General features: G+C 42.7%; 1 protein-coding gene across 1 annotated transcript; it reads right to left on the bottom strand.

The window, feature by feature from the left end:
• Positions 1-19650: 19650 nt before the first annotated feature.
• On the bottom strand, positions 19651-25450 carry LOC110550079 (BPI fold-containing family A member 2). Its single transcript, XM_021639696.2, has 7 exons — positions 25306-25450; positions 24693-24834; positions 24030-24137; positions 22861-23013; positions 20645-20726; positions 20098-20161; positions 19651-19685 (listed from the first exon to the last, which is right to left on the bottom strand). Exons 1-7 carry the CDS (start codon positions 25448-25450, stop codon positions 19651-19653), a joined length of 729 nt encoding a protein of 242 aa, XP_021495371.2.
• Between the last annotated feature and the right edge of the window lie 44690 nt (positions 25451-70140).

A 70140-nucleotide genomic window follows, 5' to 3' on the forward strand; every position in this document is an offset into this window, starting at 1 on the left:
TATCAGACTGCTCTTTGGGTGGATGACACCTAAATGAACATCTGTACAAAGTCCCAATTTATTTCTAATATCAGAGATCAGACCTCTACTCTTGCCTGATGCGTCTAAAACAAAAAGGGGGAACTGTAGAGAGCTGCGGAATGCTATGCCTTAAAGATGGAGCTGGTTTCCGCCTTCCACTTTCCCGATGGTGAGTGCTCTCTGTCACAAACAACTCCACATTTGGCTAAGGCCGAGGATCTGGCTTGCTTCCATGTATGTGGACCTATCTGCATTGCCCCCGTGGCACGCCTGGGTTGGCTACCCAGAGGCTATTTAAGCTGTGGGCTGGCTTTCCTCGGGGTCCGAGGATTGTTCAATGTTCCTGAATAAACTGCATTGAAAAAAAAAAAAGTTCTGACAAAAATATTTCTCTTCTGCCTTTAAGACTTTGTAATATATATGAATGGACATGGATTAGGGGTTTTGTTTGTTTCTTTGTTTTAAAGAAAAGCATTGAAGTATGTATAACTGTACATGATCTGTGTTTCCAATGAGGTGCTGAGACTGGCAAGATGGCTCAGCAGTTAAGAATGTTTGCTGCTCTTGCAGACTAGAGTTCGGGTCCCAGCTCCCTTTTTAGACAGCTCATAACCATCTGTAACACCAGAAGATCTGACACCCACTTCTTCTGTTTGGAGACATAGAGGAAGACATATACAGAGATACATTCAGATGTAAAAAGAAATTTTAAAAACCCTTTTAGTACAAAATGTAATCAGAATACGGCAAACAGGCTCTGAGATGGACAGGGTCCTCTTATTAAAATGATACAGACAAAGCTACCTTAGCTAGCATTGCTTAGAGAGCTACACCACAATATACAACTCCTTAAATAACCTTGAACCTGACATCCTTTTCTCTCTGCTTTGGTTCCCCAGCTGTGGAATGGTGTGTGTATGGGGCAGGTGGGGGTCCTTTCATCATCTTTGAAAGGTGCCTAAACACTGACCAGGTTTGAAAGCATCATGCACAGAGCTTTCCTATCCTATAAAAGCTGCATCTCAGTTATACCAGGTCTTCTATAACAGAGGACAGAGGTGCCATTAATCAGATGGTGTGTTTGGGGTGAGGGGTGATATGTAGATATTCAACCAGAGGAGCTGAAGTGCTTCATTCAGGAGTCAACACATATCAGTAAGAAAAAGAAAAGAAAGAAAGAAAGAAAGAAAGAAAGAAAGAAAGAAAGAAAGAAAGAAAGATAGAAACAAAGACAGAAAGAAAGAAAGAAAGAAAGAAAGATAGAAACAAAGAAACAAAGACAGAAAGAAAGAAAGAAAGACAGAAAGAAAGAAAGACAGAAAGAAAGAAAGAAAGAAAGAAAGAAAGAAAGAAAGAAGAAAGAAAGAAAGAAAGAAAGAAAGAAAGAAAGAAAGAAAGAAAGAAAGAAAGGAAAAGAAAAAATCCAGCAGACATATATGCTAATAATTTTGACATAGCACTTTAGTTAAATTCTATAAAACAGTAGTAATGACTTAAAGAATGTGCAGACAGTTAAAGTTAGAGAAATACAAGAAGTTACATCCACTGTCTCTGATAATGGCAAACCAGTTAAAGGTGTCCAGGTTAGTCCATGAGAGAGAGCATTGTGGGGAACAAGCTCCCACAGACTGCTAGAGAAAGGGGATAGGGAATACCTGTCAATGGCTGCTATAATTTGAAATGCAAACTTCCTAAAAGTTTGAAATCTCGCTTTGATGAGTTTATTCTGTGTGTATATTGGCATGACTCTATTAGGATGTAATGTCACTGTGCAGCTTATTTCTAGAATGACGAGTGATTGAGGCAGTACTGAAGGACTGCACATTTCGTCATAAGCCACCCCTAAAGAACATCACTGCCCCCTCCCACCAGCCTCTGCTATTGCAGGCAGAGTGTTCATTAGGGTTACTCTGGGGACCACCTAGCTGGTGGCACATTCCTTGACTCACTTCCAGACACAGAAATCAGAATGCTCAAGTTACTCAGGGTTTTGTTCATGTTACCCAGCTGTGATTCTGTGGTCCCAGTGAGCAGGCCGCAGGAGACAAGGCTCCCGAGTTGGAACACCTTTGGTCTTGAGACCTGGAGGGTCATAGGAGGATGAAGAAAAACAAGAACCCACAGTGAACGCCTGTCACTCTCACACTTACCTTCTACAAGACAGATGTGCTTCTCTTCACAGTAGGTAAGAAATGGAACCAGCAGAGATGCCCATCCTCAGGAGTGGATGGGCAGTGCACTAGGACAGTGAGGCCTAGCACACAATGAAGTTTTATTCAGTTAACAAAAAATGAAACCTTGACATCACAGAAAATGGATGGAAGTGGAAGTCATTGTGCTTAGCAAAATTAAGCAGATTCACAAAGGTGAAACACCCTATTTTCTATCAAGTGCAAATGAGCTTCAAACTGTGTATGCATATATGTGATTGTTATGTATAGGTATGCTCATGCATAGATGTATACAAAGGCTCCCACTACCTGGCTGTGGGAGTGGGTCATAAAATCAGAAGACTGTGAAAAGAGAAGAAGAAATCTTAAGGAAAGAGAAGAGGAGGAGGAGAGAGAGAGCAAAGAATGCATATGGCGTTAAAGTAAAAGAAAGGTAGAGATTACCAAGGGGTGCAACCAGATAAGGACTGCTGGAGATGGCAAAGGACAGGAAGTGGCTGGAAGTAAGTATAAGACAAAAGATGGCAAAAGACAGGAAGTAAGCATATAAAAAAATACCACAGGATAAAAAAATAACCCTAACTTTCACGGTAAGTTTAAACATCAGAGACATAATACATACAAATATAACTGAGAACTTAGTTACCCTGCCTAAGAGAAGAGCAGGCAGGGTGGGGAAGGCAGAGAAACTTTAAACACAGCCTAGGAGTGGAGGGGTCAAATTGCAAAGCCAAGCTGACTCCAGCCTGTTCTCTTAATGCTCAGGTCCTTTGTGTTTACTGACTTCTCTGCTTGAAACTTATTTCCTCTTTGCTTTGCCACCTAAATCTCTTCTCTTGCTTCTGTGAAGCTTCACACCTTCCAAGAATCAGCTCCAGATCCCTCCCCAGTTCTAGGTTCCCCACTGTGAGTCTCCACCAAGCTTGGGGCAACACAGTCCTTAGGGAGCAGCTATGACTTGAGTCACTGTTGAGCATAGACTCCAGTAAGAAGGCTTTCTCTTCACACTAAGACTAGTTATTGATGGATAAAATCCTGAACAGTCAACAGACCTCACATGAATCTAGGGTGTTATTAATCTGATACAGTGTCAGCTAGGTCTTCAAGATTGTTAAAGTCAAATTTTTTCTAGTCAAAAAGTGCCTTTGTTCTGCTTGTTGCACCAAAGCCTCCTGAAGACTCTCCTACAGGGGGTCATTTTGGAGGAGCTCCTACTCACTGGTTTGGAGAAGGATGCACATGAAATCCTAGTCTCTGCAGGATCTCCTGGGATGCTGGGATGCAGTGTCCCTTATATTGTGGTCAGAGGATGAGAAGCAAGTCCTGTTTTCTGGATGGTCTAAGGAGACTCCAAGGAAAATACCTAAGGCTAGCCAACATAGTCCAACCTAAGAGTCACCCAGGACACTTGAGTCACATTGATGGGTTGTTAGGAACTTCTGCCAAGACTAAGGTCCTGAGTTGTGGATGAAGAGGCTGCCAAGAATAGATCAGTTCAGTATTGGCTAGAAAGAAGACCCAGAAGGTATCAGTGGAAGAATGTATTGTTGGGAAGGTGCATCATGTTTACCCAGGCTACCCCATTTTATTATTTGGAAACTATGGGAAGAACACCAGCTTGTGTTCCTAAAATGAGTAGCATAGAATTCTGGCTCTCAGGTCACTCTGACCATACTTCCTATGCCCTTTCCCTGTATCTGAGAGCCCTAATCACCTCTCCTAGGTAGACCAGGCTCAGTGAGGAGTGCTGTGAGGGGGAATAGTGATGGCTCTCACCATCTCACTGACTCGAGCATCTATATTTTAAACAACCTTCCAGGATGACTTTGTTTAATGCCCCCCCCAGGCTGTTATTGTTCAGAGTAGAACATTCAAGCAACACTAAAAGTTAAAGGAGGAAAATAAGTGGGTCCATGGCCACGGTGCTGTCATGGGGAAGTGCTTCTTCTATATTGAGCCAGCATGGCTGGTTGAATGATTCATATCACTCCTGCATTGACATCAGCCATGTGTAGAGTGTAGGCATGTGACATACTGGGCAGGAGGCAGTTGTTATGTGAGAGCACATTTTAGAATGGCCGTGGGCTGAGGGGGAGAAATGCAGCTCTCCTGGTTAAAAAAATGATAATAACATAAAATAATACAATTAGCTAAGAGAATTGGGACATGAGTTTATAACTCAGAGACTCCATTGCTTCAGGGTATTTCTAGATACAGGCCTAGAAATGATAATTTTTTCACTTTCTTACTTTTTTTAAAGAAAAATCACTTTTATTGGTTTCATTGTCTGATGGACTTTGCCAGATCATTGTGACTGAAACATTTACAGATGAAGACAGACACGGAGGTTCTGTGAAGACCCAGTGGCTATGTGGGTAGAGGGGTAGTCTATTCCCATCAGGCAGAAGCTAAAGCGATGCTGTGGTATAAATTCACCTTGCAGCCAGAAAATGTATGTTTTCTTCATGGTATCCCATGTCTCTTCCTGTCAGTGACATGAGGCAGCACAAGAGGTCCTTACTACATGAGCCTGATACCCCTTTTTGCTCTCCAGAGTTCAGAGAGAGGTAGATGGAGATAAAACTCCTGAAAGTAACCCACTGACCTCAACAGCCACACAGCTACCCAGCCACACATGTGCCTGCACACACATGATGATGAAGAACATGATGCACATACAGACACAATATAGACAGTAAGAACGAAAAAGAAAGACTGATGTCTCTTAGGTGAAAAAGATTGTGGACTCTGACCAATGCTGGTGTCTGGCCTTCTCAGGATGTTAGAGACAGAAACATCTGGACTATAGGATGCATGGATGATCTCATTCTCATGTTTGGTTGGCTCATTGCACTGTGAATTTCAGAGCCTCCAAACCCTATGTATGGCTTGTGTGAAGCTCTTCATAGTGTGCTCTGCAGAAGTACAAACACCTTTAAGCAGACCATTGGCAATCAGCACTATCCTTTATTTGTCTCCAAGAACTACTCTGCTTTATCATGTAATGTCTTTCAGTGACTTTGAAGAAGGTTCAGACAGGAAGAGGGTTTCTTCAGAAGGGAAGGAAGTGCCTGTACTTTTAACTGAGCAAAGGAGCAGCTGTTCCAACAGGCAGCCTCCAGGGGCAGCAGTGAACAGTGGACCTCCCTTTCTGCACATATCTGCTCCTTCCTGCACATTTCCTCCTGAAGTGTCTGCACTGGAACTCTTGTTGTGTGGCTATGGCACTGTGAAATTGGGAGGAGCTGATCTAGAGCAAAAGTTGAGTAAAGTTGTGTCCAAACCAGAAAATCTAGTCTCCAGAGAGGGAGGAATGAAGACCACTCCTTCTCTTACCCTAACCCTGCATGTCCTGGTACACATATCCTTGGGGCCCCCATCTCGGCCACACTTGAGGTAGTCATGTAGCCTGGTAGCCAGGTTACATGACTTTCTTCTTATAAGGTCATGTCCAGAACACACCAGGAATTCTTCATCATACAAATGAGGCATTACCAGCACCTTAGCTTCTGCCAGTGATGTACACTCACCCTAAAGGCTCTACCCCACACAAAGATTTAAATAGTGTTTGTCCCACCCTACCCTCCAATTAAACAAGCTCCTCAATGAAGCCTGCCTTCTCTTTCTCACTGGACTCACTTGATTCCTGAGGTCTCCATCACCCCAGGACCTTTCTGCCTCCCACATCCTCCCCTCAAGATCCACCAATATGCAGGCCAATATGCCTGGAAGGTCAGGGGGAGGCAGAGTCCAAAGGACACCTTGATCCTTTTGATACGGGTCCTTCAGCTTGTCCTTCTGCTGAGTTATGTGTTGGAGTCGATGATTAGGGTTCTAAGTTCTTGTCCCCGAATTGGGGGCCTTCCTGGCCAGTCAACAAGGCCGTTAGTCAGCTCATCAATGAAGTCAGCTCAGTAGCCTCTCCAGCAACATGTCTGTACAAAGCAGCTGAGTGATGGGGAAATATGGTTATGTAGAGAAACAGCTAGGCAGAAACACAAACAGTGTATGAGCTTGCCTACAGTTGAGATCTGAAAACTAAAAACATTCCAGTACACACAGAATAATGTGGTTGTCACCAGGGTAAAGGAAAAAAATGATCTTCACGCAGAGAACATAATGCTGTTCACAACATTCAAGGACAAAATGGGAGGTCGCTGGGGTTCTGGTAACTTGTGTCATTTTCATTTGATTTAGGGAATTTTTATTTACTCAGTAATTTCTTCAATGACCTTTGTTCACTCAAAAAGGCAGTATTCAGTCTCTTGGGTTTTGTGTAGTTTCTCGGGCTGGTGATTTCTAGTTTCTCTCAATTATGATGTGATAGGATATAAGGAATTGCTTCAATTATCTGAAACTTTCAAAGACTAGCTTTGTAGCCTAGAATATCATCTGTTTTACTTTATCTTATTTTATTTTACTTTTTGTTTTTCAAGACAGGGTTTCTCTATGTAGCTGTGGCTGTCATGGACTCACGTTGTAGGTCAGGCTGGCCTGGAACTCAGACCTCTGCCTGCCTGAATGCTATAATTACAGGCATGCACCACCACAGTCAGAAACATCGATTGTTTTATAGGAGATTCTATGGACTTATGAAAAAAAAAACTGTATCCTCGGTTTCAGTTGCCTGGAATGCTCTATAATAGTCTGTTTGGTTTGTTTGATTTATGGTGCAGTTAAGCTTTGCAGTTTCTGTGTTGATTTTTAATTTGTGCCACTAGCCTAAAGAAAAAAGTAAGACATGGTTGTCACTACCTGTTTTCAGATCAAAATCATCTGACTTCTGTGGCCATTTCTATGAACTTGGGAGCCCCCTCCCACAATTTGGTACACTTATATTTACAATTGTTACATTACCTCATGAAATGTTTCCTCTGCTAATGTGTAGTAGCCTTCCTTAGACTCTTAGTCTGTATGTATCTTTACTGGTGAGATTTGTTTCTTAAAGGAAATATCTTTTTGGTATATTATTTCTAGAATTCAGTCAACCACTCTATGTCTCTTTATTGATGAATTTAGGCAATTTACATTTAGTTTTCATTGAATTATGTTGACTGATTCCTATAATGATTTTCCCTCTGTCCCCCCACTCCACTCCTGTGTGTGTATATGTGTATGTGTGTGTGTTTGATGTGTGTATAGATTCACACATTCCACAGCATGGCATTGCAGGTAAGAGAACACCATTTAGGAGTCAGTTATCTCCTTCTACCTTGTTGAGGCTGAGTTTGTACAGTAGTTTCTTCCACTCCGGGGTAGCTGGCTTGTGAGATTTGTGATTATTCTCCATTCTCTTGTCCAAACCTCTCTCATCTCACTATAGAGATGTCAGAAAAGCACCTTTGGCTTTTTGTGGGTTCCAGAGATGAAACTCAAGGAACCAATATGCCTCATACTCTTCCTGAGCAAACTGGAAGCCAAAAGAAAGTCTTGTCTGTTCTGCCTTTTTTCCACAATATGATGTTCACGTGCTGAACTCACCCAGTCCCAGTCTCTCACTGTCTGAATAACCAAAAACTGTCCTCTCCTTCATCTTGATCCCCTTCAAGACACAAATTGTCAAAGCATCACCACATTCTCTACTGACTAAAAGGCATTTCTTATTTTAATACTGGCCACTTACATGCATTGACAAACATTTTCCTGGGCTAAACCAAATTCCTCTCTTTATCATATGGAGTCATAGCTCATATGGTGTTGGAGATGTGCACTATAGATGCTGGTGTGTTCAGGGAATAGATGCTGACATGTGCAGGGAATAGGGATAAAATGGGATGCCCTAAGACTTCAAAGTTTTGCCAATGGTAGCAAATGAGTTCAGTTGGAGTCCTTTTGTCAATCTACATCAGGATGAGCAGTAGACTGTAGCTCTGCAGATGACTAAATGGAAATGTTCCCGAAGAGTGAAATGCACATGACATGCAAGCATGAGCAGGAAAATAGAAGGTCTTCAGTTTTATAGTAATAACTGCTGTGCTCAGATGGTGAAACCTCAAAAGACCACCAGGAATCGAGTCTGATGCAAAACACATGAGGGTTTATTGGATACAGGCTCCAGCTTGGATCACAGCAAGTTCTCTGTTACAACAGGAGGGTACAATGACCAGCTCTACGGGAACAGGGTTCTTAAAGGGAAAAAATCGCAAGTGGTGCTCCAACCTTTATGTAGGGGGTTTACTTTAGGCTCTAAGAACATAAAACACTTTTTTACCAGCCGTCTGGAGAGTATTTGATCATTAATAATTTCTGGAATGTGCTGATTAACTGCTGCTAGGGAAGACTAGCTCTGTGCTGCTCTGTGGTCACAAGCTAGGGACCATCTGGGGAAGTTGCCAGGAAATGATATCTCAAAAATTATGGTCAAGCCTGATTTCTCCCTGCAGCAGGCCAGAAATGTCTTAATTAACCCAATCCATTATCTAAACTTCTACTCAGGACTTCAATCATGCTGCCCTAAGACTCTAATTTTAAACTTTGGACCTCTCAATAACATGTTGAATTGAACAGACGTTGCAATATTATGAAAGAAAAATATATTTCTGATACTTAATTTAATCGTAACTACTTTTGGGTTTCAGTGTGAGGACCTGGATCTTCAGGCACAAATCCTTTAAGGCAAATAGTCTCCCATGGAGCTATGCCTCCAGTATAGTTGCTCCACCTCAAAACCACTAGAAAATTCAAAACTAAGTGCATGCCTTGTGTCATATTTCATATGGACATAGCATGGAGGTAGAAAATGACATAGTTGAACTGTGCAAAACAAAGGATAGGACCTAATTGTGCTGTTCACATTCACTTTTTTTTTGGTCTCTTGACATAGTATATATTTCCTTCTTAGTGATTTATCTGTCTCGATATGTACTCTGTCTTCAAAGAGCAGATTCACAGAGAAACACCAACTCAAGCTCACTCCTCATAGAAGGCTACCCCATCCCATGCAACAAGGCCATCTCCTACCTCCCATGGACTTGCAAATGTTCTACACTCTCATGACAATGAGACTTTCCCCAGAGAACTCCTATTATTCTGTTACATCCATCAGACCCTGCACTCTCAGTAAATCTGCCTACTGTCATGGCTGCTGGCTTGCTCATCTTCTTCCATAGAACCCAACACAGAACATTAACAGCAAAGAATATTTGCATTAATTGCTTCTTCTTCACCAGGCTTGGACTCTAAAAGTAGTCCTGGCATTTGAGATAAAACATCCCAGCTCACCAGTACAGACGAGCTACGTGCCCTACTCCAAAAAAGACTGGGAAGCCCTGTCTGGAGAGGGCACCACAGGGAAGGAAGAAACTGGGCTGCTTGGGTCATCTGAGCAGCTGCGCACCCAACTCACCAGTACAGACAAGCTGCACACACCAGGGCAACAGGGACTGGGAACCACTATCCGAAGAGGGCCCCAACCCAGGGAACGGCTGTACCCCAGATAGCCTGCTGTTACCAGGAGAGCAGTACTCACCCACCACAGATTACCTCTTGGGTTCTAGGGCACAGAGCCCCAACCTCAGACCTACAAAAGACTGGGAACCCTGAAATCAACGCACATATACTGCTCCAAGGGGCAACCAGTTATCTTGAACAAAACCAACCAAACCATGGGACACACAGGTTACAGCAGCTGATCACTAAATTTATAGCAAGAAACCCAGAAGGAGGGCAGCTATCTCCAGGACTTCTCGCGGTGAGAGGAGAGCCCTCTTGACTAATCAGGACCGCAGTTACCACCCAGGTCTCTATGCCTGAGGTGAGCTGTAGCAAGTCCTGAAAATTACTGGACATCCAGTGACTATACCCAAAAAGCTGAGAAGGCTTCTTTCAGGAAAAACCATCTTCCTGCCAAAGGGATTCTCTCCACTACAAGAGTCCAGGAACAACCAGGAACTAAATTCAAACAACTAAGATAGCCCAATGGGTAGAGGAAAGCGTAGAAGTTCAACCAACAAAAGCCAGAGCAATAGGGCATCTCCAGAACCCAGTTATCCAGGGGCAAATAGCCCTAGACACCCCAGTATAAATGAAATTCAAGGAGATGACCTAACATCTCCTAAACAGAGGAAAACAAATAAAATACGAAAAGAATTAGAGGAAGATAAAAACAAACAGATCATGGCTATCCGTAAAGAAATGGAGGAAATTAAAGACAAGGAGATTATGGCCATCTGTGAAGAAATACGGGAAGCTGCAGCCAAATAGTCTGTGGCCCTTAGAGAGGAAATGCTTAAATCACTGAATGAAATAAAAGAAACAGTGGATTGTTCAAACAAAAGACTGAAGGAACTGACGGAAAAACATGAAAATACAGTCAGACAGGGGAAGGAAACCAACAAAATAGCTCAAGACCTTAGGATAGAATTGGAAAAATTAAAAAAAAAAAACAAATGGATGAAATTGTGGAGAGAAAGAACTTAGGGAAGAAAGCAAGAACTACAGAGGTTAGCATAACCAATAGGCTACAAGAAATGGAAGAAAGAATCTCAGGGGTGGAAGATACAATGGAAGAAATAGATGTATCTGTCAAAGAAAATTTTAAATCTAAAAATTCCTGACACAGACCGTCCAAGAAATTCAAGACAACATAAAAAGACAAAACCTAAGAATAATAGGAATAGACAAAAAAGAAGATTCCCTGCACCAAGGCCCAGAAAATATTTTCAACAAAATCATTGAAGAAAATTTCTCCAACTTAAAAGAGAGGCCAATAAGAATACAAGAGGCCTATAGAACACCCAATAAATTAGACCAAAAAAGAAAATCCTCCCGCCACATAATAATCAAAACCGTAAGTATACAGAACAAAGAAAAAATACTAAAAGCTGCAAGAGAAAAAAGACCAAGTAACATATAATGGCAAACCCATTAGAATCACAGCTGATTTTTCAACAGAGACTATGAAAGCCAGAAGGGCCTGGACAAATATCATGCAGACCCTAAGAGAACACAGATGTCAGCCCAGGCTACTATACCCAGCAAAACTCTCAGTCCTCATAGATGGAGAAAACAAGATATTCAATGACAAAAACAAATTTCAACAATACCTACAAACAAATCCAGCCTTACAGAAGACACTGGAAGGGAAAATACAAACCAAGAAAACTAAATACATTCAAGAAAACACAGGAAATAAATAACCCCACTACAGTAAAACAAAAAGCAACCAAGCACACCACCATAAGACACAGCCAACATCAAATAAAAAGGATCTAACAGCCACTGGTCATTAATCTCTCTAATTATCAATGGAGTTAACTCTCCAATAAAAAGAAACAGACTAACAGAATGGAAAGGTAAACAGAACCCAGCAATCTGTTGTATACTAGAAACACACCTAAGTCATAAAGATAGACATTACCTGAGGGTAAAGGGATGGAAGACGGCTTTCCAAGCAAATGGATGCAAGAAGCAAGCAGGAGTAGCAATTCTAATATCTGATAAAATAAACTTTCAACCAAAATTAATCAAAAGAGATGGGGAAGGACACTTCATACTCATCAAGGGAAAATTCCACCAAGAAGACATCACAATCCTGAACATCTATGCCCCAAATACAAGGGCACCCACATTTGTGAAAGAAACATAGATAAAACTTTAACCACACATGAATCCACACACACTAATAGTGGGAGACTTCAACACCCCACTCTCAACAAAGGACAGGTCAACAAAACAGAAATTAAACAAAGAAACAATATCTCTAACAGAGGTCATGAATCAAATGGACCTAACAGACATTTACAGAACCTTTCACCCAAACACAAAAGAATTTACCTTCTTCTCAGCACCTCATGGAACATTCTCCAAAATAGACCACATAGTTGGTCACAAAGCAAACCTCAACAGATACAAGAAGATTGAAATAATCCCTTGTATCCTGTCTGATCACCATGGAATAAAGCTGGACCTCAGTAACAACAGAAATAGCAAAAATCCTACACGCACATGGAAACTGAACAACTTGCTACTAAAGGATAGCTGGGTCAGGGAAGAAATAAAGAAAGAAATTAAAATCTTCCTAGAACTCAATGAAAATGAAGACACAGCATACCCAAACTTGTGGGACACAATGAAAGAGGAAAGTTCATAGCACTAAGTGCCTTCAAGAAGAAATCTGAGACAGCGCATTCAAGCAACTTAATGGCTCACTTAAAAACCCTAGAAAAAGAAGAAGCAGACACACCAACAAGGAGCAGGCGGTTGGAAATAATCAAACCCAGGGCTGAAATCAATCAATTAGAAACAAATAAAACAATTCAAAGAATCAATGAAACCAAGAGCTGGTTCTTTGAGAAAATCAACAAGATAGACAAACCCTTAGCCAAGCTAACTAAAAGGCATAGAGACACCATCCAAATCAACAAAATCAGAAATGAAAAGGGGGACATAACTACAGACACTGAGGAAATCCAAGCAATCATTAGGACTTACTTCAAAAGTCTATACGCAACAAAATTTGAAAATTTAAATGAAATGGACAATTTTCTTGATCGATTCCACTTACCAAAGCTAAATCAGGACCAGGTAAATCAATTTAATAGTCCTATATCCCCCAAGGAAATAGAAGCAGTCATCGAAAGTCTCCCATCCAAAAAAAAGCCCAGGACCTTATGGTTTCAGCGCAGACTTATACCAGACATTCAAAAAAGAGCTAACTTCAGTTCTCTTCAAACTATTCCACAAAATCGAAACAGAAGGAACATTACCAAACTCATTCTATGAAGCCACAGTCACCTTGGTACCTAAACCTCACAAAGACCCAACAAAAAAAAGAACTTCAGGCCAATCTCCCTTATGAACATTGATGCAAAAATACTCAACAAAATACTCGCAAACCAAATACAAGAACACATCAAAGATAGCATCCACCATGACCAAGTAGGCTTCATCCCAGGTATGCAGGGGTGGTTCAATATACGGAAATCCATCAATGTGATCCACCATATTAAAAAATTGAAAGAAAAAAACCACATGATAATCTCCCTAGATGCTGAAAAAGCATTTGAAAAGTCCAACATCTATTCATGTTTAAAGTATTGGAAAGATCAGGGATACAAGGCACATATCTAAACATAGTAAAGGCGATATACAGCAAGCCTATAGCCAACATCAAACTGAACGGAGAGAAACTTAAAGCAATTCCACTGAAATCACGGACAAGACAAGGCTGCCCACTCTCTCCATATCTCTTCAACGTAGTTCTGGAAGTCCTTGCTAGAGCAATAAGACAGTTGAAGGAGATCAAGGGGATACAAATTGGAAAGGAAGAAGTCAAATTATCACAATTTGCAGATGATATGATAGTATACGTGAGTGACCCCAAAAACTCTACCAGAGAACTCCTACAGCTGATAAACACCTTCAGCAAAGTGGCCGGATACAAAATTAACTCAAAAAAATCAGTAGCCCTCCTGTATACAAAAGACAAAAGGGCTGAGAAAGAAATTAGGAAAACAACACCCTTCACAATAGCCACAAATGACATAAGGTACCTCGGAGTAACCCTAACCAAGGAAGTCAAAGACTTGTATGAAAAAAATTTCAAGTCTCTGAAGAAAGAACTAGAAGAAGATATGAAAAGATGGAAAGATCTCCCATGCTAATGGCTTGGCAGGATTAACATAGTAAAAATGGCCATCTTACCAAAAGCAATCTACAGATTCAATGCAATGCCCATCAAATTACCAACACAATTCTTTACAGACCTGGAAAGGAAAATTCTCAACTTCATATGGAATAACAAGAAACCCAGAATTGCTAAAACAATCCTCTACAATAAAAGATCTTCTGGAGGCATCTCCATCCCTGATCTTAATTTGTACTATAGAGCAACAGTTTTAAAAAACTGCATGGTACTGGCATAGAAACAGAATGGTGGATCAATGGAACCGAACAGAGGACCCAGAAATAAACCCACACACTTATGGACACCTGATCTTTGACAAAGATGCCAAAACCATACAATGGAAAAAAGATAGCATCTTCAACAAATGGTGCTGGTCCTACTTGATGTCCACATGTAGAAAAATGAAAATAGATCCACACTCATCACCCTGCACAAAACTGAATTCCAAGTGGATTAAAGACCTCAACATAAAACCAGACACGTTAAATCGGCTAGAAAAAAAAGTGGGGAATACCCTAGAACTCATTGGTACAGGAGGAAACTTCCTGAACAGAACGCCAACAGCACAGGCTTTAAGAGCAACAGTCAATAAATGGGACCTCATGAAACTGAAAAGCTTCTGTAAAGCAAAGGACACAGTCATCAAAACAAAGCGACCGCCTACAGATTGGGAAAGAATCATCACCAACCCTTTATCTGACAAAGGACTCATATCCAGTATATATAAAGAACTAAAGAAGCTGAAAAGCAGCAAACCAAGTAATCCAATTAAAAAATGGGGAACAGAGCTAAACAGAGAATTCTCAACAGAGGAATATCGAATGGCAGAGAAGCACTTAAAGAAATGCTCAACCTCATTAGCCATTAGAGAAATGCAAATCACAACAACCCTGAGATTTCACCTTACACCCATGAGAATGGCCAAGATCAAAAACTCAAGTGACAACACATGCTGGAGAGGTTGTGGAGAAAGGGGAACACTCCTCCACTGCTGGTGGGAATGTAAACTTCTACAACCACTCTGGAAATCAATCTGGCGCTTTCTCAGACAACTAGGAATAGCGCTTCCTCAAGATCCAGCCATACCACTCCTGGGCATATATCCAAAAGAGGCTCAAGTACACAAAAAGGACATTTGCTCAACCATGTTTGTAGCAGCTTTATTTGTAATAGCCAGAAGCTGGAAACAACCCAGAAGCCCCTCAACTGAAGAATGGATGCAGAAATTGTTGTACATCTATACAATGGAATATTACTCAGCAATGAAAAATAAGGAAATCTTGACATTTGCAGGTAAATGGTGGGACCTGGAAAGGATCATCCTGAGTGAGTTGTCCCAGAAGCAAAAAGACACACACGGTATATACTCACTCATATAGACATACAACATAGGACAAACCCACTAAAATCTGTGCATCTAAAGAAACTAAGCAAGAGAGAGGACCCTAACTAAAAAGGTCAATCCCCATCCTGAAAGGCAAAGAGGATGGACATCAGAAGAAGAAAACAGAAAACAACCTAGGAACCTTCTACAGAGGGCTCCTGAAAGCCAGAAGAAGAACACAGGAAACAAACTAGGAACCTACCACAGAGGGCCTCTGAAAGCCTCTGCCCTACAGACTTTCAAAGCAGAAGCTGAGCCTGATGGGCAACTGTTGGGCAGAGTGAATGGAATTTTATGTAAGAACTGGGAAATAGTAAGAGCTGGAGAGGGCAGGGTCTCCACAAGGAGAGCAACAGAACAAGAAAATTTGAACACAGGGAACTTCCCAGAGACTCATACTCCAACCAAGGACTATTCATGGAGATAACCTAGAACCCCTGCACAGATGTAGCCCATGGCAGTTTAGTGTCCAAGTGGGTTACATAGTAATGTGAAGAGGGACTGCCTCTGACATAATCTGATTGGCCTGCTCTTTGATCACCTCCCCCTGAAGGGGGAGCAGCCTTACAAGGCCACAGTAGAGGACAATGCAGCCACCTTTGATGTGAACTGATAGACTAAGATCAGAAAGGAGAGGAGAACCTGCCCTATCAGTGGACTTGGCGAGTGGCATGCATGCACAAAGGGGAGGCAGGGTGGGATCAGGAGGGGAGGAAGGAGGGGCTTATGGGGGGATACAAAATGAATAAAGTGTAATTAATAAAAAATAGAAAATAATTTAAGGCATATGGAAAATGGGAACTATTTCAGATTTCTCCCCGCCTACCCCACCCCCCATGCTACGGTTGTGATTCTGTTATAAGGTTTCAGAAGTTCAGAGTTTTGACATTGATCAGGAGAATTTTGGTTAGTTGGTGGAGTACTGACTGCTTATTATCCAGTCATAAGCTTGAGATTTTGATTTCCTTTTGGTTGTCTTCTGAGATAGACTTGAAGATGCATCTCCTCATACTAAGAACATTTGTCTAATGTGTGTACCTGACCCAAATGCCATAGCTTTTACTAGGTCTTAATGGCATGAGTTTACTTCTGCTGTCTTGTAGACAACTCTTAACTGCCTTGTTTAAAGTATGGATCTCAATACAATGGTGATACTAATATACTTCCTTTTGTAAACTAAAATTCATATGAGTTTCAGGAAATCAAAGGGTCATGAGACCTGGATCTGGTACCACTCAAATGGACAGCAGATGACTTTTTCCCTTGGTCTTGGGATTCCTCACTTTTCCTAATTACCAAACAAATTTTAACTTCTGTCTCTAGTCCAGATTTTTCTCAGCAGATTTTCACCTGGTTGAATCTATTTGGGGATCAGCTATGGACTGCAAGCTGAAAACTAGACTTGCTGGAAGCTGGTATGATTGCTGCCTGCCTCTTCAGGTGGATCAACTAAGCAGACACTTCTGAGGACTGCCCCATCGCCCAGCCTTTTGCTGGCATTTCAGTTTTCCTAGTCCCAGAAGGTGCTATTATCAGCCATGAATCAGATACAGAAGAGCCCTCCATCCTAATCCCACCTGGCAGGCTGAAATGCCAAGTCACAGGAGCTCCCTGACATTACCTATTATTTTGGGGACCTGCTGGGTTGGAGCAACAACTGGACAAAAAGCCTGGAGAGACAGTAGAGAGAAAAAATGTCAGAGGATGGTTTAAATCCTGGTTTAATAATTCTCCTAGGCTCACTACCGCTATATGCATCATGATGGGACCCCAACTCATTTTGACTCTCACCTTTGCGCTGTGTATTTTAAATTGCTTGAATGCTTGGGAACACTATAGTAATGGTGCTCAGATCCCATTATGGGAAGGTAAAGCGAGATGACTCCATGGGTCAAATCCGGAAGACCCATGATTGGGTCTTCAAATGATCATGGGAAGGGAGGAATGAGAGACCAAAGAATTAAAAAAATAGTGGGTTTTTGCGTATTGGTTTGAAGTACAAGCCTGAATAAAAAAGCCAGCTAGTTGGATGCATGTCGAGTCACCTGTAGGGAGGAACTAGCGTTCCCACTTTCTTTTCCTACCCACTAAAGATACAGTTCCTAGGAAACCAGTCTGGATGGCCATACCAGAACCTTTTATGGTCTGGCCATCTACAGTAAACCAATTATGTCAAAAGTCAGTCTCCCTTATTCAATTATGTAACACCAAGGACTCTCGGTGTTGTTAGGCCCTGGCTTGTCACCTCACTGACACATGCACTGCTCCTTTGCTTTGAAGCATTTAGTTCAGAGGCTCAGCTTTTGCTCTGCTGCAGGATTCTAAAAGGACCTGTAATGTTGGAGGAGAACTGGAAGAAAATGAGGGGCTCAAACAGGTTTTCCCTGGAACAACTGAAGAAGAGCAGAACTGGGTGTTGAGCCCTAAAGATTGGGGCAGGAGCTACTGATTGGCTACTGGCTGTCTTGGGACACTTCATTGACGTCTTTTCTGAGAGGCTTCCTGAAAGAGGTGGATTGTCCTCCAATTCTGCCCCAAAGGAACTTCCTCGTAGCCTATGGGGAAGTGACATATCTCTTACAAGAAAGAAACAGAACCTGTGCTAATTAATCAACACAGAGTATAAGAGTTCCTTAACTTTGTCTGGTGCCTAAGAATGAGCTCATGCCTGGAGTATCCTGTTGCCGAATTGCATGACTAGTGTTTTCATGGTATAAGTCGCAATTACATGAAGTTAGAAGGGGGTCAGCATAATCCTGGTTCTGACCTTTGCTCACTGTGTGACCTGGATGAATCAGTTTATCTCTATAAGCCTCAGTCCCTGTCTTGGTCATCAGGGTGTGTTAAGTATTAGGAAGACCTCTTTAGTTGCAGCTTCTCTGACATGGGAGGATCAGGGTCAATTGGGTGTCACCAGGATCTCTGACCACCTCCCCTTAAGGTTAACATTCCTGTAATCTGGAGGTTATGTGCAGAAACTGAGTGCTTTGTGATGGCTAAGTGAGGGTGGAGAGCATGAAAGACTGAGATGCCCCTTAGGAAGAGACAGGCAGGGAAGTCCACAACCACCCGACCCTGTCTGTCTGTGTTCTTGGTTGTCATTGGTCAGGGTGGTGCCAAAACACACTTGTGCATGTGTGCCTGATGGCTGTGGTTCTGCCACACTCACATAGTGGCTGTGTGCCCACTCTCTCAATGTTTCTGCAACTCTGTGCATAAGAGAAAACTGTGAGTCCCTAAGTCCCTTCAAGTTCTAGCTTCAGCCACTCGGGTACAATCTCACCCTGCACATAGCCCACACCCTGCCAACAACTCCTGGTGCAAGAACTGAGGCAAGCCACACTCCAGGGTGCAGTTAGGATTTTAATGCTGGGGTGGTGACAACAGCTGTGGAGACTGCTGACATAAGAAGGAAGTGTGGGAGGGTTCTTCAGATGTTCTTAGGTGATCTCTCTGTAGATGACAGTAGCACTTTCCGGAGATAAATGCCACAGAGATTAAGAGGAAGCACTGGTGACTAACCTGAAGTGAAATCACAAGGCTTTAGGACACTGGCTGTCACAGCAGCCATGAGAGGAGGCTTTCATGGGGGTTGATTAAATCCATAATGGCCTGGACTGACTGGGCCCAATCAGTCCTACTGTGCCCAGCATGGCTTAGGCCATCTAGAGGGGAGAGACAGCTATAGATTTTAGGTCTTGTTCTCTCATTTTGTCCTGACCCCTTCTGATCCCTTCCTCTGAAGCCAAGGCACATGTAAAATGATGAGTAGAGGCCACACCCAGGAAGCCAGGGTCCATATGCAAGCCACGGACAGGTGTCTGTGCACAAAGTTAGGACTCAGTCAAAAACTCCTGGTCAATTCATTTAGTGAGAACGACCCTGGATCAGTCTGGGTTCTTGATGCAGGCTCAGGGTTCAGGGTGTACTCAAGTTCAGAGTTCAGCCTGGAGTCAGGATCAGGTCTAGTTTTGTGACAAAAGCAAAATTACCCTAGTCCTGCCTTCCCACAGGCTGCTGTGCATGGAGTGCAGAGCCTACCTGTGGGGTTTGATGAGAACCACCCACATGGGCTCACATACTGGATACTTGGTTCCCATTTACAGAAACTGTTAAGGAAGATGGAAAGTGTGGACTTGTATGGAGAAAGTGTGTCAGTAGTGATGGGTTTAAGATTTCAAAAAACAATTGGAGTTGGCTCACTGTGCCCAGCGATTGGGTCTCAAACAGAAATCTCTCAGCTACTGTTGCAGTGCCATGCTGGCCTGCCTGCTGCCATGCTCCTCACTGTGATGGCCATGGGTCCTAATCCCCTGGAACTGTGAGTCCCAAATTCAATGGTTTCTTCTATAATTTTCTTTCTGAAAGCTGTTTTCTAATAACAATAGAAAAGTAACTGCCCATACCTTCCGATGGCATCATGGCATTCTCTTTCTGCTCCTTCTAATTCAGATGGCTACTGGTAACTGTCCTGTCAGATTAGCTAAAGAAACCAAGTCAAGATCACCATATGTCTTTGTCATGGTAAACAAAACAGAGGCCCACCCAACTTGTTATCTCTGTCTATCTCTATACCGCCAGGTCACCTGGGAGACCTCAAGTACACCTGTATTCACTTGTGCTGTACAGACTCTTGGGAGGACCCCAGGAGGTACTGCATGCAAGACACAGGAGGGCTGTATAGAGGGACACAGCCATAGAAGGGCCACCTCGAGGTCTTGACACCATTGGTGCACAGTTTTGTTTCCCCAGCTACTCTGTCAAGCATGGGAAGACAAGGTTCAAATGAAGAAAGAGGCCAGCCTGGGTCAGGAGGCAAGGTCCCTGCCTGGGGCTATCCCACAGCTGTTTTCATGGCCCATGGAAGGCTCTCTAGTCGCCAGGCTGTGACTTACAGATGAGGCCCTGAAGAATATTTGCATTCAGGTGGCTGAGGATGTGCTGGAGCAGTGGACATATCTGAGAGACAGGGAGAAAGTTGGAGAAGGAGAAAGGGCAAAGAAGGAAAACAGATGAGACTTCACTGGCAACACACTGCCAACCCTCCCCTGAAAGATGGACTGGTTTCTGGGACCCAAGAACTGTCCAGACTCCTGAAAACCAGGAACCTTGGATTGCTTAGCTTCTCAGAAGGCTGACACCTTTGGGGAAACCCACTTCCTAGCTTCCTGCAGAATCTCATTCACAGCTATGTAAGCACAGACATTTAAATAAAGATGAATCCATTGCAGGAAAGCTTTAGCTTAAGGAAGTCAAGGAGCACGGATGTGGTAAACATCTCAAGGCAACATCTGTGATTGCTGCCTCCTCTCTCTGAAGCCCAGCTACTGAGGAGAAGGAGGAGGAGCTAGCACCTTCTAGAAAACAGTTTCCTGACTTTTCAGCCATACCTCTCCTACCCACATCAGGCCTGGCTCTGGGTGCCAGGACCTGGGGACTTACTTGATTCTGAAGCAGGGATGACATCATGTCTGTAAGGAGGTTAGTTGCACCATCCAGAATGGTGTTGATAAAGGGAATTCGTCTGGAAAAAAAGAAGAAGAACTTACAAAGTTTGGTCAAAAGTTCAGTATGGACGAGAAAGTGTCCTTGAGGTCAGGTGACCTGCAACCCTGACCTATGGTCTCATTACAGCATGTTATCCACTGCACCTTATCAAGATGGCCATCCCTGAGCATCTAAGCATCTCATGCCTACAGAGCTGCTTCCTCAGTACCTGGGTGCTCATCACAGCCCTAACACTGCATCATTCACTCAGCCCCTACTTACAGAGCACCTGGCTGAGCCTTGGGGCACTGGGCAAAAACAATCAGTCTTGAACCTCCTTCCCAAGCAAGTCTCACTGAGGTTGCCTCTTCCCAACTTCAACTCTCATCCAGCTGTCATCTCCTGGGACAGCCCATCCTGAGTGTGCACCGAAGGGAGTGTTTGCTCTCCTTGTGCCCTGAGAAGTATGATGATCCTTGCAGGGCTCTTCTTCTTCTTTTTTTTTTTAATTCACTGATAAATGAAATATTCTTCTATCTGTCTAATCCTCGTGATATATTCCATAAGACAGAGAGCCTAGTTTTTTCACCAAATAGTTCTCTGGATCATAGAGCAATGCCTACCTGTTACAAAGCAGTTTTTTCACTAGAAAAAAAATGATGAAGGGAGCCAAGTAAAGAACTCAGTCCTCCTAATATTGCCTTGTAAGCATAAAGACTTGAATTCCTTCTCTGGTGACCATTTTTTTTTAATGGAAGAAAAAGCCACATGGATAGCAAATGCTCTGCATATGGGAGACAAAACTGTGTTGATTCCTGGAACTAGTTAGTCACCCCGCTTAGCCTACTTGGTGAGCTTCAAGCAGGTGACACATATGCATGTGTGTCCATGCACAAACACACCCCTTCCTGCTTCCCATACAAAACAAGTAAAGGAAAGCTCCAATTAAATATATAGTGACACCCGAAATGGTATCACACACCTTTGCTCCCAGCCTTCCGGAGACAGAAGCAGATAAGATCTCTGAGATTGAAGCTAACCAGAACTGTACATTGAGACCCTGTGTCAAAATATGTATGCACACAAATTACAACAAAGACAAGTACTCAAAGGTTAGGTGTATATTCTCTTACAAAAAAGAGAAGTAGTTTATCACAGACAATGAAGATGAAAAGGTCCATTGAGTTGAAGTAAAGAGAAACATTTTTATCAACAGAACACCCATGCTAAGGTCTTGTGGTGGGAAACCCTTGCAGGAGGCAGAGAACAAAAGCCAATGTGTCTAGAGGCAGAGCCACATCATGAGAATATTTTTGGACATGGGTATTCAGACCCAGTGAAACAACATGAGTTCCCTAGGGATGCTGGGAAAACTGTGGTCCTGTCAATGATGTGAAATCATATCTTTGGTAGAGGGAGGATGGGTGGCCTCAGGCCATGATTACCAAGGCTTGGAACAGAGGCCATGCCTCTATTCCTGCCTAAGGCTCCCCAGCCTTAGCCTGTGACTTGAAGACCAAGTTTCCTCTCTCAGACACTGGGTAGCATCATCTCACCCACACCTGCCTGAGCCAAACCTGCCTTTTAAAGCATTCTGCATTTAAAGAATTTGAGGATTAGCAGAGGTCAGTGAAGGAAAAAGACAAGATTAGGATGTCAAGATCTCACTGCAGGAATTTTCTAGACTGTAGAAATGACTTCACAACTGTCAGAGCCCATGCTGGCATCTACTTTTCCAAGTGTTCCCCACTGGTGGTGGATATGTGTTAACATGTTCAGAGGCATGAGGCACATTGACCCAGCTGAAAGGTACCACACATAAATGTAAGATTATGGCTGGAGAGGTTAATCCTCCTGCTTCAGCAATGGAAAGGACCATCCCTAGAAGAGACTCACAGATTATGGTTCTTGAGCCCTTATCATGTTCCAGGCTCCCAGCTAAACATGTGTATTTTCTCATGTCTTCATCCAGGAAGCTGATGATATGCATCTCTACTGTTTAAAAGCCAATCTGCAGCCTCTAGAGATGAAGCTACAGAGTGACAGAGCTCATAGTTTGACAGAGTTGATACTCTGATTTTGTACTCTACCATGCTGCTTCCCAGGGACAGGAACATAGTTATGGTCCAGGGTCCTGAGGCCCTATCTGTGCTGGGATGGATGAGCCTTACCTGCCCAACAAGGAAATGGAGATTTTGTCTGTACCCCTAGAGCATTTCCCTGTGGTCACCATGGGAAGGCCGGTCTGAGGATTGATTTGAACAGTGAGTGAAGAAATGAGGTCCAAGGAAGCAGCAATATCAACCACGGGGCCAATTAAAGGCCTGCAGAAAAAAGAAAAAAAAAAGAGTCACATCAGAAAAAGGTCAAGAAGACTTTGCAGGTTGTAACGGTTTTCATCTATCTGTGTGGATACAGTGTAAGGTGTCCCTGGATAATGTCAAGAATGTCTAGCTAATGTCAACATGTTACATATTCTCTGCAAAATTTATGCATTTATATTAGACTTCTCTGGGCCATGCATGTTTAATACATATAAGATTTTTGCTTGGTATGAGGTTAATACTCAAAATAATTGCTAAAATTTTGTATCGCAAGTTTCCAGTTGTCATTTCATTTAAAGTACTGTACCTGGTTTAATCCATTGAATAGTATGACAACAGAAATGTGAGAGAATCACACTCTTTTTTTGTGTGTGTGAGTAACCCTGGACATACAGTGTTTAAGGAACAACCACAGGATCTCACAGCTCATGGCTTCAGAGGACTTCAAATACCAGAGCCTCTCAGTGCTGGTGACTGATAGCAGGGTCACACACATACTAGGCAATTGCTCTTTCTGAAGGACACCCACAATCTCTAGAAATTCTTGTTCACAAGTTCGTGGTCATTTTTCTGGGTCTCTCATTTCAAATTCAAACACCTTAAAACTCTATTTTTCTTATTCTGCATTCTTAGCCCAAATCAATGATTTCCAGGTTCTGTGAGAGAGCCTATCAGAAAGCTAATGTGGCACAGTCACCACATTGAGGCAGAACCCTGGTGTTGACCTATGAACACCACAAAGACTTGTGAGTGCTCATGTGAAGCTGTATATACACAAGTGCACACACGCAACAAATACACGAAATTATATTGCATCGAACATTCTTTTGAAAGAGACTTCACATGGCCACTCTTTGCTAGGATACTTTAAAGACTGGTATTTTGTGCCTCAGAAGGTCTCCTCTTTTACAGATTAGGAAACTGGGGCAGAGTTCACACAGTATCTGGGAATTCAGTGCCTACTCAAAACGGCCATGTTGCACTGCACCCCCTAAATACAGGCAACAGATACTCACAGATGAACGGCAGCTTTCAAGGACACAGGCAGCTTCAGGTTGATGCCTTGGCCATCAGGAGATGGGCTAGCTTGCAAGTCCAGGATTTTGAGTTCATCGATTCGCAACCTGTCCAAAACCCACAGATGTCCTCTTGTCATATATCTTTGCAATATTGGCACCTCTCTTCATCGCCCTCTTGTCCTCCCCACACCCTGTGAAGAAATGTGTGCCTCTACACTCTCAGGAGCAGTGGACAGAGGGAGGGACACAATATGCAGCAGAGCCAGAACTTGAACCCAGGACTCTGTGACTCATAACTCCATGACACCTCTGTTTGGGACTGGAGGTCAAGAATTCTATACTTGTGTCCCTTGAAAGAACTCGGACTTTTATTCCCAGCCATGTTTGAAGAAGAAATATGTTATTCTTTGAGAAAGGCTTAAAGCACCAAGATGCAGGTGGAGATGAGGACATATTGGAACACTCAACTTGAGCCTAAACTTGGACTGTGGGAACCCAGATGTGTGACCTGTGCACACTGGCCCTGTAGCCCTGCCTCAGACTTGCTCAAGCTGTAATGAGCCTCAGGACTCCTCAGCTCTGTGGGGGAACGAGAGCTTCTCCATCTGTCCTTGATATTGGGTGGTCAGGTAGTCAGGAAGAAAAGAAGCACCAACTCACCATAAGTTATTCCGAGATGAAATGAGATTTAATTTGCTAAAGTCCAGCCCATTCAAAGCTCCCAGAATGTTGTCCTTGGCAGATGGCCAGCTGGTGGTTTTCTGAAGTGACTCCACATCCAGGTTCAGGTTCTCAGGGACAGCTGTCAAAAACAGTCATCAGTCAGTCCCCAGCAACACGAGGGCTTGAGCCCCCAACCTCCAGGTTTTAGAAAAGTCAGTTTCCCTGCACTGTGTCATCCAGCCCCTGCATCAACGTAGTCAGGGTGGCATTGCCACCATCTCTGTTGTACAGAGGAGGAATCTGAAACCCCTATGTTGGGGAAATGTGTCTATATAATTGGTGTGTACAATGGGATAGGGGAACACTTCTCAACAGTTACCATAATTTAAAATGCAAACTTCTTAACAATTTGAAATCTCACTTTTAAGAATTTATCCTGTGCCTATACTTGAAAGCTTCTATTGGTGTATAATGTGGCACTGTTTCTCTCTAAACTGTGAGCGAGGCAGGAGTTGAATGGCTGCACGTATGAAAAACAACACTGCCTCCTCCCAGCAGCCTCTGAAACTCAACCTGAGACCAGCTTTCTGAGGGGCTTATATTGACTCACCTCCAGAGGCAGAATTCAGAATCGTCTCTGGCGCAGAACCCAGAATGTTCAAATTATTCACAGCACTGCCAAGATTGCCCAAAAGTGATTCTGTGGTGCCAAAGATCAGGCCACACAAGACAACAAGGCTCCCAAGTTGGAACATCGTTGGTCCTGGCACCTGGAGGGTCATAGAGGAAGAAGAGAAAACAAGAACCCAGGGTGAATGCCTGTCACTCTCACATTTCCCTTCCTACAAGACAGATCTGCTTCTGTTTACAGTAGGTAAGAAATGGAGTCATCAGAGATGCCCACCCTCAGGAGTGGATAGAGAAAATGAGGCCAAGTGCACGCTGGCATTTTATTCATTCATAAGGAAAAATGAAACGATGACATTTCAGAAAAAGGATGGAACTGAAAGTCATTGTGCTTAGTAAAATTAGCCAGTTCAGGAAGACAAATTGCACTATTTTCTGTCTTCTGCAAATGAGATTCAAATTTAGATAGATAGACAGATAGATAGACATGATTGATGGATAGTAGACTGATAGCCAGATAGATTTTATGTAAATATATATATATATGAATTGTTGAATATGAGCTGGCATGAAATTATAAAAAAAAAAACATAAAGTAGGAGAAATCTTAAGAGAAGAGGGGAAAGTAAATAAACTGTAACTAATATAAAAAAGAAAATTTTAATTAAAAAAGAGAAGAGGGGAAAAGAGAGTAAGAAACACATGACATGAAAGCAAAAGGAAAGTTGTAGAGATTAGCAAGGGCTTGGATTGGGAAGGACATTAGGGGAGGGAGAGAAGCAGGAACTAACCATGAAGGAAAATGCTGCAGTGAAATATACTACTCTGTATGCTGAATTTATAATTCATAAATAGAACTAAATAGAGTTGCAGCTTAGGAAAATGAGCAGGCAAGGTTGGGAAGGCAGAGACCTATAGACACACAGCCTGGGAGTGGAGGGATTGGGATGCACAGGCAACCTGACTCCAGCCTGTGCTCATTATGCTCAGGGCCTTTGTGTTCCCTGCCTTCCCTGCTTGAAACATGTTTGCTCTCTGCTTTGCCACCCAAATCTGTTCTCTTGCTTCCGTGAAACTTCAAACCTTCCATGACACCAACTCTAAAACCCTCGCCCTGGACCAGTTCTAGGTTCCCCACTGTTGGAAGGGACTTGGGGCAATGGGATCCTTAGAGAAAAGCTATGACTTGAGTCACTGTTGAATCTAGACTCCAGTAAGAAGCCTTTCTTATACCCTAAGACAAGTCATTGATGGATAAAATCTGAACAGTCAACAGGCCACACGAATCTAGGTTTTCATTAGCCTGAGAGTGTCATCTAGGTCTTCAAGATTGTTAGAGACAAAACTTCCCCAACACAACCAGCGCCTTCCCTCTGCTTCTTGACCCAAAGCCAACCAACAGCCCTCATATGGGTGTCACACTGGGTTGCCCCTACTCACTGATTTAGAGAAGGATGCACACGAAATCCTTGTTTCTCTGCACAGGCTTCTGGGATGCGGGAGTTACAGTGGCCCTTATATTGTGGTGGCAGGAGGAAAAGCAAGCCCCGTTCCCAAAACATTCTAAGGAGACTCCAAAGAAAATACAGAAGATTAGCCAAGATATTCCACCCAAAAGGTCACCCAGGATGCCTGAGTGACAGCGAGGGACCCTGTGCCAAGACTAAGGCCAGAATTTGTCAAACCTGAGGTTGCCAATGAAGGGTCATTTTGCTATGGGCTGGGAAGAAGATCCAGAATGAATCGATGGAAGAATGTTGTGTTGGGATGGCTCATAGTGTTTGCCTAGGCTAGCCCAGTCATCATTTGAGAATGCATAGAGAAGCCACCAGCTTCTGGTTGTCCAGTGAGTACAGTAGAATTGTGGCTCTCAGATCCCTCTGGCCACCCTTGCTATGCTCCTGAGCAAGCCACCCGATGTGATCATTTGGGAACTGTGGGAAAGACACCAGCTTTGGTCATACAATAAATAGGGAAGAATATGGCTCTTAGGTCGCTCTGACCACACTTCCTCAGTTCCTGTATCTTGGAGCCATAATCACCTCTCCTGGTCAATGCCAACCTCACTGAAATGTGCTGTGAGGGGGCAAAAATGATGCCTCCCCATCTTGCTGACTCAAACATCTGTACTTAAAACTGGCTTCTTACATGACTTTATTTAATATTCTCCAACCACCGTTGAAATTGCTCATTATAGAGAATCCCATCAACAGTAAAGGAGGAAACATGGGCCTATAGCCTCTGTACTGTGGTGAAGGTCCTCCTCACTATGGTGGGTGTGGCTGCGGACTGGCTGCTAGATCTTAAGGAATAGCCCACAGTTCTCCTCAGGTGGCTGTGACCCAATGAGACCCACAGGCAGTGGCCTGGTGTGGGGGTGTCTAGCCTGTATGATCCAGTAGACAAGTAGGTCTCCTCAGGAACACCAAAATCCTCCTCTCTCAGGGGAAACTCCAAGGGTCAGCTGCTAGGCCACTCACTTGGTTGGTCCTCTCTTGGGTTGCCGAGCTTAAGCTGCCTAGACATCATGCAGGCTGGCCGCCACCATTTTGCATTGAGATCCTGTATGCTCCTGAGGTCTGGCTGGTCTCCTCAAGGGAGACAGGTAAAGCTGTGTTCAGAGGCTGGGACTGTTTCCCTGGATCCAGGGAGTGGAGTAGCCAGAGGCTGGAATCACACATCCCTGGAACTGGGGACCTTTCCCCAGGAAGATGGGAAAAGCCAGGTGGAGAGGCTGGAACCAAGTGTCCCAGAATCCCAGAGCTTTCCCCAAAACACAGTGTGCACACCACATGTGTTGCCATCTTGGATCCTCCAAGCATCTATATTTTAAACCACCTGCCTAGATGCTTTTATTTAATGTCTCACCCCCAAGTGCTATTGTTTCTTAAAGGAGAAAATTCCAGCAACAGTAAAATAAAAGGAGGAAAATAAGTGGGTTCGTGTCCACTGTGCTGTCATGGGAAGTGCTTCTTCTTTATGGAGCCCCAAGGCTGGTTCACTGATTCACATCCTTCCTACCTTGACATCAACTATGTTTATAGTGTGGCCATGTGGCCCACATGTTACCATTGGATTGAAAGTAAACGGTATGTGAATTCACAAGCCAGGACCACTGTGGTCTGAAGGGAGGGATCCAGCTTCCCTGGTTTAAGAATAAACCACAGAAGCTGAGAAAATTATAATTTTAGATGAAAACTCACAGACTCCATCTGGCTTTGTGTATTGGCTAGATCCAGGTCCTCAAATGAATCCATGTTCTTTTTTTTTTTTGTTGTTTTGTTTTGTTTTTGTTTTTTGTTTCTTGGTTTCTCAAGACAGGGTTGCTCTGTGATTCCTTGGCTGACCTGGACTCGCTTTGTAGAACAGGCTGGTTTTGAACTCACAGAGATCTGCCTGCATTTGCCTCCCCAGGCACTGGGATGACAGGTTTGCACCACCACACTTGGCAATCCATGGTCTTAAAATAGGCTTCATTCTCTGGTGAACTTGACCAGATAAATGTAACTGAAAACCATCTGATGAAAACAGAGAGGGGTGTGTGGAGATCCAGCTCCAAGGTAGGTAGAAATGGGGCTTATTATCATCAGAGAGGATCCAAAGCAATACTGTGATGGAGATGCCATCTTGTAGACAGAAAATGTATGTCAGCAAGATGAATCACCCCAAGAGGCACTTGCTTTACAAAGGCCTAATGTCCCATGTTTGTTCTCCAGAGTCCGTGGGACATTGAAAGGAGGGAACAACTTCTGAGAGTTATCTTCTGACCTCAACAGGCACACCTCCACTCACACATGAAAATACCACACACAGACATACATAAAAATAAAAAATTGATGATTCTTAAGTCAAAGAGATTGTAGACTCTGACTTAAGCTCATTTCTGGCCTCGCCAATGTGTCAGAGACAGAAGCAGCTGGACTATAAGCCTCATCAGTGACCTCATGATGACTTTGGTAAAGTCACCCCACTGTGACCTCTAGAGCACAAGTTCTCCCTCCAAGCCCTGTGGCTCATGTGCATAGCTCTTCACTGCATGGACGGCAGAGGATAAAGCCCTGTAAGCAGCAATGACCACTGTCTTTTATTTGCCATCAAGAACAGTCTTGCTCTACCTTGTACTATTTCCTAGTGACCTGGAAGGAGCTTCAGACAGAAAAAGGCTTTGTTGCAATTAGGAGGCCTGGTCTGTGTCCCTATTGAGCATAAGAGCTGCTGTTTCAGCATATGGCCTCGTAGGCAATGCAGTGAGAAGTTCTTGTTTTCCTGCTGTCTGGTTTCCAGGTCAGATATACTTCTTTTTTTTTTTTTTTTTTTTTTTTTATCAGTTACATTTTATTAACTCTGTATCCCAACCGTGTCCTGATCCCTCATTCCCTCCCAGTCCCTCCCTCCCTCCCTCCCTCCCTCCCTCCCTCCCTCATCTCCACCGTGCCCCTTTCCAAGTCCACTGATAGGGGGGACCTCCTCCCCATTCATCTGATCCTGTTTTATCAGGTATCTTCAGGACTGGCTGCAAAGCCCTCCTCTGTGGCCTAACAGGACTGCTCCTCCCTTTGGGGGTGGGGAGACCAAAGAGCCAGTCATTGAGTTCCTGTTAGAAATAGTCCCTGTTCCCCTCACTTTGGGAAACCAATTGGTTACTGAGCTACCACAGGCTACATCTGAGTGGAGGTTCTAGGTTATATCCATACATGGTCCTTGGTTGAATGTCAGTCTCAGAAAAGACCCTGTGCCCAGATATATTTGGTCCTTGTGGAGCTCCTATCCTTTCCCCATCAGACTAACTCCCCTTCTTTCTTATGATTCCCTGTACTCTGCCAAACAGATATACTTCTTTAATGGGCCTGTTAACTGTCAGGAGGTTAATTTGAGAGCCTCAAATTTCAGTGAAAGAAACAGGTTTCTGAGAGGCCCACAACTGTCAAGATTGTATAGGGGTAAATGTCCATTCCTCGGGTTCTTCCACCTACATCAGGCTGTAGACAGCCAGATGGGCAGACTGCTCCAAGAGTTGTACATTCTGTTTCCCACAAGCTCCATTGTTTGAACTGGTCACCAAACCCTGGTCCATGTTGAGCCAGAGCAGCACAGAAACAGGTAGGAGTGGAGCTTGGGCTGAGCGACAACACTGAACTGGGTCACAGCTCTTTAGCAAGCCCTGGGGGACTGTCCTGAACGTGAGATGGTCAAAGAAAATTGTTATGGCCTTGGGATTGAGTGAGCTGGCCTTGCTGTGGCTTCTCTGAGCAGAGCCTCTTTCTGCCTGACTATCACCATGTCACACAAACCCATCAAAATCCTGATTCCAGCTGTGGGGCACAGAGTAAAAGGCCATAATGAAATCTTGTTAAGAACGGTATTCATGGAATCTTATGTAAGATGTGGGAAATAGTAAGAGCTGGAGAGGACAGGAACCCCACAAGGAGAGCAACAGAACCAGAAAATGTGAACACAAGAAACTTCCCAGAGACTCATACTCCAACCAAGGACTATTCATGGAGATAACCTAGAACCCCTGCTCAGAAGTAGCACATGGCAGTTCAGTGCCCACGTGGGTTAAATAGAAATGGGAGGAAGGCCTGCCTCTGACATAATCTGAATGGCCTGCTCTTTGATCACCTCCCTCTGAGGGGGGAACAGCCTTACCTGTCCACAGAAGATGACAATGCAGCCACTTCTGATGAGATCTGATAGACTAAGATCAGAAGGAAGGAGAAGAGGACCTCCACTATCAGTGGACTGGGGGAGGGACATGCGTGAAGATGGGGGAGAAAAGTTGGGATCGGGAGGGTAGGAGAAAGGGGTTTATGGAGGATACAAAGGGAAAAAAAGTGAAAAAAAAAAAACAAGAAAATCATGAAATTTGCAGGGAAATGGATGGAAGTAGAAAAGATCATCCTGAGTGATGTAACACAGACCCAGAAAGACACACATGGTATAAACTCACTTATAAGCAGAATTTAGTTATATAGTACAGGATAAACATACCCAAGAAGATAAGCCAGATGGGCATCTTAGGCTTCTTGTGGGCCCACTAGTTAGGGGAGTGGAGGATATCTCTGACATGGACTATGTTGCCTGCTTTTTAATCACTTCCCCCTACCAGGCCACAGGGAAGAAAAAGGAACTAAGTTCTCATGTGAATAGATGGCCTGGAGATTCTGGGTTGATGGGTCTCTTCTATTCTGAGGACTGGAGGAGAGGAGATGCAGGAGGGAGAGTGGGACTGAGAATTAAGGAGGGAGTGACTGAGACGTTAATTATTTGAAAAATATGCAATCAAAAAGAAAATATGTAATAAATGTAATTTAATAAGTTAAAAAAAAAGAAGGGTATTCATACTCCAGGAACATAGACTTGGCCTGGGGGACATCAGACCTGCTGCTGGTGCCTAGCCAGAGTTACCTCAGCTGCATCACGGGTGAACATCTTGTGCCTTTGTCTACTTGGTATAAAAGCCTGACAAGTATCTGAGACATCATGAGGGTGGGGAGGGCCTTGGAGAGGTATGCTCAGAAGCTGTCAATGGGACTTGGAAGATCTGAGTTCAAATCTTCACTCTTCTCACTGTGGGCTGCATGACCTGGGATGGGGCTTCTTCCTTCTGCACGCAGTGGGACTGGGAACTGCAGCTTACCTCCCTGCTGTCCCTGTGGAGACAACACAGGTGGGAAACACATGTGACTGTCTTCACGCTGGGCACACTGTGAACACGGGACTGTGATGTCTGCCATTACATTATATTGCACACATGTAAGGCTGTTGTTGGGTGGAGGATGGGCTGTCAGGGGCCATCCCAGGTCTGTGCTGACTGCTCTGAGTCACCCTGGAAAGGCATCCTTCTCTCTGTACAGGAAGTCTCCTCTAAGGAAAAGTACTTGGCTGTTGCAGACAGAGGCAGAGCCATAAGGGGCGTGGGGTAGATTTCTCATTGAAAATCTCCAGTGAGGCATTAAGGATTAGCTGTCCCCGGCTAGGACTTCCTACTACCAAAATGACTGCTAATCCCAGTCATGGCAGCTTCCTGTTCTCACTAACCCCAGCACTTAGCAATGAGCTGGTATTTGTTCCCAATCGCTACTCAGCTCTCTGTTTGAAAACAGCTACTGAGACAAGAGAAGCCAAGCAGTGAGGCTGGGGTCACACAAAAACCAGGACAGGCTGAAGCTAAGGGTTCTGCTAACTGGAAGTCCCCCACCCATAAGAACAGAAAAGTCACCCCCCTACCCCACTCACAGGACTGCACAAACTGCGCTGAACTACCAATGTGATGTCCTGTGACACGTTTTTAAGTTCTTTATTGCTGTGCTACATCCTAGCTGCAATGTTTAGAAAATGACAGAAGGAGGGAGACAAGGAAAGAGGGACAGAGACAGGGAGAGAGGGACAGAACACAGACAGAGACAGAGAGAGGAAAAAGAGAATTCATCCACTTTACCCTAGTTCTCACAGTCAAACCCCCAGAGGAATGTTTTTTTATGTAAGAAAAACTAAGAAAAAATAATCAACCACCTGCCATTTTATCACAGCTAAATATAGCAATTAATGAAACTGTATAACCTTAGTGTCTGATGATTTTTTCACTTTCAGCAATATTGATACTTTTGAATGACGTATTACTTTACTTAAACACTGCCCCATGGGTCTGGAAAGAAGTCTCAAAGAGACTGGTCTTGAATCTGGATTACATAGAGCCCCTCAGACCTTGTCCTGGAAGGTGGGAACTAAAGATCTTGCCCACTCTTGACTGGGATTTGCTTTTTGTTCAGTGGAATTTGCTGTAAGGTATCAAACATGCCTCAAACTGGGCCTAGAAAGAGTTCTTGGTGGCTTTGGCTCCTCTGAGCTGCTGGATGTCCGAGGGCCCTACTTTATCCATCTTTGTCACTAGAGATGGCACCTGAAGTACAGCAAGTCATAAATGTTTGTGAGAGGAGGGGAGGTTGAAAAAGGAAAAAGAAAAAGTGAAGGAATGACACAGAGAGAGTATGGGTGATGTAGAGGGAAAGGAAGAATTGTTGAGGATGTGTGGGAGGAAAGGAGAAGGTGAAGGAAGAAAAAAGAGAGAAGAGGCAATGAAAATAAAGAAGAGGAAGAAGAAATGGAGCAAGAGACAATGGTGGAAAGAGTGCAGATACTAAGGGCTGGACCCCAGTGTCCCTAGGCTCTTCATGTCTTCCACAGGGTCCTGCCAGTTTACTGCCCTTGGCTGCCTGCTTAGCTGCACCAAAAGGGAAGATGAGGTGAGTGACCCTTAGCATAGCCACTTGGTTGAGCTCCTCAGTTCTCCTGGCTGACTTCCAACATTTGGCCTGTAGTCTGTCATTCTTATCAGCTCCCAGGTCCTTCCCAGACCTGACTTTATGCAGCCATCTGTTCCTTCTTCCATATGATCATCCCAATATGTCTTGTGCTCGAACTTCCGATCATTTTGATAACTGTCAGCTTCTGCTTGACACTAAGGGTTGTGTTGGAGTCAACAATGAAGACTCGAAGTTGTAATCCCAGCAGTGGAGGCCTTCCTGAGGCAATGGTCAGCTCACTACTGAAGAGAAGCTCCCTAGCCTCTCTAGCACCATGTCTTCATGGAGGAGGCACCGAGTGATGGGGAAGGGTCATTGTGTAGAGGTAAACAGCCAGACAGAAAGGCAAATGCTGTATGACCTCGCATACAGGTGGGATCTGAAAATGACAGCACTCAGACACACAGAGAACAGTAAGGTAGTCACCAGGGCAGAAAACAAAATGGGGCCATCAGGCAGAGGTGGGGAGGGGGAACAGAAATGGAGATTAGGAGACAAAGTCCCAGGTCTATGAGAAGAGCAGATCTAGACATGTAATGCACCATGACCACACGAGGTACCAGGCTTTCACTCCAGGAGGGAGTTGTATAGGGCTCAAGATCTTCATGCTCATAGTGCTAGAGAAGCCAGACATGTTAAACACATGGGATTTTCTCTTCAGTAGATGAGATCTAGCCCTGTGTCTGCTCGGAATGCTGAGGATGGATGTAGTTTTTAACCTAGTGATTTTTGCTATCTGTAGGACTAGGCCTCACCCAAATCCCCAGACTATTATTTTTTATCCTAGCCTCTTCCTGGACTCTTGAACACTGTTTCCCAGTCAACAGGACTCATTGTTATGAAAGAGGGACGATGGGCTTTACATGGGATAAGTGTTATGCTATCCCAGATCATTCCTCTCTAGATCTTTATCCTGATCACTTTTTCTTAGTCAATAGAACCATTCATGTAGAAGAGGTCACATGTGCTTTGCAAAGGCATTTTAATGTGGTTATGTCTTAAGCTTTATTGTGGTAACTTTCATCAGAAAATTTTTTTCCAAAGTAGTACTGTGCTTAACTATGTCAAAAACAAACTGCTTTTGGTCAAACTTTAGAAGTTTGAACCAATACCAGCTAGCTATTTCCTTCTTGCCTCAGATAGAACACAAGGAAGGCAGGCACAGGCCAACACACCCATATCTGCCATGCCCGCAAGTTACTCTGCCAGCCATGGCATTTGCAGGAATCACAACAGGGTGTCATGCTACCTGAGTAATTTTTATAAATAAATAAATAAATGAATGAATAAATAAATAAATAATAAATAAAATGTATGTATAATTACATGCATATATACACACATACATATATACACATACATACACATACATGATAATTATAATATTTTTAAGAAATAGTTGGTTGAAGGAATATGTGCTGGGCTTCCTCTTATGCCAGCCTGTGACATCCTCAGGTTGAGGACCCTCATTCTTCCCTGTTGACGAACATAGCTGTCAGTTTGGGGCTAGCCTACAGTGGATGCCAATAAACAGCATCCACAAAAGTGCCACAAGACACATTAAGCTGCCGATTAAACTGATGAGCTGACTGGATGGCAAACCAAGGAACAGGATTCAATGGTGCTCTCCCCATTTAGTTTCCATGGTTCATGTGACAGTGTATACTTTCTTCTCAGTGACACAATCCATCATGATATTTACTCTGTCTTCACAAAGAAGGTTGATTGAGAACTACCAACTCAAGGCTACTCCCCACAGGAAGCTGCCCCTTCACACAATAGCTGTGATCACCACTCAGAGATCTTCTCCAACATAAACAAGTCCCTGTCCTACCTCTGTGGACTTGCGTATGTTCTGTCCTATGATGACAATGGGACTTCCCCCAGTGAACTCTACTCTCCTGTTATAGGCCTCAGACCCTGAAACCTCAATTAACCTGCCTAAAGTCCCTGGCATGGCTGCTGATCTTGCTCATCTGCTTCCATAGGACCCAACACAGAACACTTACAGTTCAGCCTCCATCCACAGAGGCCTGCAGCCACCTGGGATCGTCAGGTGAAAACACAACAGCTCAGCCACCCACCTGCAGTTGTCCCTGGGCAAGCCCAGCAGCAGTGAGCTATGCCCTGTACCCCACAGGCATGTACCCTCTCACCAACCATAGCCCTACCTGGATTCTCAGCCCCCTTTGGCCATCAGGGACCACCAGATGTATAAAGCACACCAGCTCCCCAGCACTCCATTTGCTGGCCCGCAACTGGCCTGCACTGCCTAAGGCCTCCCAGCACCAGAGACAACCAGATATCTAAAGGCCAGAGAAAGAACACAAATGGCTGGAGCCAGGGTAATATGGCACCAACAGAACATACCGATTATACCACAGCAGGCCAAGGATATCTGAAAACAGGTGAAGTACAAGAAAATGACCTTAAATACACCTTAACAAAGATGATAGAGGCCAAGAAAGAAGAAACTAATAAACCCCTTGAATAAATTAAAAAAAAAATACAATCAGACAGGTGGAGGTCTTTAAAGAGGAAATAAAAAATAAAATGGATGAAGGAAATTACAAAACTGTTCAAGACCTGAAAATGGAAGTAGAATCAATGAGAAAACATTTAGAAATCAATGAGAAAAGGGGGAATCCTGGAGATTTAACACTGGGGAAGAAAACAGGAACTACAGATGCAAGAATCACCAACAGAGTTTGAGAGATGGAAGAGAGAAACTCAGGTATAGAAAATATGATAGAAGAAACTGACACATTAGTCAAATAAAATGTTAAAGCAATAATAATAATAATAATAATAATAATAATAAATCCTGACACAAATATCCAGGAAATATGGGATACTATAAAAAGCCCTAACCTCAGAATAATACGAAATAATAGGAATAAAAGAAGGTGAAGAAAGAGTCTCACCTTCAAGGCCCAGAAAATATTTTCTACAAATCATAGAAAAATTTCTCTAACCTAAAGATAGAAATGCCTATAATCATTCAGGAAGCATACAGAACATCAATTAGAAAAGACTAGAATAGAAAATCTTCTCACCACATAAAAATCAAAACACTAAATCTACCAGACAAAGGAGAATCTTAAAAGCTGCAAGGGACAGGGGACAAGTAACTTATAAAGGCAGGCCTATAAGAAGAACACCCAGCTTCTGAACAGGGACTTTAAATGCTGGACACACCTGGAGAGGTATCTTGCCACCCCTAAGAGACCATAAATGCCAACCTAGATTACTATACAAAGCAAAACTCTCAATAGGTGGAGAAAACAAGATATTCCAAGACAAAACAAAGTTTAAACAGTATCTATCCACAAATCCAGTCCTACAGAAGATACTAGAAGGAAAAATCCAATCCAAGAAATGTAACTACATCTAAGGCAGCACAGGTAATAAATAATGCCACACCAGCAAAAACAAAAGGAAAGCATTCACAAACACACACACACATTAACGTCACCAACAAAGAATAACAAGAATCCACAATCGTTGCTCATTCATATATATTAGCATCAATAGACCCCAATAAAAAGACAAATGCTATCAGAACTGATATGAGAAGAGGACCCAGCAACCATTCCCTGAACTAGGGTTCTGGACTGAATACAAATGAGAAAGGAAGCTGTGGTAGTCAGAATAACAATGACCCCATGGACTCATAGATTTGAACTCTGAGTCACCAGGGAGTGGCACCATTAGAAAAGATTAGGAGGCATGGCCTTGTTGAAGGAAGTGTGCTGCTGAGTCTGGGTTTTGAGGCTTCATAAGCTATGCTTAGGAAGGAAGGAAGAAAGGAAAACAGGAACGAAGGAAGGAAGGAAGGAAGGTAGGAAGGAAGGACAAAGGAAGGAAGGAAGGAAAGAAGGAAGAAGGAAGGAAGGAAGGAAGGAAGGAAGGAAGGAAGGAAGGAAGGAAGGAAGGAAGGGAGGGAGAGAGAAAGAAAGAAAGAAAAAGAAAGAAAGAAAGAAAGAAAGAAAGAAAGAAAGAAAGAAAGAAAGAAAGAAAGAAAGGTCAAATTAACTCAAGAAGAAAACTGGAGTGGACAGTCTAGTATCTAACAAAATAGACTTTCCATCAAAATGGATCAAAGTCATCCCATCAAAGGAAAAATTCATCAAGATAACATCTCCATTCTGATCGTATATGCTTCAAATGCAAGGACACCCACATTCATAAAAGAAACATTACTAAAGCTTAACTCACACCAAAAACCACACAAATAAATATTAGTAGTCTTCAATACCCTTTTCACACCAATGGACAGGTCATTCAAACAATGACAGAGGTGCTAAGAGGAAAGTTCATAACACTAAGTGCCTTCATACAGAATTGGAGAGATCTCATGCTAGCAATTTTGAAGCAATTTACAACATAAAAAAGAAAATACACACAAAAGGAGTAGACAGCAGGAGATAATCAAACCAGAGCTGAAATCAATAAAAGAGAATAACACAAAGAATCAACAAAACCAAGATCTGGTTCTTTGAGAAAATCAACAAGATAAACAAACTCTTAGCCAAACTAACTGAAAGGCAGAGAGACAGTGCCCAAATTAACTAAATCAGAAGTGAAAGGGGCCAGATTACAACAGACACTGAGGAAATTCAAAGAATCTTTAGGTGTTCTTTCAAAATCCTGTACTCTACAAAATTGGAAAATCTAACCAAAACAGACAATTTTCTTCATAGTTAGCACTGACCAAAGATAAATCAAGAACAGGCAATCAATGTAAATATAACTAGGATCCCTAAAGAAATAGCAGTCATTAAACTTCTCTCCCTCCCCCGCAAAGAAGCCCAGGGCCACATGGTTTTAGTACTAAATTCTACCAGACTTTCATAGAAGAGCTAATACCAATAAACCTCAAATTATTCCACAAAAGAGAAAAAGAAAGAGGATTGCCAAACTCATGCTATAAGGCCACTGTCACCCTGATACCTAAAACACACAAAGAATCAAAAGAAAGAGAATTTCAGACCACTCTCCCTTATGGATATTGCTGAAAACATACTCAACAAAATCCTCGGAAACCGAAACTAAGAACACATCAAAAACCTCATCTTCCACCATCATTATCCCAAGGACTCAGGAATGGTTCAAAATACAAAAATGAATCAACGTAATCACCGTAGAAACAAACTGAAGGGAGAAAAAAAAAACTTGATGAGCACATTACATGCTAAAAACAAACAAACAAACAAAGAAACCTTTGATAAAATTTAACACCCCTTCATGTTAAAAGTCTTGAAGATTCTTTTTTTTTTTAAATTGTAATGTTGTGTTTTTTTTGTTTGTTTGTTTGTTTTTATTTATTTATTTATATTTTTTTTTCAATGCAGTTTATTCAGGAACATTGAACAATCCTCGGACCCCGGGGAAAGCCAGCCCACAGCTTAAATAGCCTCTGGGTAGCCAACCCAGGCGTGCCACGGGGGCAATGCAGATAGGTCCACATACATGGAAGCAAGCCAGATCCTCGGCCTTAGCCAAATGTGGAGTTGTTCGTGACAGAGAGCACTCACCATCGGGAAGGTGGAAGGCGGAAACCAGCTCCATCTTTAAGGCGCGGCATTACGCAGCTCTCTACAGTTCCCCCTTTTTGTTTTAGACGCATCAGGCAAGAGTAGAGGTCTGATCTCTGATATTAGAAATAAATTGGGACTTTGTACAGATGTTCATTTAGGTGTCATCCACCCAAAGAGCATCAGACCCGTCCAGATACCTTTTTCTCAGAGGCGGGACCTGGGGCATCAACCCGCATGCAATCAGACATGCTCTTCTCTGGGTCCAAAGCAGCTGACCCTGAGTGCAGTGCTTAGCCTCGCATCCTGAGCGTATCATTTTAGCAAGCAGAGGGAGGAGGGAGGGTGGGATTGGGAGGAGAGGAGGGAGGGGCTTATGAGGGGATGCAGAATGAATAAAGTGTAATTGATGAAAAATTTAAGAAAAAAGGGAAAAAATAATTTAAGAACCTTAAATGACTTTCAAAATTGGAGGAAAACATGGAGTTAGTCAATTGGCATGGAGCACGTCTCGCCCCTGGGGGCAATGGTCTCCTGAACCTACTCAGACCTCGGACACCACCACTGCTAGTTCTAGAACTGACGCAGGATGTTCCAACCAGGGGTTAAGGCTTCTCATAATATTTCCTATAAGCCCACACCTGTTTGTCTATATCCCCCATTTTTATTCATTATTAGCCAGATAGAGCCAAGTAATTGTGGTAATGATACTTGCTTTTTTGCCCAATGCTGGAATGCTAGTAAATTTGGTATGCCCTGGTTACTCGCATGCCTCACCGGGTACCTGTGCCCATTGATGCCCCTCACGCTATGACTCTCTTCAGACAGAAAAGGGATCTTGGAACTACAGCCACCATTGTTACTACCATCTCATTGACGGCTGTTGGAGCTACCACCAGGGCATTAGCCATGAGTCATACTGGGCAGACTGCTCAGACCCTGAATAATCATTTAGCCAATGTAGCTCATGCCTTAGTTGTACATAAAGGAATTAATTCTCAACTAAAAGGAAGCTTGATGGTGTTCAATCAGAGGATTGACCTCTTGCAGGAGCAAATTGATACCCTATGGCAAATCGCTCAACCTGGTTGTCAATGAAAGTATGCGGGACTTTGTGTCACTAGCATACAACATGAGAATTTTTCCTGTGCTGCAAATCTGTCTAAACAATTGTCGAGCTATATTTTAGGTAATTGGACTGGAGAATTCGATACTACGATGGAGCAGCTGAGAGTGGCCATTGTCACAGTAAATTCTACCGGAGCGGACGCAGGACTAGCCACAGATTATCAACATGGATTGCTGCAGCCATGAATCATCTGAAGGAATGGGCGGGCATGGGAGTGTTAGCAGGCCTTCTGGTGTTGGTCTCCTTGGTTTGCCTGTGGTATATATGCAAGATTAGAGTCTCACAACAGTGTGATGCAGCCATGATCATTCAGGCCTTTACAGCCATTGAAGCAGGACATTCTCCCCAAGCATGGTTGAAGATTCTTAAATTATTTTTTCCCTTTTTTTTTAATTTTTCATCAATTACACTTTATTCATTCTGCATCCCCCCATAAGCCCCACCCTCCTCCCCTCCCAATCTCACCCTCCCTCCTCCCTCTGCATGCATGCCACTCCCCAATTCCACTGATAGGGGAGGTTCTCCTCTCCTTTCTGATCTTAGTCCATCAGTTCACATCAAAAGTGGCTGCATTGTCCTCTACTATGGCCTGGTAAGGCTGCTCCCCCTCAGGAGGAGGTGACTAAAGAGCAGGCCAGTCAGTTCATGTCAGAGGCTTATGGGGGGATGCAGAATGAATAAAGTGTAATTGATGAAAAATTTAAAAAAAAAGGGAAAAAATAATTTAAGAACCTTAAATGACTTTCAAAAGTGGAGGAAAACATGGAGGTAGTCAATTTACATGGAGCACGTCTCGCCCCTGGGGGCAATGGTCTCCTGAACCTACTCAGACCTTGGACACCACCACTGCTAGTTCTAGAACTGATGCAGGATGTTCCAATGAGGAGGTTAAGGCTTCTCATAATATTTCCTATAAGCCCACACCTGTTTGTTTATATCCCCCATTTCTATTCATTATTAGCCAGATAGAGCCAAGTAATTGTGGTAATGATACTTGCTTTTTTGCCCAATGCTGGAATGCTAGTAAATTTACTAGCTGGTTACTCGCATGCCTCGCTGGGTGCCTGTGCCCGTTGATGCCCCTCACGCTATAACTGTCTTCATACAGAAAAGGGATCTTGGAATTACAGCCGCCATTGTTATTGTCATCTCATTGGCGGCTGTTAGAGCTACCACTGCAGCATTAGCCAGGAGTCATACTGTGCAGACTGCTCAGACCCTGAATAACCTTTTAGCCAATGTAGCTCATGCCTTAGATGTACAAAAAGGAATTAATGCTCAACTAAAAGGAGGCTTGATGGTGTTCAATCAGAGGATTGACCTCATGCAGGAGCAAATTGATACCCTATGGCAAATTGCTCAACTTGGCTGTCAATGAAAGTATGCTGGACTTTGAGTCACTAGCATACAACATGAGAATTTTCCCTGTGCTGCAAATCTGTCTAAACAATTGTCTAGCTATATTTTAGGTAATTGAACTGGAGAATTGGATACTACGATGGAGCAGCTGAGAGTGGCCATTGTCACGGTAAATTCTACCAGAGTGGACGCAGGACTAGCCACAGGATTATCATCATGGATTGCTGCAGCCATGAATCATCTGAAGGAATGGGCGGGCATGGGAGCGTTAGCAGGCCTTCTGGTGTTGGTCTCCTTGGTTTGCCTGTGATATATATGCAAGATTAGAGTTTCACAACAGCGTAATGCAGCCATGACCATTCAGGCCTTTACAGCCATTGAGGCAGGACAGTCTCCCCAAGCATGGTTGGCTACCATAAAAAGCTAAAATGTTATGCTCAGGATGCGAGGCTAAGCACTGCACTCAAGGTCAGCCGCTTTGGACCCAGAGAAGAGCATGTCTGATTGCATGCGGGTTGATGCCCCAGGTCCCGCCTCTGAGAAAAAGGTATCGGACGGGTCTGATGCTCTTTGGGTGGATGACACCTAAATGAACATCAGTACAAAGTCCCAATTTATTTCTAATATCAGAGATCAGACCTCTACTCTTGCCTGATGCGTCTAAAACAAAAAGGGGGAACTGTAGAGAGCTGCGTAATGCCTGCCTTAAAGATGGAGCTGGTTTCCACCTTCCACCTTCCACCTTCCCGATGGTGAGTGCTCTCTGTAACAAACAACTCCACATTTGGCTAAAGCTGAGGATCTGGCTTGCTTCCATGTATGTGGATCTATCTGCATTGCCCACGTGGCATGCTGGGGCTGGCTACCCAGAGGCTATTTAAGCTGTGGGCTGGCTTTCCCCTGGGTCAGATGATTGTTCAAGGTTCCTGAATAAACTGCATTGAAAAAAAAAAAAAAACCCTGGGAAAATAGTATAATCTAAAAAAAAAAGTCTTGAAGAGATCAGGAACATAAGGCACATACATAAATCAGGGACAAGAGAAGACTGCCCCCTCTCTCTGTATCTATTCAACCATAGTATTTGACAATCTAGATAAAACAATGAAACAACTAACGGAGATCAAGGGGATACAAATTGGAAAGGAAGAAATCAAACTAGTAAACCATTACTGTTCACTGGTGATTTGATAGTATACATGAGTGACCACCAAAATTCTACCGGAGAAATCCTACAGTTGATAAACATTGCGGCCAAATGGCTGCATAGCAAATTAACTCATAGTAATCAGTACTCCTTCTATATATGAACGATAAACAGGCTGAAAATGATATTAAAGAAATGACATCCTTCACAAAAGCCAAGACTTCTATAAAATATCTTGGTGTGATTCTAACCAAGCATGTAAGAGACTTGTATGACAAGAACTTCAAGTCTTTGAAGAAAGATATTGAAGAAGATAGCAGATGATGGAACAATCTTCCATGAGCAAAGATCAACTTACTAAATGTGACCATCTTACCAAAATCAATTTACAGATTCCATGCAATTCCCATCAAAATTTCAACACTATTCTTTACAAATGTTGAAAGAGTAATCCTCAACTTCATATGGAAAAATAAAAAACACAGTATGAATAAAACAGCTCTGTACAATAGAAGTGCCTCTGGAGGTATCACCAGCCCTGACTTCAAGCTGTATTACAGAGCAATAGTAATAAAAAGCCCATAGTAGCGTCATAAAAAAATAGATATTGATCACTAGAATAGAATCGAAGATGCAGAAATAAACCCACACACCTACAGACACTGGACTTTTGATAAAGAAGCCAAAATCATACAGTGGAATAAGAAAGCATCTTCAAGAAATTGTGCTAGTCAGACTGGATGTCTTCATGTAGAAAAATGCAAATAAATCTATATTTATCACCCTGCACAAAGCTCAATTCCAAGCAGACAAAACACCTCAACATAAAGTGAGAAACACTAAATTGAATAGAAAACAAAGTGGAAAATAGCCTTGAATGAATTGCTATAGGAGACAACTTTCTGAACAGAACACCAACAACTTGGGCACTAAGATAAACATGGAATAAATGGGACATCATGAAACAATCTGCTGTTTGTGTAAGGCAAGAACAGCAGAAAAAAAAATAACAGCCTCCAAAAAGGGAAAAGATCTTCACCAGCTCACATCTGGAAGAGGGCTAATACCCAAACTATATAAAGAACTGAAGAAATTAAACACCAACAAACCAAGTAATGCAATTAAATAAACAGAGTACAGAGTCAAACAGAATTCTCAACAAAGGGATATCTAATGGCTGAGAAGCACTTCAAGAAATGTTCATCAGTGAAATGCAAATCAAAAGTACTCTGAGATTCCATCTTACACCAACAAAATGGCTAAAATAAAAAACTCAGAGGACAGCACATGTTGGCAAGGATGTGGAACAAGAGGAAAATGCCTTCATTACCGATGGGAGTGCAAACTTGTACAATGACTTTGGAAATCAATCTGGTGCTTTTTCAAAAATTGGGTATACACCTACTTTAAGACCCAGGAGTACCACTCCTGGGCATATACCCAAATGACGTTGCACCATACCACAAGGAAACTTGCTCAACTATCTTCACAGCCCTTTCTTTGTAATCACCAGACACTGTAAGCAACGTAGATGTCCTTCAACTGAAGAACAGATAAAGAAAATGTGGTACATTTACGCAATGGAATACTACTCAGCTATTAAAAACAAAAGACATCATGCAATTTGCAGGCAAATGGATGGAACTAGAAAAGATCATCCTGAATGAGGTAACTCACACACAGGAAGACAAATATGATATGTACTCATTTATGAGTGTATATTAGCTATAAAATACAGGATAATCATGCTACAATGTACAGACCCAATGAGACCCGGGAAGGATGAGTGAACCTCATTCAAAAGAGGGAATAAAATAGACATCTGAAGTAGACGGAGGGAGAACACTGGGTAGGAGAGGGGTTGGGAAGTGTAATGGGGGAAAGGACAATCATGTGTGGGGAGAGCAGGGGTTTGGGGAGGAAGATCAGGAGACAGGATGGAAATCATTGGGGGAGGAGCCATCTCTGGGACAGAAGAACTCCCTAAGAGCTTATGGGGGTGACCTTAGCTGAGACTCCTAGAAGTGGGGCATATGGAGGTTGAACTTGCCACCACCTGTAGCCAGGTGGGACTTCCAGTGGAGGGAGGGAGACACCAACTCACCCATAAAAATCTTTGACCCAAAATTTCTCTTGCCTATAAGAAGTGATGGAATAAAGATGGAACAGAGATTAAGGGAATGGCAAACCAAAGACTGGCCCAACTTGAGACCCACCCAAGGGGAAATTGCCAGCCCCTGACACTAGCAATGATTCTCTACTATGCTTGAAGCCAGGAGCCTAGCACAGGTGTTTTCTGAGAGGCTTCATCCAGCAGCTGATCGAAACAGATTCAAAGACCCATAGCCAAACAATAGGCTGAGCTCAGGGAGTTTGTGGAAGTGTGGGAGGAAGAACTGAGGTAGCTGCAAGGGTCAAGGACACCACAAGAACATCTACGTAGTAAACTACCCTGGCCCACAGGGCTCACAGAGCCTGGAACACCAACCAAAGAGCATGCATGGGCTGTACCTAGACCCCATATACACACGTAGCAGATGTGCAGCTTGGTCTTCATGTGGGAGAGGTGGATATGGTGTGATTATATAACTAGGAAAAGAGTAAGGTGGAGATTGGAATCAAACATAAAGTGATAAAAAATAAACAAAGAAATTAAAAATGAAAATAAGAAAGAACAAAAGAAAGAAGAAATAAAGGAGAAAGTTGGAATTCTAGATTTTTTTTTAGAAGAGCCCCTTAATTTGGCTGGAGAGGGAGCTCCTGCCTAGGAATCTCCTGGTGCAGAAGCTCAGAGATTGCATTTTTGGTGGCATAAACTAGACCTTCATGAATGTTAGGTGAGGGCCACTGTAATCCTGGTTCTGACCCTTGCTCACTATGTGACCAGGATGAATCGCTTTGCCTCTGTGAACTTCAGTCTCTTTCTTGGGCATCAGGGTGTGTTAAGTATTAAGAAGTCCTCTTTAGTTGCAGCCTCCATGACAAGGGTGGAATCAAGAATCTTTGTGTGTCACCAGGATCTCTGATCTCCCCAGGCAGACTGGCATTCCTATAATCTGGACATGCTATCAGGAACTGAGTGTGAAGGGAAGGGTTAAGTGAGGAAGGAGAGCATGAGAGAGTTAGGTGTCCCTTAGGAAGATCCAGGCAGGGAAGGCCACAGCCACGCTCCCCTGTCTGTCTGTGTGCCTGGGTCTTGTCAACCAAGGCGGTGCCAACAGGACATTCCTGTGACGCCAACAGAACATTCTTGTGATGTCCTTGATCCCTCCAGCTCCCTTGTACATGTGTGCCTGCATGGCTGGTGTTCTTCCACATTCACACAAGGCTGTGTGCCCACTCTCTCAATGTTTCTGCAACTCTATACATAAAAAAAGAGATGTGAGTTATGCCCTATGCCCTTTTTCCAGCTCTGACTTCAAACACTCAATTACAGTCTCACCCCACAGATACCCCATACCCTGATAACAACTCTTATTGCAAGGACTGAGGCAAGCCACAGACCAGGAGGCCCTTAGGATTTTATCGCTGGACTGGTGATGACAGGTGTGGAGACTACTGAGATAAGAAGGGAGTCTAGGAGGGTCCTACATGGGGTTCCTGCAGGGCTTGTGTGGATGATGACAGCAGTTTCTAGAGAGAAATGCCAGTGGATTACAGTGAGTCACTGTGGACTAACATAGAATGAAATCACAGAACATCAGGACACTGGCTGTCACAGGTGCAAAGAGAGGAGGATTTCAATGGGCATTGATTAGATCCATGGTAGCCTGGCTTCACTGTGTCCACTCAGCCCTACTGTGCATAGCATGAGTGAGCACATGGAGAGGAGAGAGACAGCTGCACACTTTCTGCTCTTGGTCTCTTACTCCTTGCCCTGAACTATCCTTATCCCTTCCCCTAGGGCCACAACACATAGAAAAAGGTTCAGTAGAGGACATGCCAATGAAGACATTTGCAGGCCATGGACAGGTGTCTGCACACAAAGTTAGGACTCAGTCAAAAACTCCTGGTCAATTCATTTAGTAACAAAGATCCTGGGTCAGCCTGGGTTCATTTTGCAGGCTCAGGGTTCAGGGTGTACTCAAGTTCAGAGTTCAGCCTGGAGTCAGGATCAGGTCTCAATTTCTCTGGTCTTGTGACAGAAGAAAATAGCCCTGAGTTCCAGACAGGCTGCTGTGCACAGGGCGCTGGGGCTGGGCCAGCAAGCAGGACTGCCACAATGGGCTCATCTATTTGAATAATTGGTCTCCAGTTATAAGAACTGCTTGGGAAGGATTGGGAGGTGTGGCCTTGCTGGAAGAGGTGTGTCACTAGTGATGGGCTGAAAGATTTCAAAGGTCATGTCATTGCTAGTTAGCACATTCCTCCTGGTAAGGATGTCTCAATGCCTACGCTCTCTGCTACTACTCCAGTGCCATGCCTGCCTGCCTGCTGCCATGATCCTTACCATGACAGCATTGGGCTCTAAGCCTCTGGGGTCATGAGTCTCAAATTTAATGCTTTCTTTTATAATTTCCCTTGGACATATTGTTTTCTTGTGACAATAAAAATTTAACTAAAACTGCATGCATACCAGCAGGGGTCATCATGGCATCCTCCTTTTGCTCCTTCCTCTTCAGTTGTCTATTGCTTTTGATGCTGCCTGCAGATTGCCTGAGGGGACTAAAGCAAGATGACACTCAGAAAAGGGACTACACCTCTGGGAGGCCCATTCAACATCAAAGACAGGCAGGTAAGTCTCTTATTCCCAACAGAGCCAAAGAGTTCTGAGGCAAGGCTCATTAAAGTTTGAGTAAGTCCAAGGCATGGCTGGCTACACGTCCAATGTGAACAGTTGACAGGTCTGGGTTTTCACAGTCTGTAATTTCAGGCTCAAGGCAATGTTCCATTTGTCCTCATCTCCACAAGCATCTGGGTACTTAAAGCCTTTCTCTAAGAACTCTTTTCTTCTGCAAACTTTTACAACTGGGAGCAAAAGTCCAAGTTCCTTCAAGTACGGAAAGCTGGAACTCATATCATTCAGAATTCAAGGAGTGATTCTGTGGAATTATCAGTCGCACTGTCCTGGGTTCAAGTTCGGGCTCAGCTGCCTATTGTTTCTCTCCTTCAATCCACTGTCCCTAAAAGTAGAGATTTAAAGGACAGAGTAAAAACAAGAGGGTGTGTGTGGAGAGGTACCAACGCTTCAGAGAAGAATGACAAGGGGGCACGTGTGGGTTTTGAGCAGGGTGAAAATCAATGGCCTCAGCATCCTGGGCTTGCAAGCTGACCTGACCTCTGATAGTGACAGCATCAACATGAAATTGCTCCTGGCTGTGGACATCTCTTTGTCTCTGTGAGTACATGTCACTTGGACTTGAGGTTGTAGTACAACAGGGCCAATTGAAGCAGGCATTTCATTTCCAGCTACTGCCCAAGTTCTGCCCTCTGCTTCCTAGTCTGTGAAAGAGGGGACCCTCTTAAGCTTCCAATACCAACCTTTAAAGTATTCTAGTGAAACTGGCCATGTGAAGTCTCAGAGATACACTTGCTTAACTATGTGTGAGACCCAGGCTTCTATCATCAGCACTATAGCAGGGGATTGTTGTATAAATTCAAAACAACTTTGAAGCCATGAGTGGTGACACCCTGGGCTAATTACTTAACCTCTCTATGCCCAGGATTTCTTGAAAAAAAAAAGCGTCATTTATCTCTATCACTGTTGTAATGATTAAATGGATTAAACCAGCAACAGGTAATTCATGTTACAAAATATTAGCAATTATTTTCATTATTACTACCTTCCCAAGTAACAATCTCTCATGTGCTAAACATGGCTGGTCCAGAGAAGTCCTAAACAAGCATGTAAGTTTTGTAGAGACTGGGTAATATATTGACATTAGCTAGACATTGTTGGCATTGCGATAGATAGCTTGCATTGCGTTCACACAGATAGATTACAACCAGAGCAAGCTGCAAAGCTTTCTAGACCTGTTTCTGATGTGACTCTTGTTTCCTGCAGGCCTGTCAGTGTCTCCATGGTCAATGTCATTATTTTCTTGGATCTCATGTCTTCACTCACACTACAAACCAGTGCCCATAGAGGCCTTCCCATGGTTGCCATAAGGGAATGCTCAAGTCATAGAGACATCTCCACTTCCCTGTTGTGCACATAAGACTTGTCTATGCCAGCAGAGCTGGGCTCTCAGGGAGTCTTTAAAGCTGTTCCTACACCTTAGGAAGCAGCATGGTAGAGTATAGAACCAGACTAGCCTCAAGTATCAACTCTGTCAACACTATCAGCTCTGACATTCTGCAGGTTCATCTTTAGAGGCCACAGTTTTCATATCTGTGAATTTGAACAGTAGAGACCCATACTCCTCAGCTTCTGGGATAAAGCATGTGAAAATGTACATGTTGAGCTGAGAGTCTGGAACATGCTAAGGGCTCAAAAACTATAAGCTCCACACTGAGTCTATGGAATGCTCCTGCACATTGCTGAGGCAGGAGGATTAATTTTTCTAGCCATGATTTAGCTATTCTGCCTTTCTGTTGAAAAACGTGCCTTCTACCTGTGAAGACATTAACATTACATCCACCTGGAGGTGGGAGGCAGTTGGAAAATTAAAAGAACTCTTTGGCTCTGTGGGGAATGAGAGGCTGACATGACTCTCTCTCTCTGTCTCTCTCTCTCTGTCTCTCTCTCTCTCTCTCTCTCTCTCTTGGAGGGTGAACTGGCCTCTAGAGCAGTAGTCCCTTTCCTGAGAGTAACGTAGGACCAACTCACCCTAGAGTCTGAAGTAATACAGGGTTTAATTTGCCAACATCCATTCCTTCAAAGCTTCTACTGCTACTGACCAATCAGTAATTTCCTAAATTGACCCTATATTCAAGTTCAGGTGTAAAAAGATATCGGTAAAAAATAGTCATCAGTCAGTGTGCCACACCATTAGGTAATGGGCTCCTATCCTTCTGGTTTCAGAAAAGTCAGTTTCCCCTTTCTATTTATTCTGTCTCCTTAATAACTCAGTAACAAAGAGATTGCCACTGTCTCCATTGTATAGACAAGGAGAATGAGACTCTTAAGGTTAGGAAATGTGTCTACACACCTGGGTCTATGCACTATTTCCAGGCTGATATTATAATGATATATATTGAGCATTTATCAACAAAACAACTGATCAATTGCCCAAGCAATTGGCCAAGCACAGTTGACTGTCCTACCTGTTTCCGTGGTGAGGGTCTTTCACTCTTAATGAGATGCTCATGTGAGTTTGAGAAACTTAGTCAGTCAATTGAGAGAATAAATTAAGAAATAAAAAATATTATAGCAAAAAAAGTAAAACTCTTAGAGGGAATGTGTTGCTCTAACCAGTCAAAGTAGCAAACAGGTGTCTCTTCCCTGCTCTACATTGAGTACATTAAGTTCTGACAAAAATATTTCTCTTCTGCCTTTAAGACTTTGTAATATATATGAATGGACATGGATTAGGGGTTTTGTTTCTTTCTTTGTTTTTAAGAAAAGCATTCAAGTATGTATAACCGTACATGATCTGTGTTTCCAATGAGGTGCTGAGACTGGCAAGATGGCTCAGCAGTTAAGAATGTTTGCTGCTCTTGCAGACTAGAGTTCGGGTCCCAACTCCCTTTTTAGACAGCTCATAACCATCTGTAACACCAGAAGATCTGACACCCACTTCTTCTGTCTGGAGACATAGAGGAAGACATATACAGAGATACATTCAGATGTAAAAAGAAATTTTAAAAACCCTTTTAGTACAAAATGTAATCAGAATACGGCAAACAGGCTCTGAGATGGACAGGGTCCTCTTATTAAAATGATGCAGACAAAGCTACCTTAGCTAGCATTGCTTAGAGAGCTACACCACAATATACAACTCCCTAAATAACCTTGAACCTGACATCCTTTTCTCTCTGCTTTGGTTCCCCAGCTGTGGAATGGTGTGTGTATGGGGCAGGTGGGGGTCCTTTCATCATCTTTGAAAGGTGCCTAAACACTGACCAGGTTTGAAAGCATCATGCACAGAGCTTTCCTATCCTATAAAATCTGTGTCTCAGTTATACCAGGTCTTCTATAACAGAGGACAGAGGTGCCATTAATCAGATGGTGTGTTTGGGGTGAGGGGTGATATGTAGATATTCAACCAGAGGAGCTGAAGTGCTTCATTCAGGAGTCAACACATATCAGTAAGAAAAAGAAGGAAAGAAAGAAAGAAAGAAAGAAAGAAAGAAAGAAAGAAAGAAAGAAAGAAAGAAAGAAAGAAAGAAAGAAAGGGAAAAAAATCCAGGAGACATATATGCTAATAATTTTGACATAGCACTTTAGTTAAATTCTATAAAACAGTAGTAATGATGTAAAGAATGTGCAGACAGTTAAAGTTAGAGAAATACAAGAAGTTACATCCACTGTCTCTGATAATGGCAAACCAGTTAAAGGTGTCCAGGTTAGTCCATGAGAGAGAGCACTGTGGGGAACAAGCTCCCACAGACTGCTAGAGAAAGGGGATAGGGAATACCTGTCAACGGCTGCTATAATTTGAAATGCAACCTTCCTAAAAGTTTGAAATCTCGCTTTGATGAGTTTATTCTGTGTGTATATTGGCATGACTCTATTAGGATGTAATGTCACTGTGCAGCTTATTTCTAGAATGACGAGTGATTGAGGCAGTACTGAAGGACTGCACATTTCGTCATAAGCCACCCCTAAAGAACATCACTGCCCCCTCCCACCAGCCTCTGCTATTGCAGGCAGAGTGTTCATTAGGGTTACTCTGGGGACCACCTAGCTGGTGGCACATTCCTTGACTCACTTCCAGACACAGAAATCAGAATGCTCAAGTTACTCAGTGTTGTGTTCAACATTACCCAGTTGTGATTCTGTGGTCCCAGTGAGCAGGCCGCAGGAGACAAGGCTCCCAAGTTGGAACACCTTTGGCCTTGAGACCTGGAGGGTCATAGGAGGATGAAGAAAAACAAGAACCCACAGTGAATGCCTGTCACTCTCACACTTACCTTCTACAAGACAGATGTGCTTCTCTTCACAGTAGGTAAGAAATGGAACCAGCAGAGATGCCCATCCTCAGGAGTGGATGGGCAGTGCACTAGGACAGTGAGGCCTAGCACACAATGAAGTTTTATTCAGTTAACAAAAAATGAAACCTTGACATCACAGAAAATGGATGTAAGTGGAAGTCATTGTGCTTAGCAAAATTAAGCAGATTCACAAAGGTGAAACACCCGATTTTCTATCAAGTGCAAATGAGCTTCAAACTGTGTATGCATATATGTGATTGTTATGTATAGGTATACTCATGCATAGATGTATACAAAGGCTCCCACTACCTGACTGTGGGAGTGGGTCATAAAATCAGAAGACTGTGAAAAGAGAAAAAGAAATCTTAAGGAAAGAGAAGAGGAGGAGGAGAGAGAGAGCAAAGAATGCATATGGCGTTAAAGTAAAAGAAAGGTAGAGATTAGCAAGGGGTGCAACCAGATAAGGACGGCTGGAGATGGCAAAGGACAGGAAGTGGCTGGAAGTAAGTATAAGACAAAAGATGGCAAAAGACAGGAAGTAAGCATATAAAAAAATACCACAGGATAAAAAAATAACCCTAACTTTCACGGTAAGTTTAAACATCAGAGACATAATACATACAAATATAACTGAGAAATTAGTTACCCTGCCTAAGAGAAGAGCAGGCAGGGTGGGGAAGGCAGAGAAACTTTAGACACAGCCTGGGAGTGGAGGGGTCAAATTGCAAAGCCAAGCTGACTCCAGCCTGTTCTCTTAATGCTCAGGTCCTTTGTGTTCACTGACTTCTCTGCTTGAAAATTATTTCCTCTTTGCTTTGCCACCTAAATCTCTTCTCTTGCTTCTGTGAAGCTTCACACCTTCCAAGAATCAGCTCCAGATCCCTCCCCAGTTCTAGGTTCCCCACTGTGAGTCTCCACCAAGCTTGGGGCAACACAGTCCTTAGGGAGCAGCTATGACTTGAGTCACTGTTGAGCATAGACTCCAGTAAGAAGGCTTTCTCTTCACACTAAGACTAGTCATTGATGGAAAAATCCTGAACAGTCAACAGACCTCACATGAATCTAGGGTGTTATTAATCTGATACAGTGTCAGCTAGGTCTTCAAGATTGTTACAGTCAAATTTTTTCTAGTCAAAAAGTGCCTTTGTTCTGCTTGTTGCACCAAAGCCTCCTGAAGACTCTCCTACAGGGGGTCATTTTGGAGGAGCTCCTACTCACTGGTTTGGAGAAGGATGCACATGAAATCCTAGTCTCTGCAGGATCTCCTGGGATGCTGGGATGCAGTGTCCCTTATATTGTGGTCAGAGGATGAGAAGCAAGTCCTGTTTTCTGGATGGTCTAAGGAGACTCCAAGGAAAATACCTAAGGCTAGCCAACATAGTCCAACCTAAGAGTCACCAAGGACACTTGAGTCACATTGATGGGTTGTTAGGAACTTCTGCCAAGGCTAAGGTCCTGAGTTGTGGAAGATGGGGCTGCCAAGAAGAGATCAGTTCAGGATTGGCTAGAAAGAAGACCCAGAAGGTATCAGTGGAAGAATGTATTGTTGGGAAGGTACATCATGTTTACCCAGGCTACCCCATTTTATTATTTGGAAACTATGGGAAGAACACCAGCTTGTGTTCCTAAAATGAGTAGCATAGAATTCTGGCTCTCAGGTCACTCTGACCATACTTCCTATGCCCTTTCCCTGTATCTGAGAGCCCTAATCACCTCTCCTAGGTAGAGCCAGGCTCAGTGAGGAGTGCTGTGAGGGGGAATAGTGATGGCTCTCACCATCTCACTGACTCGAGCATCTATATTTTAAACAACCTTCCAGGATGACTTTGTTTAATGCCCTCCCCCCAGGCTGTTATTGTTCAGAGTAGAACATTCAAGCAACACTAAAAGTTAAAGGAGGAAAATAAGTGGGTCCATGGCCACGGTGCTGTCATGGGGAAGTGCTTCTTCTATATTGAGCCAGCATGGCTGGTTGAATGATTCATATCACTCCTGCATTGACATCAGCCATGTGTAGAGTGTAGGCATGTGACATACTGGGCAGGAGGCAGTTGTTATGTGAGAGCACATTTTAGAATGGCCGTGGGCTGAGGGAGAGAAATGCAGCTCTCCTGGTTAAAAAAATGATAATAACATAAAATAATACAATTAGCTAAGAGAATTGGGACATGAGTTTATAACTCAGAGACTCCATTGCCTCAGGGTATTTCTAGATACAGGCCTAGAAATGATACTTTTTTCACTTTCTTACTTTTTTTTAAAGAAAAATCACTTTTATTGATTTCATTGTCTGATGGACTTTGCCAGATCATTGTGACTGAAACATTTACAGATGAAGACAGACACGGAGGTTCTGTGAAGACCCAGTGGCTATGTGGGTAGAGGGGTAGTCTATTCCCATCAGGCAGAAGCTAAAGCGATGCTGTGGTATAAATTCACCTTGCAGCCAGAAAATGTATGTTTTCTTCATGGTATCCCATGTCTCTTCCTGTCAGTGACATGAGGCAGCACAAGAGGTCCTTACTACATGAACCTGATACCCCTTTTTGCTCTCCAGAGCTCAGAGAGAGGTAGATGGAGATAAAACTCCTGAAAGTAACCCACTGACCTCAACAGCCACACAGCTACCCAGCCACACATGTGCCTGCACACACATGATGATGAAGAACATGATGCACATACAGACACAATATAGACAGTAAGAACGAAAAAGAAAGACTGATGTCTCTTAGGTGAAAAAGATTGTGGACTCTGACCAATGCTGGTGTCTGGCCTTCTCAGGATGTTAGAGACAGAAACATCTGGACTATAGGATGCATGGATGATCTCATTCTCATGTTTGGTTGCCTCATCACACTGTGAATTTCAGAGCCTCCAAACCCTATGTATGGCTTGTGTGAAGCTCTTCATAGTGTGCTCTGCAGAAGTACAAACACCTTTAAGCAGATCATTGGCAATCAGCACTATCCTTTATTTGTCTCCAAGAACTACTCTGCTTTATCATGTAATGTCTTTCAGTGACGTTGAAGAAGGTTCAGACAGGAAGAGGGTTTCTTCAGAAGGGAAGGAAGTGCCTGTACTTTTAACTGAGCAAAGGAGCAGCTGTTCCAACAGGCAGCCTCCAGGGGCAGCAGTGAACAGTGGACCTCCCTTTCTTCGCATATCTGCTCCTTCCTGCACATTTCCTCCTGAAGTGTCTGCACTGGAACTCTTGTTGTGTGGCTATGGCACTGTGAAATTGGGAGGAGCTGATCTAGAGCAAAAGTTGAGTAAAGTTGTGTCCAAACCAGAAAATCTAGTCTCCAGAGAGGGAGGAATGAAGACCACTCCTTCTCTTACCCTAACCCTGCATGTCCTGGTACACATATCCTTGGGGCCCCCATCTCGGCCACACTTGAGGTAGTCATGTAGCCTGGTAGCCAGGTTACATGACTTTCTTCTTATAAGGTCATGTCCAGAACACACCAGGAATTCTTCATCATACAAATGAGGCATTACCAGCACCTTAGCTTCTGCCAGTGATGTACACTCACCCTAAAGGCTCTACCCCACACAAAGATTTAAATAGCGTTTGTCCCACCCTACCCTCCAATTAAACAAGCTCCTTAATGAAGCCTGCCTTCTCTTTCTCACTGGACTCACTTGATTCCTGAGGTCTCCAAACCCCCCCCCCGGACCTTTCTGCCTCCCACATCCTCCCCTCAAGATCCACCAATATGCAGGCCAATATGCCTGGAAGGTCAGGGAGAGGCAGAGTCCAAAGGACACCTTGATCCTTTTGATACGGGTCCTTCAGCTTGTCCTTCTGCTGAGTTATGTGTTGGAGTCGATGATTAGGGTTCTAAGTTCTTGTCCCCGAATTGGGGGCCTTCCTGGCCAGTCAACAAGGCCGTTAGTCAGCTCATCAATGAAGTCAGCTCAGTAGCCTCTCCAGCAACATGTCTGTACAAAGCAGCTGAGTGATGGGGAAATATGGTTATGTAGAGAAACAGCTAGGCAGAAACACAAACAGTGTATGAGCTTGCCTACAGTTGAGATCTGAAAACTAAAAACATTCCAGTACACACAGAATAATGTGGTTGTCACCAGGGTAAAGGAAAAAAATGATCTTCACGCAGAGAACATAATGCTGTTCACAACATTCAAGGACAAAATGGGAGGTCGCTGGGGTTCTGGTAACTTGTGTCATTTTCATTTGATTTAGGGAATTTTTATTTACTCAGTAATTTCTTCAATGACCTTTGTTCACTCAAAAAGGCAGTATTCAGTCTCTTGGGTTTTTGTGTAGTTTCTCGGGCTGGTGATTTCTAGTTTCTCTCAATTATGATGTGATAGGATATAAGGAATTGCTTCAATTATCTGAAACTTTCAAAGACTAGCTTTGTAGCTTAGAATATCATCTGTTTTACTGTATCTTATTTTATTTTACTTTTTGTTTTTCAAGACAGGGTTTCTCTATGTAGCTGTGGCTGTCATGGACTCACGTTGTAGGTCAGGCTGGCCTGGAACTCAGACCTCTGCCTGCCTGAATGCTGTAATTACAGGCATGCACCACGACAGTCAGAAACATCGATTGTTTTATAGGAGATTCTATGGACTTATGAAAAAATAAAACTGTATCCTCGGTTTCAGTTGCCTGGAATGCTCTATAATATTCTGTTTGGTTTGTTTGATCTATGGTGCAGTTAAGCTTTGCAGTTTCTGTGTTGATTTTTATTTTGGGCCACTAGCCTAAAGAAAAAAGTAAGACATGGTTGTCACTACCTGTTTTCAGATCAAAATCATCTGACTTCTGTGGCCATTTCTATGAACTTGGGAGCCCCCTCCCACATTTTGGTACACTTATATTTACAATTGTTACATTACCTCATGAAATGTTTCCTCTGCTAATGTGTAGTAGCCTTCCTTAGACTCTTAGTCTGTATGTATCTTTACTGGTGAGATTTGTTTCTTAAAGGAAATATCTTTTTGGTATATTATTTCTAGAATTCAGTCAACCACTCTATGTCTCTTTATTGATGAATTTAGGCAATTTACATTTAGTTTTCATTGAATTATGTTGACTGATTCCTATAATGATTTTCTCTCTGTCCCCTCACTCCACTCCTGTGTGTGTATATGTGTATGTGTGTGTGTTTGATGTGTGTATAGATTCACACATTCCACAGCATGGCATTGCAGGTAAGAGAACACCATTTAGGAGTCAGTTATCTCCTTCTACCTTGTTGAGGCTGAGTTTGTACAGTAGTTTCTTCCACTCCGGGGTAGCTGGCTTGTGAGATTTGTGATTATTCTCCATTCTCTTGTCCAAACCTCTCTCATCTCACTATAGAGATGTCAGAAAAGCACCTTTGGCTTTTTGTGGGTTCCAGAGATGAAACTCAAGGAACCAATATGCCTCATACTCTTCCTGAGCAAACTGGAAGCCAAAAGAAAGTCTTGTCTGTTCTGCCTTTTTTCCACAATATGATGTTCACGTGCTGAACTCACCCAGTCCCAGTCTCTCACTGTCTGAATAACCAAAAACTGTCCTCTCCTTCATCTTGATCCCCTTCAAGACACAAATTGTCAAAGCATCACCACATTCTCTACTGACTAAAAGGCATTTCTTATTTTAATACTGGCCACTTACATGCATTGACAAACATTTTCCTGGGCTAAACCAAATTCCTCTCTTTATCATATGGAGTCATAGCTCATATGGTGTTGGAGATGTGCACTATAGATGCTGGTGTGTTCAGGGAATAGATGCTGACATGTGCAGAGAATCGGGATAAAATGGGATGCCCTAAGACTTCAAAGTTTTGCCAATGGTAGCAAATGAGTTCAGTTGGAGTCCTTTTGTCAATCTACATCAGGATGAGCAGTAGACTGTAGCTCTGCAGATGACTAAATGGAAATGTTCCCGAAGAGTGAAATGCACATGACATGCAAGCATGAGCAGGAAAATAGAAGGTCTTCAGTTTTATAGTAATAACTGCTGTGCTCAGATGGTGAAACCTCAAAAGACCACCAGGAATCGAGTCTGATGCAAAACACATGAGGGTTTATTGGATACAGGCTCCAGCTTGGATCACAGCAAGTTCTCTGTTACAACAGGAGGGTACAATGACCAGCTCTACGGGAACAGGGTTCTTAAAGGGAAAAAAGCGCAAGTGGTACTCCAACCTTTATGTAGGGGGTTTACTTTAGGCTCTAAGAACATAAAACACTTTTTTACCAGCCGTCTGGAGAGTATTTGATCATTAATAATTTCTGGAATGTGCTGATTAACTGCTGCTAGGGAAGACTAGCTCTGTGCTGCTCTGTGGTCACAAGCTAGGGACCATCTGGGGAAGTTGCCAGGAAATGATATCTCAAAAATTATGGTCAAGCCTGATTTCTCCCTGCAGCAGGCCAGAAATGTCTTAATTAACCCAATCCATTATCTAAACTTCTACTCAGGACTTCAATCATGCTGCCCTAAGACTCTAATTTTAAACTTTGGACCTCTCAATAACATGTTGAATTGAACAGACGTTGCAATATTATGAAAGAAAAATATATTTCTGATACTTAATTTAATCGTAACTACTTTTGGGTTTCAGTGTGAGGACCTGGATCTTCAGGCACAAATCCTTTAAGGCAAATAGTCTCCCATGGAGCTATGCCTCCAGTATAGTTGCTCCACCTCAAAACCACTAGAAAATTCAAAACTAAGTGCATGCCTTGTGTCATATTTCATATGGACATAGCATGGAGGTAGAAAATGACATAGTTGAACTGTGCAAAACAAAGGATAGGACCTAATTGTGCTGTTCACATTCACTTTTTTTTTGGTCTCTTGACATAGTATATATTTCCTTCTTAGTGATTTATCTGTCTCGATATGTACTCTGTCTTCAAAGAGCAGATTCACAGAGAAACACCAACTCAAGCTCACTCCTCATAGAAGGCTACCCCATCCCATGCAACAAGGACATCTCCTACCTCCCATGGACTTGCAAATGTTCTACACTCTCATGACAATGAGACTTTCCCCAGGGAACTCCTATTATTCTGTTACATCCATCAGACCCTGCACTCTCAGTAAATCTGCCTACTGTCATGGCTGCTGGCTTGCTCATCTTCTTCCATAGAACCCAACACAGAACATTAACAGCAAAGAATATTTGCATTAATTGCTTCTTCTTCACCAGGCTTGGATTCTAAAAGTAGTCCTGGCATTTGAGATAAAACATCCCAGCTCACCGGTACAGACGAGCTACGTGCCCTACTCCAAAAAAGACTGGGAAGCCCTGTCTGGAGAGGGCACCACAGGGAAGGAAGAAACTGGGCTGCTTGGGTCATCTGAGCAGCTGCGCATCCAACTCACCAGTACAGACAAGCTGCACACACCAGGGCAACAGAGACTGGGAACCACTATCCGAAGAGGGCCCCAACCCAGGGAACGGCTGTACCCCAGATAGCCTGCTGTTACCAGGAGAGCAGTACTCACCCACCACAGATTACCTCTTGGGTTCTAGGGCACAGAGCCCCAACCTCAGACCTACAAAAGACTGGGAACCCTGAAATCAACCCACAGATACTGCTCCAAGGGGCAACCAGTTATCTTTAACAAAACCGACCAAACCGTGGGACACACAGGTTACAGCAGCTGATCACTAAATTTAGAGCAAGAAACCCAGAAGGAGGGCAGCTATCTCCAGGACTTCTCGCGGTGAGAGGAGAGCCCTCTTGACTAATCAGGACCACAGTTACTACCCAGGTCTCTATGCCTGAGGTGAGCTGTAGCAACTCCTGAAAAACACCAGCCATTCAATGACTATACCCAAAAAGCTGAGAAGGCTTCCTTCAGGAAAAACCATCTTCCTGCCAGAGGGATTCTCTCAACTAAAAGAGTCCAGGAACAACCAGAAACTAAATTCAAACAACTAAGATAGCCCAATGGGTAGAGGACAGCGTAAAAGTTCAACCAACAAAAGCCAGAGCAATATGACATCTCCAGAACCCAGTTATCCAGGGGCAAATAGTCCTAGACACCCCAGCATAATTGAAATTCAAGGAGATGACCTAACATCTATGCTCATGAAGAAGATAACAGAGGAAACAAATAAAATATGAAAAGAAATAGAGGAAGCTGCAGTCAAACAGTCTGTGGCCTTTAGAGAGGAAAGGCTTAAATCACTGAATGAAATAAAAGAAACAGTGGATTCTTCAAACAAACAGCTGAAGGAATTGATGGAAAAAAATGAACATACAGTCAGATAGGTGAAGGAAACCAACAAAATAGCTCAAGACCTGAAGATAGAATTGGAAAAAAAAAAAACACAAATGGAAGAAATTGTGGAGAGAAAGAACTTAGGGAAGAAAGCAGGAACTACAGAGGTTAGCATAACCAATAGGCTACAAGAAATGGAAGAAATTCTTCCATTTGGAAGAATCTCATGTGTGGAAGATACAATGGAAGAAATAGATATATCTGTCAAAGAAAATGTTAAATCTAAAATATTCCTGACACAGACCGTCCAAGAAATTCAAGACAACATAAAAAGACAAAACCTAAGAATAATAGGAATAGACAAAAAAGAAGATTCCCTGCACCAAGGCCCAGAAAATATTTTCAACAAAATCATTGAAGAAAATTTCCCCAACTTAAAGGAGAGGCCAATAAGAATACAAGAGGCCTATAGAACACCCAATAAATTAGACCAAAAAAGAAAATCCTCCCGCCACATAATAATCAAAACCGTAAGTATACAGAACAAAGAAAAAATACTAAAAGCTGCAAGAGAAAAAAGGCCAAGTAACATATAATGGCAAACCCATTAGAATCACACCTGACTTTTCAACAGAGACTATGAAAGCCAGAAGGGCCTGGACAAATATCATGCAGACCCTAAGAGAACACAGATGTCAGCCCAGGCTACTATACCCAGCAAAACTCTCAGTCCTCATAGACTGAGAAAACAAGATATTCAATGACAAAAACAAATTTCAACAATACCTACAAACAAATCCAGCCTTACAGAAGACACTAGAAGAGAAAATACAACCCAAGAAAAGTAGCTACATTCAAGAAAACACAGGAAATAAATAACCCCACTACAGTAAAACAAAAAGCAACCAAGCTCACAACCGTATGACCACAGCCAACATCAAATTCAAAGGATCTAATAGCCACTGGTCATTAATCTCTCTCAATATCAATGGACTTAATTCTCCAATAAAAAGAAACAGACTAACAGAATGGATGCGTAAACAAAACCCAGCAATCTGTTGTACACAAGAATCACACCTAAGTCACAAAGATAGACATTACCTGAGGGTAAAGGGATGGAAGACGGCTTTCCAAACAAATGGATGCAAGAAGCAAGCAGGAGTAGCCATTCTAATATCTGATAAAATAGACTTTCAACCAAAATTAATCAAAAGAGATGGGGAAGGACACTTCATACTCATCAAGGGAAAATTCCACCAAGACGATATCACAATCCTGAACATCTATGCCCCAAATACAAGGGTACCCACATTTGTGAAAGAAACATTGATAAAACTTAAAACACACATAGATACACACACACTAACAGTGGGAGACTTCAACACCCTACTCTCAACATAGGACAGGTCAACTAAACAGAAATTAAACTAAGAAACAATATCTCTAACAGAGGTCATGAATCAAATGGACCTAACAGACATTTACAGAACCTTACACCCAAACACAAAAGAATTTACCTTCTTCTCAGCACCTCATGGAACATTCTCCAAAATAGACCACATAGTTGGTCACAAAGCAAGCCTTAACAGATACAAGAAGATTGAAATAATCCCTTGTATCCTGTCTGATCACCATGGAATAAAGCTGGACCTCAATAACAACAGAAATAGCAAAAAGCCCACACGTACATGGAAATTGAACAACTTGCTACTAAAAGACAGCTGGGTCAGGGAAGAAATAAAGAAAGAAATTAAAATCTTCCTAGAACTCAATGAAAATGAAGACACAACATACCCAAACTTGTGGGACACAATGAAGGCAGTGCTAAGAGGAAAGTTCATAGCACTAAGTGCCTTCAAGAAGAAATTTGAGACAGCGCATTCAAGCAACTTAATGGCTCACTTAAAAACCCTAGAAAAAGAAGAAGCAGACACACCAAAAAGGAGTAGACGTCTGCAAATAATCAAACTCAGGGCTGAAATCAATCAATTAGAAACAAATAAAACAATTCAAAGAATCAATGAAACCAAGAGCTGGTTCTTTGAGAAAATCAACAAGATAGACAAACCCTTAGCCAAGGTAACTAAAAGGCAGAGAGACACCACCCCAATTAACAAAATCAGAAATGAAAAGGGGGACATAACTACAGACCCTGAGGAAATCAAAACAATCATTAGGACCTACTTCAAATGTCTATACGCAACAAAATTAGAAAATTTAAATGAAATGGACAATTTTCTTGATCGATTCCACTTACCAAAGCTAAATCAGGACCAGGTAAATCAATTAAATAGTCCTATATCCCCCAAGGAAATAGAAGCAGTCATCGAAAGTCTCCCATCCAAAAAAAGCCCAGGACCTGATGGTTTCAGCGCAGAATTCTACCAGACATTCAAAAAAGAGCTAACTCCAGTTCTCTTCAAACTATTCCACAAAATCGAAACAGAAGGAACATTACCAAACTCATTCTATGAAGCCACAGTCACCTTGGTACCTAAACCTCACAAAGACCCAACAAAAAAGAGAACTTCAGGCCAATCTCCCTTATGAACATTGATGCAAAAATACTCAACAAAATATTTGCAAACAGAATCCAAGAACACATCAAAGATAGCATCCACCATGACCAAATAGGCTTCATCCCAGGTATGCAGGGGTGGTTCAATATACGGAAATCCATCAATGTGATCCACCATATTAACAAACTGAAAGAAAAAAACCACATGATAATCTCCCTAGATGCTGAAAAAGCATTTGACAAAATCCAACATCCATTCATGTTTAAAGTATTGGAAAGATCAGGGATACAAGGCACATATCTAAATATAGTAAAGGCAATATACAGCAATCCTATAACCAATATCAAACTGAACGGAGAGAAACTTAAAGCAATTCCACTGAAATCACGGACAAGACAAGGCTGCCCACTCTCTCCATATCTCTTCAACGTAGTTCTGGAAGTCCTTGCTAGAGCAATAAAACAGTTGAAGGAGATCAAGGAGATATAAATTGGAAAGGAAGAAGTCAAATTATCACTATTTGCAGATGATATGATACTATATGTGAGTGACCCCAAAAACTCTACCAGGGAACTCCTACAGCTGATAAACACCTTCAGCAAAGTGGCCGGATACAAAATTAACTCAAAAAAATCAGTAGCCCTCCTGTATACAAAAGACAAAAGGGCTGAGAAAGCAATTAGGAAAACAACACCCTTCACAATAGCCACAAATGACATAAGGTACCTCGGAATAACCCTAACCAAGGAAGTCAAAGACTTGTATGAAAAAAATTTCAAGTCTCTGAAGAAAGAACTAGAAGAAGATATGAGAAGATGGAAAGATCTCCCATGCTCATGGCTTGGCAGGATTAACATAGTAAAAATGGCCATCTTACCAAAAGCAATCTACAGATTCAATGCAATTTCCATCAAATTACCAACACAATTATTTACAGACCTGGAAAGAAAAATTCTCAACTTCATATGGAATAACAAGAAACCCAGAATTGCTAAAACAATCCTCAACAATAAAAGATCTTCTGGAGGTATCTCCATCCCTGATCTTAAGTTGTACTATAGAGCAACAGTTTTAAAAACTGCATGGTAGGGGGGAGCCAAGATGGTGGCTCCGGGTGAGCACCACGACTGAGAAGCAGGACAGCACTCTCTGTGCAGCTGCCAGGAGACAACTCTGGGCCCTGAAACCACAGCGTTCCTGTTTCCCAGGTGAGGGGAGGCTCCCACGGCGTGGGAATCGGTCGGGTCCACTCTCGGCTGCCCAGCCAGAACCGGGAAGAGATCCCGGGTGGCGCGGGCTTTGGGTCTCCGGGCAGGTGCCTTAAGCCCGCGTGTCCCCATCACTTTCCCAGGCTGATCTGTGGGCACAAGGGTGCCTGAGGCTGGGAATCCCAGTCGCGGGGGTACCCCACGGGGAAGCAAGGTTGCGGGTCTGATCGCTGGTCATCCAGTCTTTCCCTGGAAGGTCTCCGGGACGGCGGTTGCCTGCCACCATTACAGCTGAGCTCCTGCCGTGTGTGGAGAGCTGTATGGTCCAGCTCAGCGGTACAGACAAGCTGCGCGTCCCAGTACAACAGGGACTGGGAACCCCTGTCCAGAGAGTACCCGACAGGGAAAGAAGAAACCGTGCTGCTGGGGTCACCTAGGGAAAGTCTAGCAGCCTGCAGATCGCAAAAAGGTGAGTACACCCAGCCATCACAGATCTGAGCCCAAACAGGAGCACAGAGTGATTGGAAACTCAGCTCCCGCAGACTAGAAGGTGGGCGCACGCTCCGCCAGCCCAGAGGCCTGCTTTGTACCAACTACTCCTTACAGACAGAACTGTGTACCCCAAGACACCAGAGCAGTAATCACCCACCACAGATTACCTCTTGGGTTCTGGAGCACAGAGGTCCAACCTCAGACCTACAAAAGACCGGGAACCCTGAGATCAACCCCCAGATACTGTTCCAAGGGGCAACCAGTTATCCCTAACAAAACCTACCAAACCACGGGACACACAGGTTACAGCAGCTGATCACTAAATTTATAGCAAGAAACCTAGAATGAGGGCAACTGTCGCCAGGACTTCTCCCCGTGAGAGGAGAGCCCTCTTGACTAATCAGGACCACAGTTACTACCCAGGTCTCTATGCCTGAGGTGAGCTGTAGCAAGTCCTGAAAATTACCGGACATCCAGTGACTATACCCAAAAAGCTGAGAAGGCTTCCTTCAGGAAAAACCATCTTCCTGCCAAAGGGATTCTCTCCACTACAAGAGTCCAGGAACAACCAGAAACTAAATTCAAACAACTAAGATAGCCCAATGGGTAGAGGACAGCGTAGAAGTTCAAACAACAAAAGCCAGAGCAATAGGGCATCTCCAGAACCCAGTTATCCAGGGGCAAATAGCCCTAGACACCCCAGTATAAATGAAATTCAAGGAGATGACCTAACATCTCCTAAACAGAGGAAAACAAATAAAATACGAAAAGAATTAGAGGAAGATAAAAACAAACAGATCATGGCTATCCGTAAAGAAATGGAGGAAATTAAAGACAAGGAGATTATGGCCATCTGTGAAGAAATACGGGAAGCTGCAGCCAAATACTCTGTGGCCCTTAGAGAGGAAATGCTTAAATCACTGAATGAAATAAAAGAAACAGTGGATTGTTCAAACAAAAGACTGAAGGAACTGACGGAAAAACATGAAAATACAGTCAGACAGGGGAAGGAAACCAACAAAATAGCTCAAGACCTTAGGATAGAATTGGAAAAATTAAAAAAAAAACAAATGGAAGAAATTGTGGAGAGAAATAACTTAGGGAAGAAAGCAAGAACTAGAGAGGATAGCATAACCAATAGGCTACAAGAAATGGAAGAAAGAATCTCAGGGGTGGAAGATACAATGGAAGAAATAGATGTATCTGTCAAAGAAAATGTTAAATCTAAAAATTCCTGACACAGACCGTCCAAGAAATTCAAGACAACATAAAAAGACAAAACCTAAGAATAATAGGAATAGACAAAAAAGAAGATTCCCTGCACCAAGGCCCAGAAAATATTTTCAACAAAATCATTGAAGAAAATTTCTCCAACTTAAAAGAGAGGCCAATAAGAATACAAGAGGCCTATAGAACACCCAATAAATTAGACCAAAAAAGAAAATCCTCCCGCCACATAATAATCAAAACCGTAAGTATACAGAACAAAGAAAAAATACTAAAAGCTGCAAGAGAAAAAAGACCAAGTAACATATAATGGCAAACCCATTAGAATCACAGCTGATTTTTCAACAGAGACTATGAAAGCCAGAAGGGCCTGGACAAATATCATGCAGACCCTAAGAGAACACAGATGTCAGCCCAGGCTACTATACCCAGCAAAACTCTCAGTCCTCATAGATGGAGAAAACAAGATATTCAATGACAAAAACAAATTTCAACAATACCTACAAACAAATCCAGCCTTACAGAAGACACTGGAAGGGAAAATACAAACCAAGAAAACTAAATACATTCAAGAAAACACAGGAAATAAATAACCCCACTACAGTAAAACAAAAAGCAACCAAGCACACCACCGTAAGACACAGCCAACATCAAATAAAAAGGATCTAACAGCCACTGGTCATTAATCTCTCTAATTATCAATGGAGTTAACTCTCCAATAAAAAGAAACAGACTAACAGAATGGATACGTAAACAAAACCCAGCAATCTGTTGTATACAAGAAACACACCTAAGTCATAAAGATAGACATTACCTGAGGGTAAAGGGATGGAAGACGGCTTTCCAAGCAAATGGATGCAAGAAGCAAGCAGGAATAGCAATTCTAATATCTGATAAAATAGACTTTCAACCAAAATTAATCAAAAGAGATGGGGAAGGACACTTCATACTCATCAAGGGAAAATTCCACCAAGAAGACATCACAATCCTGAACATCTATGCCCCAAATACAAGGGCACCCACATTTGTGAAAGAAACATAGATAAAACTTTAACCACACATGAATCCACACACACTAATAGTGGGAGACTTCAACACCCCACTCTCAACAAAGGACAGGTCAACAAAACAGAAATTAAACAAAGAAACAATATCTCTAACAGAGGTCATGAATCAAATGGACCTAACAGACATTTACAGAACCTTTCACCCAAACACAAAAGAATGTACCTTCTTCTCAGCACCTCATGGAACATTCTCCAAAATAGACCACATACTTGGTCACAAAGCAAACCTCAACAGATACAAGAAGATTGAAATAATCCCTTGTATCCTGTCTGATCACCATGGAATAAAGCTGGACCTCAGTAACAACAGAAATAGCAAAAATCCTACACGCACATGGAAACTGAACAACTTGCTACTAAAGGATAGCTGGGTCAGGGAAGAAATAAAGAAAGAAATTAAAATCTTCCTAGAACTCAATGAAAATGAAGACACAGCATACCCAAACTTGTGGGACACAATGAAAGAGGAAAGTTCATAGCACTAAGTGCCTTCAAGAAGAAATCTGAGACAGCGCATTCAAGCAACTTAATGGCTCACTTAAAAACCCTAGAAAAAGAAGAAGCAGACACACCAAGAAGGAGCAGGCGGTTGGAAATAATCAAACCCAGGGCTGAAATCAATCAATTAGAAACAAATAAAACAATTCAAAGAATCAATGAAACCAAGAGCTGGTTCTTTGAGAAAATCAACAAGATAGACAAACCCTTAGCCAAGCTAACTAAAAGGCATAGAGACACCATCCAAATCAACAAAATCAGAAATGAAAAGGGGGACATAACTACAGACACTGAGGCAATCCAAGCAATCATTAGGACTTACTTCAAAAGTCTATACGCAACAAAATTTGAAAATTTAAATGAAATGGACAATTTTCTTGATCGATTCCACTTACCAAAGCTAAATCAGGACCAGGTAAATCAATTAAATAGTCCTATATCCCCCAAGGAAATAGAAGCAGTCATCGAAAGTCTCCCATCCAAAAAAAAGCCCAGGACCTTATGGTTTCAGCGCAGAATTATACCAGACATTCAAAAAAGAGCTAACTTCAGTTCTCTTCAAACTATTCCACAAAATCGAAACAGAAGGAACATTACCAAACTCATTCTATGAAGCCACAGTCACCTTGGTACCTAAACCTCACAAAGACCCAACAAAAAAAAGAACTTCAGGCCAATCTCCCTTATGAACATTGATGCAAAAATACTCAACAAAATACTCGCAAACCAAATACAAGAACACATCAAAGATAGCATCCACCATGACCAAGTAGGCTTCATCCCAGGTATGCAGGGGTGGTTCAATATACGGAAATCCATCAATGTGATCTACCATATTAACAAATTGAAAGAAAAAAACCACATGATAATCTCCCTAGATGCTGAAAAAGCATTTGACAAAGTCCAACATCCATTCATGTTTAAAGTATTGGAAAGATCAGGGATACAAGGCACATATCTAAACATAGTAAAGGCGATATACAGCAAACCTATAGCCAACATCAAACTGAACGGAGAGAAACTTAAAGCAATTCCACTGAAATCACGGACAAGACAAGGCTGCCCACTCTCTCCATATCTCTTCAACGTAGTTCTGGAAGTCCTTGCTAGAGCAATAAGACAGTTGAAGGAGATCAAGGGGATACAAATTGTAAAGGAAGAAGTCAAATTATCACTATTTGCAGATGATATGATAGTACACGTGAGTGACCCCAAAAACTCTACTAGAGAACTCCTACAGCTGATAAACACCTTCAGCAAAGTGGCCGGATACAAAATTAACTCAAAAAAATCAGTAGCCCTCCTGTATACAAAAGACAAAAGGGCTGAGAAAGAAATTAGGAAAACAACACCCTTCACAATAGCCACAAATGACATAAGGTACCTCGGAGTAACCCTAAACAAGGAAGTCAAAGACTTGTATGAAAAAAATTTCAAGTCTCTGAAGAAAGAACTAGAAGAAGATATGAGAAGATGGAAAGATCTCCCATGCTAATGGCTTGGCAGGATTAAGATAGTAAAAATGGCCATCTTACCAAAAGCAATCTACAGATTCAATGCAATGCCCATCAAATTACCAACACAATTCTTTACAGACCTGGAAAGAAAAATTCTCAACTTCATATGGAATAACAAGAAACCCAGAATTGCTAAAACAATCCTCTACAATAAAAGATCTTCTGGGGGTATCTCCATCCCTGATCTTAATTTGTACTATAGAGCAACAGTTTTAAAAACTGCATGGTACTGGCATAGAAACAGAATGGTGGATCAATGGAACCAAACAGAGGACCCAGAAATAAACCCACACACTTATGGACACCTGATCTTTGACAAAGATGCCAAAACCATACAATGGAAAAAAGATAGCATCTCCAACAAATGGTGCTGGTCCTACTGGATGTCCACATGTAGAAAAATGAAAATAGATCCACACTCATCACCTTGCACAAACTGAATTCCAAGTGGATTAAAGACCTCAACATGAAACCAGACACGTTAAATCGGCTAGAAAAAAAAGTGGGGAATACCCTAGAACTCATTGGTACAGGAGGAAACTTCCTGAACAGAACGCCAACAGCACAGGCTTTAAGAGCAACAGTCAATAAATGGGACCTCATGAAACTGAAAAGCTTCTGTAAAGCAAAGGACACAGTCATCAAAACAAAGCGACTGCCTACAGATTGGGAAAGAATCATCACCAACCCTTTATCTGACAAAGGACTCATATCCAGTATATATAAAGAACTAAAGAAGCTGAAAAGCAGCAAACCAAGTAATCCAATTAAAAAATGGGGAACAGAGCTAAACAGAGAATTCTCAACAGAGGAATATCGAATGGCAGAGAAGCACTTAAAGAAATGCTCAACCTCATTAGCCATTAGAGAAATGCAAATCAAAACAACCCTGAGATTTCACCTTACACCCATCAGAATGGCCAAGATCAAAAACTCAAGTGACAACACATGCTGGCGAGGTGGTGGAGAAAGGGGAACACTCCTCCACTGCTGGTGGGAATGTAAACTTCTACAACCACTCTGGAAATCAATCTGGCGCTTTCTCAGACAACTAGGAATAGCGCTTCCTCAAGATCCAGCCATACCACTCCTGGGCATATATCCAAAAGAGGCTCAAGTACACAAAAAGGACATTTGCTCAACCATGTTTGTAGCAGCTTTATTTGTAATAGCCAGAAGCTGGAAACAACCCAGAAGCCCCTCAACTGAAGAATGGATGCAGAAATTGTTGTACATCTATACAATGGAATATTACTCAGCAGTGAAAAATAAGGAAATCATAAAATTTGCAGGTAAATGGTGGGACCTGGAAAGGATCATCCTGAGTGAGTTGTCCCAGAAGCAAAAAGACACACACGGTATATACTCACTCATATAGACATACAACATAGGACAAACCCACTAAAATCTGTGCATCTAAAGAAACTAAGCAAGAGAGAGGACCCTAACTAAAAAGGTCAATCCCCATCCTGAAAGGCAAAGAGGATGGACATCAGAAGAAGAAGAAAACAGAAAACAACCTAGGAACCTTCTACAGAGGGCTCCTGAAAGCCAGAAGAAGAACACAGGAAACAAACTA

The sequence above is a fragment of the Meriones unguiculatus genome, chromosome 4 (genome assembly GCF_030254825.1).
Source record: "Meriones unguiculatus strain TT.TT164.6M chromosome 4, Bangor_MerUng_6.1, whole genome shotgun sequence".
Taxonomy (NCBI): domain Eukaryota; kingdom Metazoa; phylum Chordata; class Mammalia; order Rodentia; family Muridae; genus Meriones; species Meriones unguiculatus.

Bases quoted from the DNA above. Each gene is read 5' to 3' on its own strand.
- LOC110550079 (XM_021639696.2), bottom strand. From the start codon at position 25,450: ATGTTCCAACTTGGGAGCCTTGTTGTCTTGTGTGGCCTGATCTTTGGC. The intron at 24,835-25,305 runs GTGAGTCAATAT...TGTTTTTGACAG, and splicing joins TCTGAATTCTGCCTCTGGAG to CTGTCCCTGAGAACCTGAAC. The intron at 23,014-24,029 runs GTGAGTATCTGT...TTTTTTCTGCAG, and splicing joins TTGAAAGCTGCCGTTCATCT to GCCTTTAATTGGCCCCGTGG.